The sequence below is a fragment of the Triticum urartu genome, chromosome 4A, assembly GCF_056163025.1.
Source record: "Triticum urartu cultivar PI428250 chromosome 4A, HENAU_Tu73, whole genome shotgun sequence".
In the NCBI taxonomy this organism is placed as follows: Eukaryota; Viridiplantae; Streptophyta; class Magnoliopsida; order Poales; family Poaceae; genus Triticum; species Triticum urartu.
The window spans coordinates 200,323,917-200,396,005 of record NC_141876.1 but is presented as its reverse complement, the minus strand read 5'-3'; the positions used below and the strand labels follow the sequence as shown (position 1 = coordinate 200,396,005).

The 72,089-nt window shown below is 44.9% G+C and overlaps 1 protein-coding gene across 4 annotated transcripts; it reads left to right on the top strand.

Moving 5' to 3' along the window:
* The first annotated feature begins 23,122 nt into the window (after positions 1–23,122).
* Positions 23,123–57,650, top strand: LOC125551313 (rho GTPase-activating protein 7). 4 transcript variants are annotated; one of them, XM_048714496.2, is made up of 22 exons: positions 23,125–23,495; positions 24,274–24,310; positions 24,946–25,022; positions 47,535–47,605; positions 47,693–47,771; positions 47,889–48,033; positions 48,119–48,238; positions 48,362–48,439; positions 48,639–48,694; positions 48,802–48,871; positions 50,578–50,665; positions 51,015–51,258; positions 51,563–51,790; positions 51,975–52,295; positions 52,446–52,495; positions 53,319–53,379; positions 53,456–53,539; positions 54,242–54,355; positions 54,428–54,597; positions 54,917–54,983; positions 56,963–57,154; positions 57,233–57,650. In XM_048714496.2, the coding sequence occupies exons 1-22, from the start codon at positions 23,364–23,366 to the stop codon at positions 57,419–57,421; spliced, it is 2,673 nt and encodes an 890-aa protein (XP_048570453.1). In that variant the 5' UTR covers positions 23,125–23,363; the 3' UTR covers positions 57,422–57,650. The 4 variants fall into 4 exon arrangements, 3 of the variants coding, with proteins under 3 accessions (XP_048570450.1, XP_048570452.1, XP_048570453.1); XM_048714493.2 differs by having other exon boundaries at positions 23,124–23,495; positions 47,535–47,771; XR_007302417.2 differs by lacking the exon at positions 54,917–54,983 and having other exon boundaries at positions 23,123–23,495; positions 47,535–47,771.
* The last annotated feature ends 14,439 nt before the right edge of the window (positions 57,651–72,089 follow it).

The window sequence follows — 72,089 nt, the reverse complement described above, 5'->3', positions numbered from 1 at the left end:
AAATTTGCCCTAGATCCAGATTGCTAGACGAAGTTGTTTTCTTTCGCCATTTGTCTTCGTTGCTTCGTTCGATTTGATTCTTTGGCCAACCGGAGTTCTTAAGTTGAACCTTCTGGTTAGATCTCTTGTTTGAGTTTTGCCTGTGCATTAGATGAGTACTTATTGTATGCTCGTTTGTTTGTTTGCGATAGAGTATCCGGAGTGCGCCGCCTGTTACTTCGAATCGCTAGGTTTCCCGGATCATCAGCAAGGCAAGTAACACTTTGATCATACCTTTTCTACTAACCAGTTTTATTGCATTAGATCAATCCTCACACATTGCATGATTAGAATCTAATTAAATTGTGGGATGGGAAGTAGATGAGGTAGTACCTATTACCTGTTTATTTTCAAACCTTTGGGAGTTACTTCTACGTTTGCTTATTATGCCATGCTATGCTAGTAGACGTGGATTGGGTGAGTGAAATTCATGACAGATGTGAGATTGTTAATTAATAGTTTATATAAGGTGGCAACTTAAACGCACATCTGGGTGGATTGAGGCACCTGGGTATTCCAGGACTTGCCTGTTTTCTTTTGGACCGCAACCCAGGCTCAAAGGGATCATAAGACTATTCATACTAGAAACTTCCGTGTGCAGCCACAAGCTATTATGGGCTCTAACATAGTTGACTAAGTTGTGTGAACTCTTACAGTGGTAGACTAGCAGATGTAGGGGATGTAGGTGGTACGGTCTACCCGATCGTAAGGTGCTAGCGCTTCTGAAAGACTATGTCTCGGCCATCCGTCTTCTCAAACACCCTGTAGTGCGAGAAACCAAACGGAGGCGATTGAGTCTTGTGAGGAAAAGTGCGCAAACATCTGCAGAGTGTAACAAACTAATCATGATTAGCCGTGTCCCCGGTTATGAACATCTTGAGTATCTAGTACCTGGATTTTCATGTGAATCTCAACATGTTACTCTAAATTAATTTTGTTGGGTTATTTTAATGATGATGCTTAAGTGGGATTGAGAATGCTGTTAACCATTCTCAATGTTTAACAACTACCATGATAGTTAAATAAATTTTATTCCTTTGAAGTAGGGAAAAATTGGCTTTACGCAAAAACTATAACCATAGAGCTTTCCACCAGCCAAATATGCATATAGTATAGTTGTTTCATTCCATTACTCTCTATGTGTTACCTTGCCAGCATATTTCATGTGCTGACCCGTTTTCAGGCTGCAACGTTAATGTTGCAGACTTTTCAGACGATGATTAAGGAGTTTTTAGGTCGTGGTTCTATACTCAGTGATGCCGTTGGAGTTGATGGACTCACTTATCTTTCAAGCCTTCCGCTGTTATCGTTATTAGATGGCCTTAAGCCATATTTATTGTACTAAGTTCTCTTATGAGACACTCGATATAATACGTGTGTGATTGCTACTCTGCTATAAATCCTCCGAGTACTGTGTGATGTCAGCATTACTAATCCAGGAATGACACCGGAGCACAGAGATCAGATTGTTTGAGGTCTGGTCACTACAGAGATGGTATCAGAGCACACGCTGACTGTAGGACACGACCACTAAGCTAAAAGACCTAGATCACTATTCACTCTCTTCTTCTCCGACCTCTCATCTTTTCTACTTTTTAGGATGGCGGATGCAAGGAACAAGTTCACACAACCGGATGAAGATACACCCTTTGGACGACACTTGAAGGAAGTCACTAGGTACCTGAACATAGGAGTACCAAGCTTCACGGGAACCTACAATGCCACTTTACCTGAAGAAGAGCGCTGGATGATTCAAGTTCAAGTTCCAGGCAGGACGTTCATGCCAGTCACTGAGCCCATAGATTTTTCTTTTGATGCACCAACTTGGAGTCTAGGAAAGAGCATGGCAGCTCACATCGCCATGGGACGCATTGGAGAAGTCTACCACAAGGATCTCAAAGATACTATCTACCAGATTTGTGGGCGCCGAGATGAACACTGGGAGATGATCAGCACCAAGAAGGATAGATCAATTGCAGCTTTTATCCAGGAGTTAAATCAGCACATTCGATGACAGGAGAACCAGATGTGCACCGACATGATAGATCTGAAGAAGGCTAAGACTAGAATCAAGGAACTGGAGGAAGAACTCAAGGCTACACGTGAAGATTATGAAGAAGAAATTGAAGTATTGGTGGAGAAGAATGACGACCTAATCAAGAAGATTGGAATATTTATGGGAGGCCCTACGCCAGTAGATGAAGACGAAGAACCCCAGGAAATTAGCCCGGAAGACTACATCATCATCGACGGCACCGACTCGGAAGCAGATAGTAGCGATGATGACTATGTTGATGAAGCTGGAGCAGGAGTCTGCAACCGAAGAATATTTCTAGTAGACCACCTCATCAGTAGTTGTAGTTCACCATGTAAATATAGTAGTCCGAGCACTTTTGTGATAGTCAGATCGATTGTATGCCCTTGTTTGATTGATTGAAGTGAATTGTTTGCTTTTGCCTCATGTGCATGTGGGTAGTGTTTTCTCTTTAGACCCCCTCTATTCTTATATCTCATATTTTCTAAAAACCCTCAGATGCCTCCGAGATGTGACCCCGGATTTGCTTTCCCACCGGAGCTCACCCAGTTGATCCAGCAGCAAAACACATTGATGCAGTTGCTAGTCCAGAATCAGAATTAGGGGAACAATAACAACAACCCACCACCACCACCACCACCTATTGACCACTTAGCCCGTTTTCTTAGGCTAAATCCGCCGGTGTTTTCCAGTAGCACCGAGCCGATAGTAGCAGATGATTGGCTCCGCAAGATAGCTAGGGAGTTGACTACAGCAGGATGCACCGATGCGGAGAAGGTGAAGTTTGCCGCACATCAGCTAGAAGGACCCGCAGCATCATGGTGGGAGAATTTCACAGCCACTTTCCCAGTCGACACTGTCACATGGGACCAGTTTCAGCAGGCTTTCCGTACTGCCCATGTTTCATCAGGAGCTATGGCCATGAAGAAGCATGAGTTTCGTAACTTGCGCCAAGGAGGATGGATAGTTGGCCAGTATGTGGAGGAATTTAGTAAGTTAGCACGTTATGCCCCAGATGATGTCGCTACGGATGCAGCTAAGCAGGAGAAGTTTCTGGAAGAACTGAATGATGAGTTGAGCATGCAGTTAATGGTGGCCACCTTCAACAACTACCAGGAGTTGGTAGATCGTGCACTTATGATTGAAGGGAAGCAGCAGCAAATTGAGAATCGCAAGAGGAAGTATGGACAAGGAAAGTACAATTCAGGAGCTCAGCAGAAGCCACGTTTTACCCCTAGACCGGGAGGACATTTTCAGCATACTCATGGAGGAGGTAGCTCGCACAATCACAATGGCACCAAGAATGGTAATGGCAATGGAGGAAGCAACGGCCAGAACCGCACCAACCCCTCAACCCCAGCCAAGAAGGACCTAAGCCAAGTCACTTGCTTTAAGTGTTCGAAGACAGGACATTATGCCAATGAATGTCCTGAATTACAAAATGGAAATACCAATGGAAGTTCTGGAAAGAAGCCGAACCCTTTCAACAGGGGACAGGTGAACCACGTTAGCGTGGAGGAGGTTGAAGCTCAGCCCGATGCAGTAATAGGTAAGTTTTTGGTTAAGTCATTTACTGCACTAGTTCTTTTTGATACTGGTGCATCGCATTCATACATCTCAAGGGGATTTGTGGATAAGTATAACCTACCAACCCAAGCCCTTAGGTCACCCATGTTAGTAACCTCGCCCAGAGCAGAGTATGTGGCTAGTCTATGGTGTGATCAGTTACCATTAAGGATTGGTAACTATGTTTTTTCCTCAGACCTAATAGTATTGAAATCTCAAGGATTGGATGTGATATTAGGCATAGATTGGTTATCAAAGTATGAAGGGAATATTAAATGTACTAGTAAGTCAATTTTGCTTACCACCCCGGAAGGGAGAAGGATCAAGTATGTATCCCGGCATGTGCCAAAGAGGACTCAAGTAAATTGTCTAACATGAGTTGTGCAGGAGGAAGTACCAGTGGTAAGGGATTTCCCTGATGTATTTCCAGAAGAGTTGCCAGGCATGCCACCGGATAGAGATATCGAGTTCTTGATTGAGCTATTTGAAAGTGCGTTATATCGACTAGAGGGGGGTGAATAGGCGATTTTTATGGAAGTCTTCAAAACGTGGAAGTTATGAAGACAAACGATAGAAATAAACCTATTACCCTGCAGCGGAAGGTAGACTACACTAGGCAAGCCATAGTCAAGTATTCAATGGAGTGAAAGCACAATGACTAATAGCAGCAATGTAGTAAGGATCAGGTAGGAAGATATTATGAAGCCAAACAGAAAACGCAGTCACTCAGTGAAGATAAAAGATAGTGCAATCATACAATGACTTCACAAGGACCAACAGTAAGTAAAGGAAAGGAAAGGATGAAACCAGTGACACGTTGAAAACAATGATTTGTTGGACCAGTTCCAGTTGTTGTGACAACTGTACGTCTGGTTAGGCCGGCTAGGTATTTAAACCTGAGGACACACAGTCCCGGACACCCAGTCCTCAACACGCAGCTCAGGACACCCAGTCCTCACCGTATTCCCCTTGAGCTAAGGCCACACATACCTCGCCCAATCACTCTGGTAAGTCTTCAAGGTAGACTCCCAAACCTTCACAGACTTCGTTCACCGGCAATCCACAATGTCTCTTGGATGCTCAGAATGCGACGCCTAACCGGCTGGAGGATTCGCAGTCCTCAAGTGTAATAAGTCTTCAGATCACACAGACAAGAAGACTTAAGTGATGCCTAATTCTCTTTGGCTCTGGGTGGTTAGGGCTTTATCCTCGCAAGGAATTCTCTCTCAAAGGCTTCGAGGTGGGTTGCTCTCAAACGACAAAAGTCGTACTCTAAATCTGAGCAGCCAACCGTTTATGGTTGTAGGGGGTGGGCTATTTATAGCCACTTGGCAACTCGACCTGATTTGTCCGAAATGACCTTGGGTAACTAAGGAACTGACACGTGTTCCAACGGTCAGATTTCAAACTCACACGGCAACTTTACTTGGGCTACAAGCAAAGCTGACTTGTCCGACTCTGGACAATATTCGCTCTCAAAGTCTTCACTCAAAGACATAGGTTTTGTTTAAGCATCACTTCAGTCATTCTGACTGGTTCTCTTGGACCCCACTTAACAGTACGGTGGTTCCTATGACTCAATAAAGAGGAAGAAAAAGACCTACGAAAGATCTAAGTCTTCGAGCTCCATAGGCTTCATGCGATGTCTTCTCTTGTCATAGTCTTCAATGTGAATATCTTCATATACCACCTTTGACTTCAATGTCTTCATACATTTTTAGGAGTCATCTCTGGTAGGAAAACCGAATCAATGAGGGACTTCTACCTGTGTTATCCTGCAATTCTCACAAACACATTAGTCCCTCAACTAGGTTTGTCGTCAATACTCCAAAACCAACTAGGGGTGGCACTAGATGCACTTACAATCTCCCCCTTTTTGGTGATTGATGACAAACTAGTTGAAGTTTTCAACGGGGAATATAGTCTGTGAAATTGTAAAGGATAAGGAATTGTCTTCATAAGTTGCAAGGGCTCCCCCTGAAGATGTGCATATAAGTAATTTGCTTTTGGAATGCAAATGCACATGGCAGGTTGTACTTGTGGAGATCCACTTCAACTTATGATGACAATCCACTATGCATGAGAAAGTATGTGAAGATAATGACATGCATAATGGAAAATGGACGTCTGCAAAATGATCTAAGTGCGGAATTTATCATCGCACATGCGAAATTTATCATCGCAACACAAGGTGGCAAATAAGTAGCAGACGACCATCGAGGTTAAGTGTTACAACTCAAAGAACCAAATGTAGCAAAACGAGAGTTGTAAGCACGAAGCAAAATATAAAGTGCCCGCCCATATGGACCCGCTTGAAGACTATAAAACTCATATGCTTCTCCCCCTTTTGTCAGTAAGGACCAAAAAGGTTTGAAGACATAGAGCATCTACTCGTTCCCATGAAGAGTAGGTGAAGCAGCAGGGTCGTTGGTGGTGTTTGGCGGTGCAGAAGAGCTTGGAGCAGAGTCGAAGCGTGCTGAAGGAGGTGGCGGTGAAGTAGCATCGTCTTCATCCTCGATCACTCTGGCATTCACAGTTGCAGCAGAGGAAGAGAACTCAGAGTCTTCAAGGGATGGAGTTCGTCGCAGCACTGCCCTTCGAGGAGGTGTGGAGTCAAACTTGAATCGCTCAGAGAAGCCATCCTCTTGAAGATCATCTTCAGAACACATCAGCGTCAGCCCTTTCCATGTGCGGCGAGAGGTTTCATGGGCAACAAAAGCATTCTTGGTGGCAAGATTGCGAATGCGATTAACATCCACCAAGAGGCTTTGCATTTGACGCTTCAGCCAGTCATGATGCCTATCCTGTTTCTGATGAAGAGCCACAAGAAGCTCTCGATCGTTGAGAACACGAGTGCGCTTCTTGGGTCGTGGAGCAGTTGTACTGTCAGTGGCTTCAGTGAGAGCAGGATGCGGTGCACGTGTAGTGCCAGCCAAAGGATACACACGAGTTACGGCTTCAACGCCTTCAACGTTCTGAGAAAAATTTTGATGCTCTGCATTCTGAAGACTTAGAGGTACCTTGGCAGGCTCGGGATAGATGGCTTCAATAGACATATCCACATCAGGCAAAAAGATCCGATGATTGCGGGCAGAGGGCTGATATGAGATAGCGGAGTGAAGTTTGATCAGCCGCATCACCCAAGGGGCGTAGAACTTCAAACCAAACAGATCAGAGCCAGATGCAGCAAGTTGGAGAATGAAGAAATCCTGTGTATTGAAGCATTTTCCATGAAGAATGTAGAAGACCAAAGTCTTCATTGCACCTTCCAGCTTGGCATGGGGAGAATGTCCTTTGATTGGCCAGAGAGTTCGCCTTATGATGTGATAAATGTTTCTTGGCAAATACTCAAGGTCTTCAATGAAGAACTCCGTGGGATAAGCAGCATCTTGGGACAATGGCTTCATCATACTGAGCATCTGACTCATATTAGGTTCAGTCTTCTGAAAGATGCTCTCAATAGCTTCACTATGAAGCAGACAGCCATGCTCGTAGAGATCGCCAGGAGTGGGCAAACCAGTGAGCTCAATGATGTCAAAGGCTTTGGCTTCGTGATGAACGTTTCCTGTCATCCACTTCAGGACCCAAGTCTTCGGATCTCTACTATACCCGCGGATGTGAAGTGTGGCATAGAATTGGAGCATCAACTCTTCATTCCAATGCTCTTGGTCAGTGACGAACGGCAGCAGTCCAACCTCTTTGAAACAATCCAGAGCTTCTTCCAGACAGGGCAGACTAGCTATTGCTTCAATGTCAAGGCGCTTGTGTGGGAAGATGCGACCTTGGTTGTAAAGAACGCATGAGTAATAGCTTCGCTGCGGATAACTCCAGAACCAATCAGATGATATTCTTTCCCTTGAGTAGGGGTTCCTGGAGCTATTGAAGAATGTGTTGTCTGCTCTGAAGCCATTGATATTGAAGGAGCCAGGTGCTGCTGTAGGACCTGGGAACCTTGGCAATCTTGGGATTGGCTTCTGCACCTGAGGCCTGTGCTCAACATGATAGTCGAACTAGGGACCGGCAGCAGACGCAGGAACAGAAGCGGCGGGATCAGTGGCTTCGCTGACTTCTGGTGCTTTTGTTGGTGAGGGCTCCACATTAGCTGATCCCATCGCTGCTGAAGACATTGGTCACCATGACCATGTTGAAGATGATGCATCCCTTCCTCAGCTAGAGCACCAACAGGTATCATCGCCTATGCTCACGCACAGCGAACTCATCAGCATTGGTCGTCCACTGACGCCAATTGCACAGGATGCTTCATGGGCGGATCGCCCACAAGAGGAAGAAGACTTTGAGGCCCAGCCAACAGCAACTCCACAGGCGTCACCCGCGTTGCGCAGGCTTTGCAAAGGTCCAAGGCCTCAAGTCTCTGCTGAAGACAATCCGGCTGGAAAGTCTTCCTTTTCTTCTTGGCGGGGGCAGTAGCAGAGGCTTCAGGATGTTTTCTCTTCCTTGCTTCAGCATCAGCAGTCCTGGTCTTCTTCAGTTCTGAATCGGTTGACCTGGCCTTTGGCTTCGGGCCAGTCATGCTAGTTGGGAAGACAAGGGGATCTGCTTCCTGCCTTGGTGCTTCGGGTTCAGCCATAGCGGGCTTCTTCGTCTTCTTGGCAGCCATCCTGGGGTCGATGCCAGGACACCCAAGGGCCTTGCGCTTCTCAGCCTCATTGTAGGCTTGCACACACCTATCATCCAAGACCTTCATGCGCTCACGAGAACCCTGAGCTTCTGCACGTTTCTTTAGAAAGGCTTCCTTGAGCTCGTGCAGCATAATCTTGAAGTTCTTCACGTCTTGCACGCTGAGCTTGGCCATATGCTTCTTGAACTGAGATTTCTTAAAGTCAATCTTCTGCTTCAGTTCAACAATGCGCTGGGCGATGGCTAACTCTGAAGCAATGGCGCCATGGAAGGCGACACTGAGGCCAATGGGTAGTTGCAGATCGTTGAAGCTGATGTTTGGCGTGTCAAACCATTCATCAATGAAGTTGTGGATGATTGTTACATCAAAGAGAGGCAGATCATTGAAGATTTCTGCTTCTTCTTTGCTCTTGATGAGTTGCTCAAGAGCGTCATCTGCAAGATCTTCATCACTTGACAGATCAATGGCATCATTGCGCAGAATGGCAGCAGCAGTTAGCTCTTGGCCGGTGTGTGGCAGAGGCATCTTGACCTTCTGGGGCTTGGAGATGCGTGACAAATCTTCAGACTGCACACTGTCTTCAGGAGGTGCAGTTGCCAGTGGCTTCGCTCATGAGATTTTTAGTGAAGGGGCAGGCTTTGAAGCTTTAGGCTTCTTCAACTTCTTTGGCTTCGGCGCTGCAGGCGCTTCATCTGATTCAGCGTCAGCTGCAGGCTCATTCACGGCTGTCCCTTGAACCAAGATATGGGTGATGAGACCTTCAAGGTTGTAGAAAGGACCGACGACATTGGGTTCTGCATCATGGGTGCCGTCAGCCCTTGGAGCAGAAGGACCAGGGTTGAAGTCTAGTCCCAATGTCTTCTTGTTCTGCTTCGCTGAGTTCTGGGAAAACTGAAAGTTGCGCTTGAACAGAATGTCGTCATGACACCATAGCAGTGACGATGGGTCAGCATCCGCAAGCTGCGGTCCATGGACCATGCAGGGATAGAAGCCTTGTTCAATGGCTTCATCTCCGGTCCTGGGTTGAAGATTTTTGTAGAGGATGTCTCCCCATGGTCGCTTGATGGCATTCTTTTCAGCATATTCCTTTGTCACAAATCTGTACTTGAACCACTGTTCTGCCCAATAGTGTCGAATCCATTGGATTCGTGTTTTGCGCTGATTGTAATCCTCTTCAGGATCTATATTGTACAGTTCTGAGAAGTCATCTGGCAGATCTCTTGATGTTTCTCCATGACGCTTTCTGCCACCCTTCCTTGCTGATTTCTCTGAAGCCGTGAACTTTAAACTGAAAGGCTTCAATACGTTCAAAGGCTTCAAGGGCTTTCGCTTGCTGGACAGACAGGAACTGGCTTCGGGAGAATTGATATGATGCTGTAAGAATTCTGCAAATGAATGCAGACTATGAGAACCAAGGGATTCTCCCACGGACATGTACCTGTGACAGCATTAAGGTGTGAGGGAAGGGGAAGAGGTCATATGCATTCTCAGAAGATTTTGAATATAAATCAGTTTAGAAGGCATTGACCTCATCGTGCAAAGACATTCACTCATAGATAAGGAGTTGGTTCCAGATTTGTACGAATCCAAAGATCAGTACAAGTGAGGAATCTAACTACTTTGTGAAGCATAAGTGAATATACTAGGCATGTTATGAGATGCAATATGAGAGAGATCTAACTTGTGTGAATAGAAACTGCTTGTGGTAGAAAGTGACAAAGCCATAGGATCAACGGTGCCGTAAAAAGGAAGTTTTATTTACCACACTAAGAATTGCTAGACGGAGTGGAAGAGGAGGCTGAGCAGTTCGATCTTCCGTGCCCTAACTTGGCGACGGAGGACACCTACGGCGACGGCGGAGAGGATGATGTCCGCGGTCGGCGTGAAGACGGCGTCGGAGAGGTTGCGGCAGTGAAGCGCTTCATCGCCGGCGTCGTCGAGGGCTAGCGGTGGCGCTAGGGTTTGTGCGAGAGTGGAAGAAGAGATAATGACCGTTGTGAAGTGTGTATTTATAGGTACAGGGACGGCACTGCGTTATTACACAGGTGCCCCTGGCGATTCGCATCTGAGGAACACGTGGCCATCATGCGGAATTTTGGGGTTTGTTCCACGTCCCACGCACGCCTGGATTGTCGAGTGGACGTTCCTACTTCTCCAGGTTTCATGTGGAGGAATGAGCATTGAAAGCGGACTTAAGGTTTGTCTCTGTATCTTCTGCTGACAAGGACACAGAGAAGACATTCGACAGTTTCAATAGAATGCATATGATTTGGAGAGATAGAGTTTGAGATAGAAAGCACAGAGAGGTTAGGGTCCGATCACATTCACTTAGTTCAAAAGATTCAACAAGAAGACATAGCTATAAGTGAATGTTGTAGAGGACAGAACACTAGTATATATGTATATAATCAATATAGTGAAGATAATCATGAAAACATGTTGAGATTGAAGCCAAACCAAATGTGAAGACATAGCAAGGTAACGCCATGAGTGAAACACTTCAAATAGAACATTTGGTGGTGGCGTTACCCACCGTATAGGAAGTATTAGACCCAGACACGGCGCATAATTATTGTGGCGCTCCGAAGTCAAATTCCACATTAATGTATTCACACTTAGAATGTATGTCTTCATTGATTGAAGATATACTTTACTTCGTGTGTTGCACATCTAAGTCATCAATATGCATAAGGGTTAGGATGTGTGCCTGATCACAGGACATTTGAGGATTTCAGGATATTTAGCTCACACCGTAACTTGCAAAATCTCTTCTCATCCAAGGGCTTGGTGAAGATATCTGCCAATTGCTCTTCAGTGTTGACGTGTATGATATCAATATCTTCCTTCACAACATGATCTCTGAGAAAGTGATGACGAATTTTAATGTGCTTTGTCTTCGAGTGCTGAACTGGGTTGTTGGCAATCTTGATGGCGCTTTCGTTGTCGCAGTAGAGTGGCACTTGCTTCAGATGAATGCCATAGTCCATGAGTGTTTGCTTCATCCACAGAAGCCGAGCACAGCAAGATCCAGCAGCAATGTATTCAGATTCAGCAGTGGAGAGAGATACATAGTTCTGCTTCTTTGAAGACCAACATACAAGTGATCGTCTCAGAAAATGACATGTGCCTGATGTAGACTTGCGATCCACTTTGTCACCAGCATAATCAGCATCCGAGAATCCAACCAGATCAAACTCTGAGCCCTTTGGATACCATAATCCTAGAGTTGGGGTGTGAGCCAAATATCGAAGAATTCGCTTCACAGCTAAGTGATGCGACTCCTTTGGTGCCGCTTGGAATCGAGCACACATGCAAACACTAAGCATAATATCTGGCCTAGATGCACATAGATAAAGTAAAGAACCAATCATGGAGCGGTATACCTTTTGATCGAACTCTTTACCATTGTCGTCAGGACCCAGATGATGCTTGGCTGGCATTGGCGTCATGAAGCCTTTGCAGTCTTGCATACCGAACTTCTTCAGGCAATCTTTGAGATACTTCTCTTGAGATATGAAGATGCCGTTGCGTTGCTGTCGTATTTGAAGACCGAGAAAGAACTTCAGCTCTCCCATCATAGACATTTGATATTGCTCTTGTATCATAAATCCAAACTCTTCACTGTACTTCTGATTGGTGCACCCGAAGATAATGTCATCCACATATATTTGGCACACAAACAGTTCATCATCATATGTCTTCGTGAAGAGAGTGGGGTCGAGGGAACCAGGTATGAAGCCTTTGCTCTTCAGGAAGTATTTGAGTGTGTCATACCAGGCCCGAGGGGCTTGTTTGAGGCCATACAGTGCCTTGTTGAGCTTGTATACCATGTCAGGATGTTTTGGATCTTCAAAGCCAGGTGGTTGTGCAACATACACTTCTTCTTCAATCTTGCCATTGAGAAAGGCGCTCTTCACATCCATTTAATAAAGAAGTATGTTGTGATGATTTGCATAGGCCAGCAGTATGCGTATGGCTTCAAGTCTAGCCACAGGAGCAAATGTTTCATCGAAGTCAATACCTTCCACTTGAGTATATCCTTGAGCAACGAGACGAGCTTTGTTTCTGACAACTTGACCGTGCTCATCTTGTTTGTTGCGGTATATCCATTTTGTGCCTATTATGTTGTGCTTCTGAGGATCGGGATGCTTAACCAGTTCCCATACATTATTCAGCTCAAACTGTTGAAGCTCTTCTTGCATAGCTTGAATCCATTCAGGTTCCATGAAGGCTTCTTCAACTTTCTTGGGTTCTGTTATTGAGACGAATGCGAAGTGCCCACAGAAATTTGCTAGCTGAGTTGCCCTTAAACGAGTGAGTGGACCGGGTGCATTGATGCTATCAATTATTCTTTCAATCTGCACTTCATTAGCAACACGAGGATGTACAGGGCGAAGATTTTGCTCTTGCTGATCATTGTCGTTGTTAGAGGGAATGTCTTCAGGCTGAGCATTGTCTTCAGGTTGATCAGGTGCTGAGATGATAAGTTCCTCTTCAGGATGAGCTTCAGAAGGTATAATTTCTCCAGTTCCCATTAGCTTGATTGATTCACTGGATGGAACTTCATCTAGCACATTTGGCAGGTGCTCTCTTTGTGAATCGTTGGTCTCATCGAACCGCACATCCACTGTTTCAACCACTTTATAATGAAAGAGATTGAAGACTCTGTAGGAGTGCGAATCCTTTCCATATCCAAGCATAAAACCCTCATGTGCTTTTGGTGCAAACTTTGAGGTGTGATGTGGGTCCTTAATCCAGCACCTGGCGCCAAATACTCTGAAGTAACTGACATTTGGCTTCTTGCCAGTAAGGAGCTCATAAGATGTCTTGTTCAGAAGCTTGTGAAGATAAACACGATTGATTGTATGGCATGCAGTATCAATGACTTCAGTCCAGAATTTTCTTGGAGTCTTGTATTCATCTAGCATCGTTCTGGACATCTCAATGAGTGTTCTGTTCTTGCGTTCGACGATGCCATTCTGCTGTGGCATGTACGGGACTGAGAATTCATGTGTGATGCCTAAGGTATCAAGATATGTATCAAGGCCAGTGTTCTTGAATTCAGTGCCATTGTCACTTCTGATATGCTTTATCTTGGCGCCATAGTTGTTCATTGCTCGATTGGCGAAGCGTCTGAAGACATCCTGCACTTCAGTCTTGTAAAGGATTATGTGCACCCAAGTATATCTAGAATAATCATCAAAAATGACAAAACCATAGAGACAAGCAGTAGTAGTAAGAGTTGAGTAATGAGTGGGACCGAAAAGATCCATGTGAAGCAGTTCGAAGGGTCGAGTAGTAGTCATGATTGTCTTCGAGGGATGTTTGGCCCTCGTCATCTTTCCTGCCTCACAGGCACCGCATAAGTGATCTTTTTTGAACTTGACGCCCTCGATGCCTATGACATGCTTATTCTTTGCCAGGGTGTGGAGGTTCCTCATGCCAGCATGCCCAAGCCTCCGATGCCAGAGCCAGCATTCTGAAGCTTTTGCTAGAAGACACACGGCAAGCTGTGGTCCTGCCGAGAAATCTACCACGTACAAATCATCTTTTCGATACCCTTCAAATACTAGAGACTTGTCAAATTCCATTAGAATAAGGCAACGATATTTTTCAAATATTACGATCATGTTTAAATCGCAAAGCATTGAGACAAACATTAAGTTGAAGCCAAGGGATTCAACAAGCATGACTTTATCCATGTGTTGATCCCTTGAGATTGCAACTCTACCTAGACCCAATACCTTACTTTTACCAGTGTCAGCAAATGTGATGTGGCTCTTGTCGGATGGATGTAAGGTTGAGTCCATAAGAAGGCTTCTTTTGCCAGTCATGTGATTTGTACACCCACTATCAATAATCCATTCTGAAGACGCTGGTGTCGTACCCTACAGTGCAGTTAGGGGGATAGGCTTCACGAAGAGAATTGTGAAGCAAAAACATTTGACGAACCAGTGGGTTATGAAAGCTTAGATCCAGATTAGGACTAATAGGGAGAGTAGCAAGCGATTCAGGAACGAAGTACATAGTAAGACCATTCGGGCATTTGATCTTGCGCCCTACAAGATGTTTAAGGTCCCCAGCAATAGCGTCAGACGATTTTGGTTTTCTGCTGGAGACCTTTCCCTGCAAAAGAGAGTTAAGCTTTCTTAGCCACCCACATCTTCAAGGATGGCTTAGAAGCAATAAGTCTAAGTGCAGCATCTGAGAACTTTGGCTTTGGAGCCCTAGCAAACAGTCTTGCAGGCGGACAATAGTACTCATAAGAATAAGCAGAATAGTTCTTGGTCTTATGAACATGGCGGTTTGATGAACCGCTCTCATATTCATAGGCCTGAGTATGGTTTCCCTGCAAAACATTTGCGTTAGTGCGACTTCGGTGAGTCCTCTGTCTGTATGAAGCCTTTGGACCGTATGAAGCCTTTGGTCTGAGGTTTGTCTTCTTCACGTGAGGTGTCATGATGACATTCACAGGAAGATTCTCCAGACACTTTTTCGGAACCCAGATTCTTCATAGGCGGTCCATTCCTACAGTTAGTACCAATGTACCTGGCAAACACTTCACCATTCTGATTCTTAAACAGTTTATAGTTTGCATCAAAGGATTCATCAATGACAATGGGGTTTGCACAAGTGAACCCAGATAGAGTGGATGGATCTGCTGAAAATTCCTTTGCAGCAACCCATGTGGTTTTGGGGTACTGCTCAGGTTTCCAGTAAGAGCCATCAGCATTCATTTTCCTTACGAACCCAACACCCTCTTTCGTCGGGTTTCGGTTTAAGATCTGCTTTTTGAGGACATCACATAGTGTCGGATGCCCTTTAAGACTTTTGTACATCCCTGTTTCAAGCAATGTCTTCAACCTAGCATTCTCATCAGCAATAGCAGTGGAATCCTCAGCAGAGGGGTTAGTTCCCACATCAACAGTTGAAGATATTGCAACAGTAACAGCAGTAGAACATTCAGCAACAGTAGTAGCATTATCACGCTCAATGCATTTAAGACATGGTGGTTCAAATCCTTCCTGAGCGGAGCTGATCTGTTCGGCGTGAAGTGACTCGTTTTCCTTTTGAAGATCTTCATGAGCCACTCTCAATTTCTCAAGATCTTGCTTTCTTTGAAGATAATCATAGGAAAGCTTTTCATGAGTTGTTGAGAGCGTTTCATGACGACTTTCAAGTTCCTCATACTTAACGTGAAGATTTTTTATGTCTTCAATTAAGGACTCAGATCGAGTCATTTCAGCACCTAATAGATCATCGCTTCTGTCTAACAGTTTTTGAATATGTTCCATAGCTTTCTGTTGTTCAATTGCAATTTTAGCAAGTGTTTTGTAGCTGGGTTTTGAACCACAATCAGAGTCATCGTCACTAGATGTTTGATAGTGAGTAGTGCGTGTGTTTACCTTGGCACCGTGTGCCATGAAGCAGTAGGTAGAAGCGGAGTAGTCCTTGTCATTTGCATCGGTGTCGGTGATGACGTCATTGTCTTCAGTGTTGAAGAGGGACTTGGCAACGTATGTTGTAGCCAGACTTGCGACGCCTGAATCGGACTCCTCCTCAGACTCCACCTCCCCCTCCTCAGAAGCGGACTCCTCCTCTGAATCCATTTCCTTGCCAATAAACGCACGTGCCTTGCCAGATGAGCTCTTCTTGTGTGATGAAGACTTTGAGGAAGACTTGGAGGAAGACTTTGAGTATTTCCTCTTCTTCTTGTCGTCAGAGTCATATTCTTTGCTCTTCTTCTTCTTTTTGTTCTCATTGTCCCACTGCGGACACTCAGAGATGAAGTGGCCAGGTTTCTTGCACTTGTGACATGTTTTCTTCTTGTAGTCGTGAGCAGAAGCTTCATCATTCCTTGAGCTTGATCGGGAAGACTTTCTGAAACCTTTCTTCTTGGTGAATTTTTGGAACTTCTTCACAAGCATAGCAAGTTCCCTTCCAATGTCTTCAGGATCATCCGAACTGCTGTCAGATTCTTCTTCAGATGAGGAGACAGCTTTTGCCTTCAAAGCACGAGTTCGCCCATAGTTTGGACCGTAGATATCTCTTTTCTCAGAAAGCTGAAACTCATGTGTGTTGAGCCTCTCAAGTATGTCAGACGGATCGAGTGTCTTGAAATCAGGACGTTCTTGAATCATCAGGGCTAGGGTGTCAAACGAACTATCAAGTGATCTCAGTAGTGTCTTGACGACTTCATGCTTGGTGATCTCAGTAGCGCCGAGGGCTTGAAGCTCATTTGTGATGTCAGTGAGTCGGTCAAATGTGAGCTGGACATTCTCATTGTCATTTCGCTTGAAGCGGTTGAAGAGGTTGCGAAGGACACTGATTCTCTGAACTCTCTGGGTTGAGACGCCTCCATTGACCTTGGAGAGCCAGTCCCAGACCAGCTTAGATGTTTCCAAAGCACTCACACGGCCATACTGTCCTTTGGTCAGATGACCACAGATAATATTCTTGGCAGTAGAGTCCAGTTGAACGAACTTCTTAACATCAGCAGCAGTGACACCTTCTCCAGCCTTGGGAACGCCGTTCTTGACGACATACCATAGGTCGACGTCAATGGCTTCAAGATGCATGCGCATCTTATTCTTCCAGTAGGGATATTCAGTTCCATCAAAGACGGGGCACGCAGCGGAGACTTTAATTACCCCTGCAGTCGACATAGCTAAAACTCCATGTGGTTAAACCGAATCACACAGAACAAGGGAGCACCTTGCTCTGATACCAATTGAAAGTGCGTTATATCGACTAGAGGGGGGGTGAATAGGCGATTTTTATGAAAGTCTTCAAAACGTGGAAGTTATGAAGACAAACGATAGAAATAAACCTATTACCCTGCAGCGGAAGGTAGACTACACTAGGCAAGCCATGAATTTTTGTTAAAGGAAGTAGGATTCCTCGGACATGTTATATCTGGTGAAGGTATAGCAGTAGATCCCACTAAAGTTGAAACCGTGACCAAGTGGGAAGCCCCAACAACAGTTGGAGAGATTCGGAGTTTTCTTGGACTCGCAGGATACTACCGGAGATTTATTGAGAATTTCTCAAAGATTGCGAAGTCTATGACAGAATTATTAAAGAAGGATACCAAGTTCATATGGACAGAGGAGTGTGAGGCTAGTTTCCAGGAGTTGAAGAAACGTTTGGTTACCTCACTAGTGTTGATTTTGCCAGACCAGACCAAAGATTGTGAGGTGTACTGTGATGCTTCACGTCGAGGACTTGGAGCAGTGCTTATGCAGGAAGGGAAAGTTGTTTCATATGCCTCAAGACAACTGAAACCTCATGAGTTGAATTATGCTACGCATGATTTGGAGTTAGCAGCCGTAGTGCATGCATTGAAAACATGGAGACATTTTCTCATAGAAAATCATTGTGAGGTGTACACGAATCATAAGAGTTTGAAGTACATTTTCACACAGAAGGAGTTAAATCTCAGACAAGGGGAGATGGTTGGAGCTTATCAAAGATTATGACATGAAATTACATTATCACCCCGGAAAGGCTAATGTAGTAGCTGACGCATTAAGCCGTAAGAGCCATGTCAATACGTTAAAGACGGGAGAAATACCCAAGGAGTTAGTAGAAAATCTTCGTGAACTATGTCTGGAAATAGTTCCGAGAGGCTATGTAGCAGCGTTGGAGACTCAGTCAACTTTGATGGATAGAATCAGAGAAGTTCAAAGGACTGACAAAGAGATTGCCACTATAAAGGAGAAACTGAGCAAAGGAAAAGCTAAAGGATTTCGTGAGGATGAACACGACACCCTATGGTTTGAAGACCGCGTTTACGTGCCCAATGACCCGGAGATCAGGAAATTGATTTTGCAAGAGGCACATGACTCACCGTATTCAATTCACCCAGAAAATACCAAGATGTATCTGGATTTGAAGGATATTTTCTGGTGGACCGGAATGAAGAAGGATATAGCGGAGTATGTAGCCGTTTGTGATGTATGCCAGAGAGTAAAGGCAGAGTATCAGAAGCCAGCAGGATTGTTACAACCATTGCCGATACCCGAATGGAAGTGGGATAAGCTAGGCATGGATTTTATCACGGATTGCCCAGGACTCGTTCAGGCTATGACTCAATTTGGGTTGTAGTTGATTGATTGACGAAAGTAGCTCATTTCATCCCAGTAAAGACCACTTACACCAGTGCTAAGTTGGCAAAGATATAGATGACCAGGATCGTATGTCTACATGGAGTTCTGAGGAGTATCGTATCAGATAGAGGAACCCAGTTTACCTCAAAGTTCTGGAAGCAGTTGCACGAAACTTTGGGTACCAGACTAGAATTCAGTACAGCTTTTCATCCATAGACAGATGGACAGACCGAGAGAGTAAACCAGATTCTGGAGGATATGCTGAGAGCTTGTGCGCTAGATTATGGATCTAGTTGGGACGATAATTTGCCATATGCAGAGTTCTCTTACAACAACAGTTACCAAACCAGTTAAAGATGACCCCTTTCGAAGCCTTGTACGGAAGGAGGTGCAGGACACCGTTGTCATGGGACGAAGTTGGAGACCGCCAGTTGTTTGGACCTGACTTGATTAAGGCGTCTGAACAAAAGGTGAAATTGATTCGCGATAGGCTCAAGATAGCCCAGTCCAGGCAGAAAAGTTATGCAGATTCTAAACGCAAGGAGACAGTTTACGAAGTCGGAGATAGAGCTTATCTTCGAGTATCTCCACTTCGGGGAACAAAGCGTTTTGGAGTTAAAGGGAAGTTAGCGCCACGATTTGTAGGACCATATCGAGTTTTGGAACGTATGGGAGAAGTGGCCTATAAGTTGGAATTGCCCGAAGGATTGTCAGGAGTTCATGATGTGTTCCACGTTTCTCAGCTGAAGAAGTGTCACGCGGAGATGGCTGACATACCGTTGAGAGATACAGTGTTTTTGAAAACTATTCAGTTGGATAACGATTTGACCTACGAGGAGAAACCAGTCAAGATCCTCGAGTTTGCCAACCGAGTTACTCGCAGCAAGGTTATCAAGTTTTGCAAAGTTCAGTGGAGCCACCACTCACAGGATGAAGCCACCTGGGAGCAAGAGAAAGATTTGTTCAAGGACCACCCTCACCTATTTTCTAGCCAACCCGAATCTCGAGGGCGAGATTCATCTTAAGGGGGTAGGTTTGTAACATCTCAAATTTTCAATTTGGAATGTTATACATTAGATCATCAATGCATATCATATTTATTTTGCATTTTGGTTGATCCTAGGAATTCTACGCAACTCAATGACCCACGGAGAGAGTTGGGGATTTCGATATTTTCATATTTGAGTTCTCTCAAATTTTGAGAATAGGATCATTTGATTTTATTTATTTTATCATCAATTATTTCTATTATAAAAATATGAGAGAGGGAATAAAATGACTTTCCCAAAATAAAGAAATATTGAGGATTTAATAATAAAATCAAATAAGATTTTATTTCGGAGTTTTTCGGTGTTTTATTTGAATTTAGGAAAAATGCGTTTTTCAAAAAATTGTATTTAGGTCCCAAATAAATGTTCACCTTGTGAGGCTTGATTTTAGAAGCCCATGAAAATTTATTTCGGAATTTTTATAGTCCGTTTAGTATTTCTTTTTCTTTTTCTTCCGAGCGGAATTTTTTTTTAAAAAAAAAACCGCGCCCGACTGGGCCAAGGGCCCAGCCGAGCCAGGCCGGCCCAGCCGCCGCCGCCTCCCGCTCGAGCAGCGGCCGGACTCGGGAGGAGTCCGAGCCGGAGCCGCCTCGCCGCCGCCCGACCCCCTCCCCAAGTTAGCCCCCCTCTCTTAAATACCGGACCCCGCCGCCCCTCACCTCACCCCGCCCCGCCTCGAGCCAGCCGCCGAGCCGCAGCTGCCCCGCCGCCTGCGGTGTTGCCGCCGCTGCCGCCGCCGCTGCTGCGTCGCCCCGCCGCCTCGCATAGCCGCCGCCGCCTCCGGAGTGCCTCGCCGGAGGTATACCCGCTGCCGTTCGCCTCGGTTTTTTTCGAAATCCTAGATCGGTTTATTTTTTCTGGTTTATTTATTTAGTGAACGTTCACCGATCCGTTCGTTTTAGCGAACGTGTTCCCCGGTTAGTTTCTGTTAATGAACGTCCGTTCGATTAACTGTTCGTCAGTTTTCTTTTCTCGGATTAAATTCGCGATTTCTCTGATCGCGATTCCTGATCCAATTTTCGTTTTAGTTCAATTTTTCGCTCGTTTATCGGAATCAGGTGATTCAAGCGCCTAGAGTTTCGTCTCGAAACCCTCTATCCGTTTAACCAACTTAAACAAGATTTTGTTACTATAAAATTTGCCCTAGATCCAGATTGCTAGAACGAAGTTGTTTTCTTTCGCCGTTTGTCTTTCGTTGCTTCGTTCGATTTGATTCTTTGGCCAACCGGAGTTCTTAAGTTGAACCTTCTGGTTAGATCTCTTGTTTGAGTTTTGCCTATGCATTTGATGAGTACTTATTGTATGCTCGTTTGTTTGTTTGCGATAGAGTATCCGGAGTGCGCCGCTTGTTACTTTGAATCGCTAGGTTTCCCGGATCATCAGCAAGGCAAGTAACACTTTGATCATACATTTTCTACTACCCAGTTTTATTGCATTAGATCAATCTTACACATTGCATGATTATGATCTAATTAAATTGTGGGATGGAAAGTAGATGAGGTAGTACCTATTACTTGTTTATTTTCAAACCTTTGGGAGTTACTTCTACGTTTGCTTATTATGCCATGCTATGCTAGTAGACGTGGATTGGGTGAGTGAAATTCATGACAGATGTGAGATTGTTAATTAATGGTTTATCTAAGGTGGCAACTTAAACACACATCTGGGTGGATTGAGGCACCTGGGTATTCCAGGACTTGCCTGTTTTCTTTTGGACCGCCACCCAGGCTCAAAGGGATCATAAGACTATTCATACTAGAAACTTCCGTGTGCAGCCACAAGCTATTATGGGCTCTAGCATAGTTGACTAAGTTGTGCGAACTCTTACAGTGGTAGACTAGCAGATGTAGGGGATGTAGGTGGTACGGTCTACCCGATCGTAAGGTGCTAGCGCTTCTGAAAGACTATGTCTCGGCCATCCGTCTTCTCAAACACCCTGTAGTGCGAGAAATCAAACGGAGGCGATCGAGTCTTGTGGGGAAAAGTGCGTAAACCTCTGCAGAGTGTAACAAACTAATCATGATTAGCCGTGTCCCCGGTTATGGACATCTTGAGTATCTAGTATCTGGATTTTCATGTGAATCTCAACATGTTACTCTAAATTAATTTTGTTGGGTTATTTTAATGATGATGCTTAAGTGGGATTGGGAATGCTGTCAACCATTCTCAATGTTTAACAACTATCATGATAGTTAAATAAATTTTATTCCTTTGAAGTAGGGAAAAATTGGCTTTACGCAAAAACTATAACCATAGAGCTTTCCACCAGCCAAATATGCATATAGTATAGTTGTTTCATTCCATTACTCTCTATGTGTTACCTTACCAGCATATTCCATGTGCTGACCCGTTTTCGGGCTGCAACGTTAATGTTGCAGACTTTTCAGACGACGATTAAGGAGTTTTTAGGTCGTGGTTCTATACTCAGTGATGCCGTTGGAGTTGATGGACTCACTTATCTTCCAAGCCTTTCGCTGTTATCGTTATTAGATAGCCTTAAGCCATATTTATTGTACTAAGTTCTCTTATGAGACACTCGATGTAATAAGTGTGTGATTGCTACTCTGCTATAAATCCTCCGAGTACTGTGTGGTGTCAGCATTACTGATCCAGGGATGACACCGGAGCACAGTGATCAGACTGTTTGAGGTCTGGTCGCTACAATGGCAAAGCGCTAGAACTAGTAGCCGTCCCGGGAGGGGCCGATGGGCGGGTGGGGCTGGGAATGGCGCCAACGCTAACCTTAGCGTGCCGCCAGTTCGGCCTTGCGATGGGAGTTGGTGTTTGAATCGTGGGAGGAGGAGGAAGATGGAAGTGGGGAGGAGGACGATGGACATAGCGAATAGATCGAGGGGAGCCTCATACCCGTCCGCCTTCGAGAGTTTCTCGTTACCTTGTTTTTTTTTCGTTACCTGTGTGGGACGAAAAAGAACCCAGATGAATGTAGGAGGTGAGACAAAAAAACCAGACGAAGGTGGGAGGTGGGATGAAAAAAACTCCGGAACAGAGACTACCAACTGCTCCATTAGAAATAGAAATTTCAACATCCACTATAACCTCCTTTTTACACTAATTCGCCTAGTTTCGAGGCACTTTTTCTGTATTCCATCCAAATGACCATTCGTGTAGTTTTCCTTCATTTTGTAATCCTCTGTTTTGCACCTGCAATCCCATCGATTTTTTTGTATATTTGAATTTCTGTATTTTCAAATTCTACTCCCTCCTTTTGAAAAGCCCTCACCCAGGCATATGACCCAGGGTAGCAACAAAACGGATCCTTCCCAGGCGCAATAGCGTGCGTAATGAAGGTCTGCCGCCCCGCGAATCAACCTGTGGTTGAGTTGGTTAGATGTACAGTGGTATCCCCAACCCACCAGAGTTCAAATCCTGGTGCTCGCATTATTCCTAGATTTATTTCAGGATTTCCGGCGATATGCTTTCAGTGGGAGGAGACGTTCCCGTCGACGACGAGGTGCCTACGGTGACTTCGTAAATCTCAAGATGATATGCCGGCTCAGTCTCTCGGAGGTGCTTATAAGGGTAGGGTGTGCGTGTGTGCATTCATAGAGGTGAGTGTATGCGCGTGTATATGAGCGCTTGTGTGTGTACTGATGTTAAAAAAAAAAAAAGGTCTGCCGCCCCTGCAGCGTACCAACGTTCGGAACGCTCCAAAGCGTCTAGCCAGCCCAGTCCGGCAGCCGCAGGAAGACGGAAAGCTCCACACACACACACATCCTCCCCAAAAAACAAAAAGCGAAGCAAGGAGAGCGAGCTACCATCACCAAAACCCAAACCCTAACCAACGCCACCACCACCGTCCCTACGCTTCTGTTGTTTGTGGGACGCGCAGCAGATCGGCGCCCGGATCCAATGGCGCGCTTATTGCTGCTGCTGTAGCGTAGGGCGGCGAGGAGACCGGTGCTCGGATGCGGCCGATCCGAGGCATCGGCGAGGAGGAGGACGAGGGGATGTCGTCCGCGCCGGCGCCAGGTGGGGCGTTCGACCGCTACGTCCAGCGCGGTGGCGCGGTGGCGGTGCTGGCCTCAAGCGGCAACACGGTGCGTCGTCCCGTGCTTACCGCCGCGTGGCTATGGGTTGCTTGCGTGGCGGGGGTAGTGGATTGGCTGGGTTTGGGATTTCGTGTGGGTTTGGCATCCGACGCTGATGGGCAAGCATTTCGCTTCCGTGTTCCCGGAAGCTCTTGACCGTACGCTGCTCTGAGCGCTCTTTGTTAGCACGAGTGTTTGCTTCACTGCTATTAATAGGTTTGGCCTGGCCTTGGTTGGATTGTGTTGGAGGCGACGGGGAGATTTTATGCCTTCTTTGGTCCAAGAGCTTTGAATTCCTGGCTAATGATGATATTAGTGGGTATAATTGGCAATGCAGCTTAGGTTTGGATCCAGAGGGCGAGCTTGCCATTGGGGTGTAACACGGATCATGTTAGGATATGGACTACCTGTGGAGATTTTTGCTAGTTGCTCGATGCAAATGCTATGTCCGGACAATTGACGATGGTTGAATTGGGACAGAGTGAACAGATGACTTGAGGGGGGGGGGGGGATGGGGAGAGATTTGCTGTACGGTAAAATAGTGCAGAAATGACTAAGAGGGGTTGTCAAGGAAGGAATACAGTGGTTATAACAAGGCACTAAATAGAATTGCTTCATTGAAAACTCCACATAGCAGTTCCTTACTTTACTTTTACCATATACTCCGTAAAATTTTACTATATGCTGTCCAATGCTTGATTGAGAACTCCATGTCGCAGTTTCTTAGTTCACTTTTACTATACTCTGCCCATCTACATTTCTGATGCCATAACATCATTCTAATCAGGTTTTCAAGAGTGGACATCTCTTCATATCGTCCAAAGGTACACTCTTTGACTTTCCCTCTCTAACTAGTTGTTCCGCCCAGTTTAGCGACATGGATAAGAAAAATTAAGAAGCAAAATGTTTCCATGTGTTCTAGTATTGTCGTGTTAAGCCTTTAAAGCAACATTGGCATGCATACTTCTTTCTTTTTCTTGTGATTATCAGAGGGACCTGTGCAGATATGGCACTGGCACTTTTAATACGACTCTTCCATTATTGTTAATCGGTTGCTCAGGTTCTGTAGCTAAGTAGGGGCACTTGAATGTTGGGTAGTTCTCTAAGGAGGAAATCACCTTACGAACTTAAAAGATTTAAGAGTTATCTAAAGAGAAGTTTTTCTTGATGATAAGATATGTTTCTTATCACTAACATATACGAGGAACAGAAATATGTGGTCATGTACATAGTTCCATCGTCACTGTCAAGTTTGTTAGGTTGTCTCGTGTACAGAAAAATGGTCACCAAATCAGTGAACCATATTAATCCTTTGCATATCTGAATCATGGTCTGATATCACACAGTATGGTATTAGGGTTCAATTTCACGTGGCTGGTTATGGTAATCTGATGCAGTTTTGGGTACCATGACTTTTTGTCCTAACGGAAAAGAGAATACTTACATATTTGCTTTTCAGGACTTGGATGGAAATCATGGAAAAAACGCTGGTTCATCCTCACACGAACATCATTAGTTTTCTTCAAGAGTGATCCTGTTAGTACCTCTATTCTCATAAGTTTCCTTTTCATTTGTGAGATGCAATACTTTACATTTATACATCTTAAGGCTGAAGATACGATTATTACTATTATGATGATCATACGTTTGAAATTTTCCTCCAAAAGCTTAACTCCTCAAGTATAACACATCATGAAGTAAAATGCCTTTAACCCTTAAATTTGTGGAACATGAGAGAGACATACCCAAGCAGCTGCTCGATCTGGTGTGAAGCAGCGTCGTGATCAGATCCTCTTGTATGTTAAAGAATGGGCCTGGGTGATGTAGGGTGGAACCCTAATTTGATGGTCTTTTCACACTTGGAGGAGGAAAAGGTGAAATCAACAAGAACAACAAGAGGAATCACTCAAACAAAACCCAAATCACACATCCACTAGAATAACATACATGAGATCCACAAGCATAACATGAACAATCAAGGGAAAATAGCACAAAGGTAAGGTTCTTCCAAAATCCAAAGGAGATGAGGTCTTGATAGTCTTCTCCACAAGGGAGGTCTTGATATCCACTTGGGGATCTTCTCCTAAGAGGTCTCGATCTCCAAGAAGAGGGGTAGTTGAGCAAAGCTCTCTCTAGAATATCTCAATATACTTTGCTAACCCTAATTCGTCCAAGTGAAGGGGTATATATCGTATAGGGAGAGAGGGGGATACATGGGTCAAAACCCGAGTGGCTGTGCACAAGCAGTTCCAGACGTCCAAAGGTTACCAGTCGTCCGGTGTCTCGCGAGGGACAGGATGTTCGGTACGGGTCGGACTTCCGACGTTTTGGCTTGGGTGCGGTGATGCCGGATTTTCGGATGATGTCGGATGCCCGGTCGTCCGGAGGGCTTCGGTCTTCCGCTGTTTTCGTATTGGACTGGGTGCACCGGATTTTCGGAGGGGTCTGGTCGTCCTATACTTACCGGTTGTCCGGCCACCGGAGAGCTTGTCGGCTGGGCCTTCTGGCTGGCTGATCCTCAGGGCGTCGGACGTCCGGTGGTTGTAGCTTGACGGCAACTCCTCTTGCTTCTTGTCCTTGTTGTCATGTCCGTTGTTCGTAGCGGCTCCATGGCCTTCCTCCAAGTATCTGATCACACGCAGCGTCTCCGCTTGAGGTAGTAGCCATGTCTCGCATGCGGAATGTGTAAGTTCGGAGAGGAGCGAGTTCACCTCGGTTTTGATGGCCCTTGTACAAGCTCTAGTCATTGGTACACTTGGTGTCTTGGGAGACAAAGGTACGTCCATGGGATGACCGTAGGATGCTCCGCATCATCTCCCTCCCTTAGGAAAGATCCGACCTCGGGTTGTTAACTCCATCACCATGGAAAGGAGATAGGTCCTTGACGTTGAAAATGTCGCTCATGTTGTACTTGTTGCGCGGGAGGTCGATTTTGTAGGCATTGTTGTTGTAGCGAGCTAGCACCTTGAATGGTCCATCGATGCGAGGTAAAAGTTTGTACTTGCGCTTGTTGGGGAAGCGTTCTTTGCGTAGGTGTAACTACATAAGATCTTCAGGGTTGAACACCATGGGGTGTTTGTTGTTGTTGAGCTTGATCGCGAGGCGGATCACTTGGTTCTCGATCGTGCGGTGTGCATCTTCATGCACCTTCTTGAGGTAACTTGCTCTTGCGCTCGCATCCATGTTGGTTCGCTCTTGTAGTGGTAGAGGGAGAATGTCCAATGGTGACAACCGGTTGAAGCTGTAGACGACCTCGAAGGGGGACTTGCCTGTTGTCGAGTGTCGTGCTCGATTGTAGGCGTACTCGGCGATGGGCAAGCATTCTTTCCACTCCTTGATGTTTTCTTGATCAACACACGGAGGAGTGTAGAGAGTCTGGTTGGTGACTCCATTTGGCCGTCCGTTTGTGGATGGTACGCCGATGAGAAGAGTAGCTTGATTCTAAGCTTGGCGCATAGCGTCTTCCAAAAGTAGCTAAGGAACTTGATGTCGCGGTCCGACACAATCATCTTGGGCACTCCATGTAAACGCAAGATTTCCCTACAGAAGAGATTTGCAACATGTGAAGCATCGTCTATCTTGTTGCATGGAATAAAATGTGCCATCTTACAGAAGGTCCACAACGACAATTACCGAATCTTCGCCATTTTGAGTTCTAGGCAAACCAAGCACAAAATCTATTCTAATATCTTAGCATGGTTGGTATGGAATAGGAAGTGGCATATGTAATCCATGATATTGAGCTTTTGACTTAGCTTTGCGACATGTGATGCACCGGTTGGTGTAGCGTGCGTCGTCGCGATACATCTTGGGCCAAAAGTAGTTCTTGGAGAGTGTGGCGGAGGTCTTGTCGTGGCTGAAGTGTCCCATCAGTCCTCCACCGTGAGCTTCTTGCAAAAGCAACAAACGAAGAGAAGACTTGGGTATACAAAGTTTGTTAGTCCGCATAAGATAGCCATCCTTGAGATAATGTCGCTCCTAAAAATTGTTAGCTTGGCATTTGGCACAAGGAATTGCAAACGAAGTATCATGTGCATACAAGTCTTTAATGTTCTCAAATCCAATAACATTCAATTCAAGTTGAGTAACTAACATGCACTTGCGGGAAAGAGCATTCACTACTACATTTTCTTTACCCTTAATGTACTTAATGACATGCCCTTGCGGGAAAGAGCACCTGCTACTACATTTTCTTTACCCTTAATGTACTTAATGACATGCCCTTGCGGGAAAGAGCACCCGCTACTACATTTTCTTTACCCTTAATGTACTTAATGACATAAGGAAAAAACTCAATGAATTCACTCCAGTTAGCATGCCGTTTATTCAACTTGGTTTGACCTTCAAGGTACTTAAGCGTTTCATGATCCGTATGTAGGACAAATTCACGGGGTCGGAGATAATGCTCCCAAACATGCAAGACTCGCACCAAAGCATACGTCTTTTTATCATATATGGGATAATTAAGTTGTGGGCCGGAAAGTTTCTCACTAAAATATGCAATGGGTTGCTTTTCTTGCATCAACACGCCACTTATGCCATTACCAGTAGTGTCGCAATGCACTTCAAAAGTTTTGTCAAAATTTGGCAAGGCAAGTAATGGAGCATGTGTAAGCAAGTTCTTAAGCTCATCAAATATGGTAGCTTGAGAGGGTCCCCATATGGGGTGCATTCTTACTCAAAGCATGTAAAGGTGATGTAATAGTGCTAAGATTCTTAACGAATTGACGATAGAAACCGGCTAGGCCAAGGAAGCTACGCACTTGTTGCAAGTTGGTTGGTTGTGACCAAGTTTTAATAGTGTTAAACTTAGACTCATCAATTTGAACACCCTTAGAAGAGACAACAAAGCCCAAGAAAACAAGCTTATCAACACGAAAAGTGCATATTTCCATGTTAGCATAAAGTCGCTCGTTTCTAAGAACTTGCAATGCGTCTCTAAGGTGTTTGACATGATCTACAAAAGGTTGACTAAAGACAAGGATATCATCAAAATATACGACAACACAAATGTCAATATATTTGTGAAGGACATAATGCATGACGCGCATAAATGTGCTAGGCGCTTGAGATAAGCCCATAGGCATGATTAACCATTCGTATAGACCAAATTTGGTTTAAAAAGCCGTTTTCCATTTGTCACCCTCTTCCATGCGAATTTGATAGTAGCCACTTTTAAGATCAATTTTTGAGAAAATGGTTGCTCCACTAAGTCATCTAGCATGTCATCAAGGCGTACAATGGGGATAGGTGGAGTACCGGGTTTGTTTCTCACACCTACAAAAGTAAAGCTTATGGAGTAGCTTTGTGAGGATAGGTGGCACAAAATTGATGCAATGGTTAGTAAGATGCCAATAATGTTGAAGAGATTCACAAATTCACAAGTGAAACAAGTAGACCAATGACAATGAGTCGCACACGAACACACACACACAGATGGATAATTGGGGTTGTGCAACCAAGAAATGAGCACAAAATGTGGAATCCACGGAAAACGCTCGTGTTGCACAACTCTAGAGAGACGCTAGCACGATTGCCCAAAAGGCTAGATACGCAAATTGTACACAACCTATGAGAGACAGAACATATCGACTTTCTATCCCAAATATGCTATGTATGTATGGTTCTGGTGTTTCGCACACGATGATCCAAGATGATCAGTGTCAATATGCTATGCAATGTGGCGTGATGCTATGGCTATTGCTTACAAGCTCTTTGTTTTCCTCTTTGCTTAAAAGGTTTTCTCCCTCTTTTTTTGGCCACTATGCGAAATGCTCAAACCAAGATAGCAATTATGTATATGAGGGAACTGTTAAGCTTCATGCACTAGCCAACGCAACCAAAAGTCCGAACTGATGGAAAGGGCTAGTGCAATCCACATATACTGTAACACCCCCTCTCACGTGTGACGGGGAAGACAAGTCAACACGTGTAACAGGAAGAGAGTGACGGCGCGCGAAACTCACGTATGACTCAAAGAGGCCACTACGTGGACACAAAGGGGAGCTACGAGCAATTTTTGGATAAATTATGAAAGCCAGGACTTGAACTCAAGACCTTAGCTCCGATACCATGTTAAGCTTCATGCACTAGCCAACGCAACCAAAAGTCCGAACTTATGGGAAGGGCTAGTGCAATCCACATATACTGTAACAGGAACAAACTGATGACACAATAGATGATACGATGATATATGCATGCAATGAAAGCTATGCGGAGTATGTATCACTAAAGTGCACAAGTAGAATGGCCCGACAATACTCAACGGCTAGTCTCGGTAGGAAAGTGACGCAAAAATGGCTCGGTGTTAACAATGCAATAGCAAGGAGAATGTACAAAGATGTCGTCGAGGTTACCGTCCTTGCTTACGGTGTGGGTGTCAAAATGGGGAAGTGGTCATTGTCGACGCCGAGTCCATGGCGAAGTTGAGTGGCGGTGATGTCGATGACGAACTGTGCCTAGTTAGCAACCTAGGAAACGGAAAATTGTGAACTCTTCTCAAATGGAAAACGTCAAATGGTGGTAGCGGAAGGTGTGGTGGTGTATCGGAAGCTCGATGGGTTTGCAGAAATGCAATGGTGGGTTTCGAAGTTGGCGACGCGGAAGAGGAGTTGGTGGCTGAATTTACCTTTGAAAAATTTGGTTTCGTCAGGCTCGGTCGGACGTCTGGTAGCTGTCGGACGACCGACGGTTGGATGTTGGCCGGACGTCCGGTGGTTGGGCGATTTCGGGACCGTGGAGAGGAAGATGAACTCGTGGATTTTGGGGAAGAAAAGAAAAAATGGGGCCTAAATTGGGTGAAATTTGTGGATGGAAGTGGTGGAAAGCTAGATCTACCTAAACACTTCTAATCCATGGATCAAAATAAGCAAAACATCATCAAAGCAACAAATCACAATTTTTTTTGGTATGGCTCTTTTTGTGGGGATTTTCAAAATTGGGTAAAAACAAACAAAATAGGCTAGAAAATGGGGGTTAGGGATACAAAGATGTGAATCAACCTTACTCTGATCCAAGATGATATAGGGTGGAACTCTAATTTGATGATCTTTTCACACTTGGAGGGGAAAAAGGGAAAATCAATAAGAACAACAAGAGGAATCACTCCCAAATTACACATCCACTAGAATAGCATACATGAGATCCACAAGCATAACATGAACAATCAAGGGAAAATAGCACAAAGGTAAGGTTCTTCCCAAATCCAAAGGAGATGAAGTCTTGATATCCACTTGGGGATCTTCTTCTACGAGATCTTGATCTCCAAGAGGAGGGGTAGATGAGCAAAGCTCTCTCTAGAATATCTCTATACTTTGCTAACCCTAATCTGTCCAAGTGAAGGGGTATATATAGTCTAGGGAGAGAGAGGGAGATACATGGGTCAAAACCCGAGTGGCTGCGCACAGGCAGTTCTGGACGTCCAATGGTTACCGGTCGTACGGTGTCTCGCTCGGGATCGGATGTCCGGTACGGGTTGGATTTCCAGCGTTTTGGCTCGGGTGCGGTGATACTGGATTTCCGATGACGTTGGACGTTGGCCCGGTCGTCTGGAGGTCTCTGGTCTTCCGCTGTTTTCGTATTGGACTGGGGGCATCGAATTTCCGGAGGGGTCTGGTCGTCCGGGCGCTGGGGCGTGGCGGACATCCGGTACTTATTGGTCATCCGGCCGCTGGAGAGCTCGTTGGCTGGGCCTTCCGGCTGGCTGATCCCCAGGGCGCCGGACGTTCTGTAAGGACCTGTCGTGCGGTGGTCGTAGCTTGCCGGCAACTCGTCTTGCTTCTCATCCTCGTCGTCGTGTCCGTTGTTCGTAGCGGCTCCATGGCCTTCCTCCAAGTACCTGATCACACACAACGTCTTCGTTTGAGGTAGTAGCCATGTCTCGCATATGGAATGTGTAAGTTCAAAGAGGAGTGGGTTCACCTCGGTTTCGATGGCCCTTGCACGAGCTCTAGTCATTGGTCCACTTGGTGTCTTGGCAGACGAAGATACGTCCATGGGGATGACCATAGGATGCTCCGCATCGCTGGGCCTTATGAGCCACACTGGAACGTGGGATCACATACAACACTCCCCCTCAAGAGGGGTGATAAATCAATCATTCCCATCTTGTCACATGCTAAGCTGCATTCTCTTGTTCCCAACCCTTTAGTCAAGCAGTTTGCTATCTGTTGCCCTGAGCTCACATACTATCTTGATAACCCCAGCATCCAGTTTTTCTTTGATGAAGAATTTGTTAATCTCCATATGTTTGGTTCTATCAAGTTGAACTGGGTTGTTTGCTTTGTTAATTGCCTGACTTGTTGTCACACCATTCATTCATATAACTAGTCTGCAATATCTTCAGGTCTTCTAATAAATTCTCCAAAATAATCAGATTTCGCAAGCAACATAGAGGAAGTATGAAAGGATAATCCTGCCGAGGCAATCGTATTTGTTTTGGTAGATATGCTCTTCAAACACTTGAACCTGCTTGGATCACGGCGAGACACTAGAAGCAGGACGACGAGCAATAACACGATATGCATGTCGTAGTGGAAAAATATGGGTCCTTATCCATTACTCACTCAATCCCTGAGACATGGATATGTATTCAGCATCTACAGTTGATTTGGAAACAACTCGTTATTTCTTGCTTCTCTAAAACACTAGATTTCGTCCTATGAAAACACAATGGCCTGAAGTTGATCTCCTGTCATCGAGGGGCTAGCCCTATCAGCATCACAATAACCATCCACGACAAAGTGTCCATGGCTCTTGTATATCATTCCTTTCCCAGGAGAACCTTTCAGGTATCTCAAGATTCTATAATCTGCCTCAAGATGTTCACTTCTAGGCTCATGCATATATCTGCTCACAACATCCACTGCAGATGCAATGTATGGTCGTGTATGACACAAGTACAACAATCTTTCCACCAATCGTTGATATTTCTCTGTGTCCACCAGATCACCTGATTGGGCAGTCACACTATGGTTTTGATCAATTGGGGTTGAAGCAGCTCGACAACTCAACATGCCAACATCATAGAGGAGGTCCAGGGTATATTTTCTTTGACAAAGAGCTATTCCTTTTCCACACCTGGCCACTTCTATACCAAGGAAGTACTTGAGTCGACCAAGATCTTTAACTTCAAAGGCCTTACTCATATACCCCTTTAACATTGCTATCTCTTAAGTCATCATCACCGGTAATAATGTATCATCAACATAAATTTCAAGGATGGTTATTTTCCCTTTAGAAAGTCTATAAATCAATGTATGCTCAACATTGCATTGTCCATGCCCCATGCCACATACCGCACGTCTAAACTTGTCAAACCAAGCTCTTGGAGATTACTTCAGTCCACAAAGGGCTTTTTTTAGCCTGCATACCTTGCCAGCAGTCTCAGAAGTCAAGAACCTAGGTGGAATCTCCATGTATACCTCCTCCTGCAAGTCTCCATGCAAGAAGACATTCTTCACATCAAGTTGGCGTAAAGGCCACTCGAAATTTGATGCACGGGAGATCTGAATCCTCACGGTGTTCATCTTCGCTACTTGAGCAAAGCAAAGGTCTCATCGTAGTCAATGCCGTATGTCTGGCTGTACCCTCTTGCCACAAGCCTTGCTTTGTACCTTTCAACCTTTCCTTCTTCATTCTGCTTCAGTGTATACTCCATTGGAGCTGGCTGCGTTCTTTCTTGTTGGAAGGTTTGTTAGTACCATGTCTTTGTTCGTACACATAGCCTCCAACTCTTCCACCATGGCCACCCGCCACTTTGAGTCCTCCTTTGCCTCTTCCAGTCAGTCGGAATTGACACAGACCGAAGAGAAGCAACAAATGCTTTGTGGGTTGGAGATAATGCTTCATAGGAGACATAATTTCCAACAGCCCATTGAACCCATACCGTTTCTCTGGTATCCCTGCTGTTGCTTGAGTAGTTCTTCAGCCTGATCCCCGTCAGAGGAGATGGAAATCACATCAGTACTACCCTTTTTGTTCCGTTAGTGGCTGATATAGTTGCTTCCCCTGATGTGCAACCCCGTCACCTCGCTTCCGTGAATACACCTTTAGCTGTTCCTCTTGCTCTGCTGTCCACCTTGGCACACTACCAATCCGAGTCTGTGCATGCTTACATGAATACACACCTTTAGCTGCTCCTCTTGCTATGTTATCCACCTCGGCACACTACTAGTCTGAGCCGGCGTAACTACATCATTGGTGGAAGCTGATGCTGGCATCAGAGGAGCCACACGAGTTACTAATGAGCTGCCTGTTGCTAAAGGTGACTGCTGCATCATCTGCATTTGTGTGCTACTACTCTCCCCCTCTTGACCAATTTCTGGTTGGAGACATCGGTCAAGTTCTTCAAACAAGATACTTGGATCAATTTTCTCACCATAAAAAGGTTCCGATTCACGGAAATCCATGCTCACAAATGTCCGCCTCTCAAACGGACTCCCAACATTTGTACCCTCTTTGCCCTGAAGAATACCCAATAAAGATACACTTGGGGGGGGGGGGACTGGAAATCTGTCTCGAGGATCTAATCTGTTGACTGATGGCCTATGATCACGAACAAAATAAGTGCAACCAGTCACCTGGGGGGACTGGAAATCTATTTACTGCGAAATCAACTCACACGGTGATTTCATACCTGTCATCCAGGATGGCGTGCGATTGATCAAGAAGGTGGCCATCATGACAACTTCACTCCACAATAACTTCACCACAATCATGGTGAACATCAATGCCCGGGCCACCTCTAGCAGGTGGCAATTTTTCCTCTTTGCCACCCACCCCATTCTAAGGAGTTGTGTCTAGACAAGATGTTTGGTGCAGGATGCCCTTGTCCAACATGAAAGCACCAATGGCCTTGTTAACATACTCGGTGCCATTGTCAGATCTGAGTGCTTGAATTTTCACATTAAATTGAGCCTGATCAAGTGCATAAAAAACTTTGAAGCTCTGAAACACTTCGTCTTTATGTTTCTAAAGATATACCCAAGTCATCCGCGGATGGCAATCAATGAACGTAACGAAGTACTTCATACCACTGACCACTGACAGATAACACTGGACATGTCCATACATCAGAGTGGATTAACACAAAAGGCGATATGGTCCTGATCCCCTTACTCACATATGAGGTTCTGGTATGTTTAGCAAACTCACACGCATAACAGTGCAGCTTGCTCTTGTCCACACCACTCATTACATCAGGAAATACTTGAGACATTTTATCAGAAGACACATGTCCCATCCTATAGTGGTGCATTAAGGCTCCAGTCTCCTTATCCTCAGCAACTGCAGCTAGCATGTGCATTCCCTCCTGGTCCGTCATGTTGCGGTCCATGTACCACAACCCCCCATGCCTCGTTCCAGTTCCAAAACTCCTGGCCGTTGATCTCTCCTGGATCAAGAACACAACCTTGTCAAGAATTATTTGGCAATCAATGTGGTCAACCAAAGCACTCAAGGACACTAAGTTCACAGGAAAAGCTGGCACATGCAACATTGATGATAATTCAATGCTCGGTGTGCAACTGACTGTCCCAACACCCGTGATGGCTGGGCTGTGCCATCTGCTGTGTGAATGTTTTTCTGATGTGCGAGAGAGTGTGGAACATAAGATTTAAACCCATTAAAGTCTCCAGCAACATGTTGTGGTGCTCCAGGTCCAGCACTCATTCATAGTTTATTTTATGGGCTGCTATTGATGGGTGTTCAATGTTACCTTCATTTGTATCGACAAAGTTTGCATAGCTGGTAGCAGTCTCCTGCCCTCCTACAGGCTGCTTCCCTTCAGCTGAAGCAGCTACATTTGCTTTGGGAGCATTCCGGTGAGGAGCATTCCAAGAACCGCCACTCCCATTGCGACCACGACTCCCATTGCGACCACCTCGGCTGCTACTGCCACCATTGTACTCTGCCTCTTCTGGGTCCAGTGCAAAAAAGGCTGATATGCCCAGTTTGACCACAATTATAACACTCCCCAAAACCTCGCTGGTCAGCCACTCTGTAAGCAGATTCATTTCCATCTCCTCTTCTCACTGCAGCCGTACCTCTTCTTGGGACATCGCAACAATGGCCTCATCAAGGGACCCAAGGGTCGGCTGATGTAGCAGCGCAGCATGTCTACTCTCAAAAGCGTGATCTATGCCTTTTAAAAACTGCATCACACGCCTGCGCTCAACCCACTTCCTGGCAATCTCCATGGACTTTGCATGTGGAAGCTCAAGGGGATCACACTGATCCAGATCTACTCAAAGGTGTTGCAGCTCATTCACATACACCAGCACGCTGCTGTCACCTTGACGAACAACATAGATCTTGCCTTCAATTTGAGACATGAGCATGAGGTTTCCCTTACCGGTATACCTCGTGGACAGCATGCTCCACACAACAGAAGTTTTTGGCAATGCCTCAACACACACTGCAATGGTTGGAATCAGGGAGTTCAACATCCAGACCAGTACCAGGGAGTTGGTGACACTCCACTTCTTCCATTCTGAGCTCTCCTTGTCAGCCGGTTCTTCAACTGTTCCAAGAACATTTCCTGTCAGGCCATTTGTCTTCAAGATCAACAAGGCCTGCCTCGACAAGCTCAGGTAGCTGCCCACACTATTCAACTTGACACCATTGGGCATGAACTCAGGCTTTGGCGCTCAGCAATGGCGCCACTTGCAGGAGGTAACCCCTCGGCAGCTTTTGCAGTCATGCGCTGCGCAAGTTTCTCTATTGCAGCAGTAAGTTCAGCCCCCATGATTGCCTCCCCCTCTTCTCCAATCAGCAGCAGAAAAAAAACTTAAACAATAGCAGCAGCGCAACACTCAGCAGCAGCCCGTTGCCTACAGCGCCACTACACCCAGCAGCTTCCTCTGCCAAGCATCCAGAGCTCAGCAGCCAGCCGCAGCTCAGCACTGCGTTGTCTTTGTCTCACAACATGGCTGAGCCACACCCGAGCCGCACCTCCCCTTGGGCAACACCAGCAGCCTCCCCTAGTGCAGCACCAGCAGCTCGTCCCCTTCTACCACCTCTTACCTCTCCAACCACAAGAGCCAGCCCCGGGAGCAGAAGAAGCAAGAACATAATGACCAGAAGAATCCCGCGATGGACCAGCTCGTCCCCTTCCCTGCTGTCGACGCAAGCCCCCGTCTGCGCTGCCTTCTTGCACAGTCGCGGCACGAGCTTGCACGCAGCTCCGCCTCCTCGCGGGCTGCTCGTCCAGATTCACCGCCTCCTCGCCGGATCCCGCCGTCTCACGCCCCGTGCCCTGATACCATGTGGAACGCGAGAGACGTACCCAGGTAGCTGCTCGATCTGGTGTGAAGCAGCGCTCGTGACCAGACAACGTCTGGTTCCTCTTCTAGGTCAGAGAATGGGCTTGGGCCACACTGGAACATGGGTCACATACAACAAAATTACTAGATAATAGATATGACATGACTCTTCATGTTGACAGTAGGTTAAAACGCGCCCTACTTGGACTCTTGGATATGTTCCTGTTAGGAAAGCAACTTATCTTTATTGAAGGCCCAAGGGGCATATATATATATTACATATGACTTGAGGTGGAAGGAAACTAAACATAGACTAATAAGGACTCCTATACCTATACTAATACTTCCTAACACCCCCCTCAAATGCAAAGCGTATGCAATAGCATTATATTTGAAGAAGTGTAATACTAGAAATAAAAATGATAATCCAAATCCGCGTCTTGAGTGTCGTTGTAGCATGAAGAGTCCTCAAAACCTGTCGAGTCGCCAAAGGGGATAAAGAAGAGATGTCACATCAGCGGAAGACACCACATCAATAGAAGATATAAGAGAAGTATCAAGAGAAGATGGCACATCAAGAGAATGAAGCATTGCTTAAAGAATCATGGCCCATGAAAACCGACGGCGAAAGAAGCACGCCAGCAAGAGAATGGGCTTAGATCAACAATGCAAAGAGTGGCCACAGAAATCCTATTGAGAGGACAATGACCAGAAAAAAGGCTGACGGACAAAGCTATTGTGGACTCGCATGGCATGAGAAACACGAAATATCAACGGATTTGGTGGATACAACGAAAATTACAGAAAACTAGGAAGCTCGAAAGCACACACTAGATTAGGGATGATGGCAGCGGAAGAACATTGAAAGCCAAAAGCAGCAGAGTAGCAACAGCCCAAGTGTGCCCACGTAACCAAACAAATCATGGTCAGATGTACGCGTACACAGAATGATGTAGGGTGAAACCCTAGATGGCCGATCTTTCACGAAAGGAGCGGATCCTGCGAGGAACACGAAGAACACGAGGGGAATCACGAGGGGAAACATGAGGGAAACACTAAAACCAACAAGGATGATCACACATGTGCTAGATCCATGAACACAAAAGGAGATACAAGATCCACGATCAACAAGGGACGATACACGGTAATCGGTTCTTCTCCAAAGGAGGTCTTGATGGGGCCACCCAAAAGGGGGTCTTGAATCCAAGGGGATCTTCTCCGAAGAGGGGCCGCGGTCTCTCTTGGGGAGTAGATCCTTAATGGACGAGCAAAGCTCTATCTCTAATGAGCTACTACTTTGCTAACCCTAAAACGTAGGTAGGAGGAGAGTATATATAGTCCAGGGGGGCGAAAGGGTACATGGGCCTCGGCCCTTTACTGTGCGCAGACAGACGGGGCCGGATGTCCGGGCTGACGGGGCTTTTCTTCTGTCCTTTGGATGGAGCTTGTCCGGATATCCAGGCGTTGGGGCTGGATTTTCGGGCCGGGCCGGATGTCCGGAGCCTGTAGATGCTTGGCGGCTGGAATGCTGCCGTTAGGGATGTCTCCAGCGGCCGGATGTCCGGGCTCGAGGCCGGATGTCCGGGTCCTGGAGCTGCCTTCTTCTCCTTTCGGCGTTCCTCTTCATCCGTGGACTTGGCAGCTTGTCCGTCTTCACGTGCATCTTCAGGAGGGTCCTCTTGGTACCTATTCATGCACACCATCTCGGACTTAGGTAGTAGCCATGTCTCGAGAGGATCATATGCAATATCACTAAGGAGAGAAGTCACCTCGGTCTCGATAGCTTTAGCTCTAGCTTGAGTTATAGGTCCTCTTGGCACTTCGTGAGATGATGGTAGGTCCATGGGGATGACCGTAGGATGCTCCGCATCATATCCCCTCCCTTGGGAAAGATCCGACCTTGGATCGAAATCCTCATCACCATGGTAGGGCGAGAGATCTTTGACGTTGAAGATGTCGCTCACGGAGTACTTGTCGCGTGGAATGTCGATTTTGTAGGCGTTGTTGTAGCGTTCAAGCACCTTGAAGGGTCCATCCGCTCGTGGTCGAAGTTTGGACTTGCGTTCGTGAGGGAAGCGGTCCTTGCGAAAGTGTAGCCACACAAGATCTCCAATGTTGAACACCATGGGGTGCTTGTTGATGTTGAGCTTGGTCGCAAGTCGTTGTACTTGACGCTCGATGGTGAGCCTTGTATCCTCATGCACCTTCTTAAGATGGTTCACACGTGTACTTGTGTCCATATTGATGCACTCTTGTAGAGGTAGAGGGAGAATGTCCAAAGGGGACAATGGGTTGAATCCGTAGACGACCTCGAAGGGGGACTTGTTGGTAGTTGAGTGTCTTGCGCGGTTGTAGGCGAACTCGGCGATAGGTAGACACTCCTCCCACTCCTTGATATTCTTCTTGATTAGCACGCGAAGTAGAGCGGAGAGTGTGCGGTTGGTCACCTTCGTTTGGCCGTCGGTTTGTGGATGGTATGCCGTGGAGAAGAGTGGCTTGATTTCGAGCTTGGCGCATAGGGTCTTCCAAAAGTAACTCAAGAACTTGACGTCGCGGTCCGAGACTATGGTCTTTGGCACTCCATGTAGTCGTAAGATTTCCCTACAAAAGAGATTGGCCACATGTGAAGCATCATCGATCTTGTTGCAAGGAATAAAATGTGCCATCTTGGAGAATCGATCCACAACAATAAATATCGAATCATTTCCATTTCTAGTTCTAGGCAAGCCAAGTACAAAATCCGTGCTAATATCTTCCCATGGTTGATATGGAATTGGGAGAAGCATATAAAGGCCATGGGATTGAGCTTTAGACTTAGCTTTGCGACATGTAGAGCATCGGTTGGTAAAGCGGTTGACGTCGCGGAACATCTTGGGCCAATAATAGTTCTTGGAGAGCGTAGCGAATGTCTTGTCGCGTCCAAAATGTCCCATTAGTCCTCCTTCATGAGATTCCTGCAAAAGCAACAAACGAAGAGAAGACTTGGGGATGCAAAGTTTGTTAGCTCTCATAAGATATCCATCTTTGATGTAATAACGATCCCAAGAGGTATGCGTCGAACACTTGACATAAGGAATAGCAAAAATAGGATCATGCGTGTACAAGTCTTTTATGTGCTCAAAGCCAATGACATCCAACTGAAGTTGAGTAACAAGCATGCATATGCGGGAAAGAGCGTTCACCACAACGTTTTCCTTACCTTTAATGTACTTGATGACATAAGGAAAAGACTCAATGAATTCACTCCATTTAGCATGACGCTTGTTCAACGTAGTTTGACCCTTAAGGTATTTAAGCGTTTCATGATCAGTATGAATGATAAATTCATGAGGGCGAAGATAATGTCCCCATTCATGCAAAACTCGCACTAAAGCATATAACTCTTTGTCATAAATGGGGTAATTGAGTTGCGCTCCGGAAAGTTTCTCATTAAAATAAGCTATGGGGCGCTTCTCTTGTGTTAACACACCTATGCCATTACCACTAGCATCACAATGAATCTTAAAGGGTTTGTCAAAGTTGGGTAATGCAAGCACGGGAGCATGAGTAAGCAAATTCTTAAGCTCATTGAGTGCGGTATCTTGGAATGGTCCCCAAACAAAGGGTGCATTCTTCTTGCTCAAAGCATGCAAAAGTGAAGCAATGGTGCTAAAGTCCTTCACAAATCTACGATAGAAACCGGCTAAACCAAGGAAGCTACGCACTTGATGCAAGTTGGTTGGTTGTGGCTAAGTTTTAATAGCATTGATCTTAGAGTCATCAATATGAACACCCTTAGAGGAAACAACAAAACCCAAGAAAACGAGTTTATCAACGCCAAAAAGGCATTTTTCCATGTTAGCATAGAGATGCTCTTTTCGAAGAGTTTGCAAAACGGTTCGAACATGGGTGACATGATCTTTGAGAGATTTGCTATAAACAAGTATATCGTCGAAGTAGACCACAACAAACTCACCGATGTAAGGGCGAAACACATAATTCATAAGACGCATGAAAGTACCCGGTGCTTCCGATAAACCCATAGGCATGACTAACCACTCATACAAACCAAACATTGTTTTGAAAGCGGTTTTTCATTCATCACCCTCTTGTATGCGGATTTGATAGTAACCATTTTTAAGATCAATTTTGGAAAAAATAGTGGCACCGCTAAGTTCATCAAGCATATCATCAAGGCGTGGAATGGGGTACCTATAGCGAACGGTGATAGCATTGATAGGTCTACAATCGGAACACATGCGAAAGCTACTATCTCTTTTTGGCACAAGAATGACCGGAACGGTACAAGGACTCAAACTTCCACGCACATGTCCATGTTCTATGAGATGTTTTACTTTCCTTTGTATTTCTTTGGTTTCTTCGGGGTTGACTCGGTAGGGAGCTTTGTTTGGAAGTGGTGCTCCGGGGATGGGGTCGATGTGGTGCTCGATGCCTCGTAGTGGAGGTAGACCCGGAGGTAGCTTGACGGGGAAAAAACATCTTGGAATTCCTACAGAAGAGAAGACAACACTAAAGGTAGAGTGTGAGAGGTGTTAGCTTTTGGTGCCTCGTCCTTGCACAAAAGGATGTAGTGTGTCACACTAGATGGGTTCTCACACACTTCTCTTATCTCACGTTTGGTGGCAAATAGAACTAGGTTCTTCTTTTCGCTCATCGTGGAGGCACTCAATTTGGGCTTGTGGCGCTCACTCTCTTTTTGGTGGTTCGCTCTCTCACTATTCTCTCCATGATGGGTGGCTTGCTTGTCGGCGATCACTTGGCTTGGAGACATAGGGCGAAGTACGTATTCCTTTCCTTTCATCTTGAAGATGTAGTGGTTCGTTTGGCCGTTGTGGATGACACCTCTATCAAATTGCCATGGTCGTCCGAGAAGAAGGTGGCAAACGGTCATTCGAACGACATCACACTCCAAAGTGTCTTCGTAAGCTCCGATTTTGAAGGAGACTTGCACCCTATGCTCGACTTGGATAGTGCCGGAGTAGCTTAGCCATTGAACTTTGTAGGGGTGTGGGTGCTTCGTCTTGAGCAATTGGAGCTTGGAGCAAAGTTCTTCACTTGCTAAGTTATGACAACTCCCTCCATCGATGATGACCTTGATGGACCTTCCATTGATGCCGGCCTTGGTATGAAAGATGTGGCATCTTTGGTCTTCTTGTTGATGTTGAAGAGTCAAGACCTTGGAGACAACTAGAGCGGGGCTTGAATCTTCATCACAAAAGACGTGTTCCTCTTCATCGTTCACTTGTCGGTGCATGGCGACTTGCTCAAGTGCTTTCGTTTCTCCTTCGCTCATGGAGTCGTATGTACCATCGTCGTTGAGAATCATGGTTCGCTTGTTGGTACACTCAAAGGACTTGCGGCCTCGGCCTCCGCATGTGAAGCATTTGAAGGAACTTGTCTTGACGGTCTCATCGGTTGGGGTAGATGATGATGAAGCTCTCGGCTTGAAGTTGCTCGTTGTAGGAGGATGACTTGAGGTTGTCGAAACTTTCTTGTAACTCGACTTGTCGACGTTGCTTATAGAAGGCTTGGTTGATTTAGAAGGTGTTGGAGTCGTTGAAGCTTGGGTGTTGGAGAAACCATAGGACTTGGATGAAAACTTGGCATACTTGAAGTCATTTTGCACTTGACGTTCCGCTTTGGTAGCTTGATGCACTAGCTCGATGAGGTTCGAGTATGGTTGGAAGTCGGCGATCTTCTTGATGGGATGATTGAGTCCATTCAAGAAACGTGCCATAGTTTGCTCATCATCTTTCGTGACATTGACTCGTATCATTGCAATCTCCATTTCCTTATAATATTCTTCAACGCTCTTGGTTCCTTGCTTGAGTAGTTGGAGTTTCTTGAAGAGGTCGTGATTGTAGTAGGTAGGCACGAAGCGTGCTCTCATGACATCCTTCATTTGCGCCCACGTAGTGATGGGTGGTTCACCTTTTGCCTCTCGGCGCTCAATGACTTGTTCCCATCAAATGAGGACATAGTCTTGGAACTCAAGGGATGCAATCGCGATCTTCTTCTTTTCTTCATAGTTGTGCAAGCAGAAGATTTTGTTGACCTTCAATGCCCATGAAGGTACTCTTCGGGATCATTGCTTTTATTGAACTTGGGCACGGTGAACTTTAGCTTGCCGTAGCGTTGCTCTTCATTGTGTTCGGGTCGGGGATGATGACGTCCTTGACGAGGAGGATCGTCTCTCACAACCCGCTCTTGTCTTGGAGGATTTCCAATGTCTTCTTGTTCTTGTTGAACTTGATGTTCTTGGTGAGCTTGTGGAGGAACTTGTCGAGCTTGACGTTGCACGCGAGCTTGATATATTCGTTCGTGAACTTCTTCGCGGAGCGCTTCTTGATGTTCACGAGCTTGTCGGCCTCGGTTGGCTACAGCTCGACTTGATTCTTGGAGGGCTTGTTGCGCCTCAAGTGCTTGAGCTTCTCGCAATTGTTCCTCTTGACGTTGTGCCTCGGCATCTTGTGCTTCTTGGTGTAGTTGCGCTCGCTCTTCCTCTTCGTGTTGGCGTTGTCGTTGCCGTTCTCGTGCTTGCACAAAGGTAGCTTGGTTTTGACGATGTCGTTGTTCTTGAGAGTTGTTGTCGTGTAGAGGGTTGCGGTTTTCTTGATGATCTTGGCGCGCGGCACGATGAAGAGTATTTGATGTCGGTGTACTTGAGCCGGAGATGGTGTAGTCGGAGTGTCGACTTGAGCGGCTCCGTCTTGATGGGGACGAAGTGGAAGAAGAGCGGTTGAGCAACAAAGCACGAATCTCGTCCATTCTTGCGTCATTCTCTTGCTTGTGGTCGTCAAGCTTGTGGTTGAAGTAGTTTCTTGTACGTAGCTCGGAGAGTCGCAAGTCGGTGGCGAGGTTGTCGATGCGTTCGCTCATTGCTTGTTGCTCTTGATGCAAAGCATGTTGTGCACCAAAGAGGTGGCTCTTTGTGACGTAGGAGTTCATGCCGTCGTCTTGCCCGATGAAGAGTGGGTTGGTAGAAGTACTTGGCGAAATATGTGAGTGGGAGAAAGAGAAGAACCTATACCAAATGTACCTTGACCCATGTTGAAGATGGATCAAAGATCACTTCAATGTGGAACAAGGAAATAGCACAATTGGTACCAATTCTTGTCGGTTCTCACTACCTACACAAGTAAAAGCTTATGGTGGAGCTCGGTTAGGATGGTGGCACAAAAGTTGATGCAATTGTTAGTGAGCTTCAATAATGTTAGAAAAGATTCGCAAATTTGCAATGCAACAAGTAGACCAATAGCAAAATATGGTACACGGAAACACACACGCAAAGAGATAAGTGGGGTCGTGCAACCAAGGATGAGCCAAAATGTAGAATCCACGAAAATGCTCTTGTTGCACAACACTAGAGAGACGCTAGCATGATTGCACAATAGGCGGATACGAAGACTTGTGCACAACCTACTAAACAAAAATGCAACGACTTCTATTCCAAGTATGCTCTATGTATGATATTCCGATGGTATGATCCAAGATGATCTAGTATGACAATCTTAATGTTGTATGATGCTATGGTTCTTGCTTAAAAGCTCTTTGCTTATCTTTCTCTTTTTCTTAAAAGCTTGTTTGGCTCTTTGTTTTTGAGCTCTTTTCTCATGCAATGCTTCATGAACCAAGATAGCAATTGTGTATGCGATGACAACCTTGTGACACAAGAGATGATACCAAGATATGCACCAATGATATATGTATGCTGTGGGAATTATGATCACTAATGTGTACAAGTCACGTTGCCGGCAATACTCAATGGCTAGTCTCGGAGGGTAAGGTACGCAAAAGTAAGGCTATGGTGTTTATCAATGTAATGGCAAGAATGATGTATGACGATACTAAAGATGAGGTTACCGTTCTTGCTTACGGTATGGTGTCAAAATGGCGGAGTGGTCGTTGTCGATGACGCGTCCGTGGCGAAGATGAGCGGCGGTGATGTTGATGTCGAACCGTACCTAAATAGCCGAAACACAATATGACACGGAACCTCAACTCAAATTCTCAAGACAAAACGAGACAAAATTGTCGGAGTTGGTAGTGGTAAGCGATGGTGGTGTACGTGGTATATGGCGGTGCTATGCGGAAGTGGTGGTGGTATGTGGAAGTGTATGTGGGCACCGGAACAAAATTTGGCGAAATTTGGATGGAAAACAGGGCGGTGGATGGAAGTGATGTTGCTAGGGGGCGGATGTTTGGGTTTGATGGCCGGATGTCCGGGGTGGCCAGATGTCCGGGCTGTCGGGCCGAATGTCCGGGCTCTGGATCCGTGGACGAACTTGATGAACTTCGCGTGGAGAGGTCAAATCCGGAGCAAAATTCGGGGGAATTTGTGGAAGGAAATTGGGTGAAAGGTGGGGGAAAGCTAGATCTACCTGCAACACATGAAATCCGCGGATCAAATCCAACAAAACTTCATCACACCAACAAATCACAAAAAAAATAGGGGGGCTATTTTTATGGGGAATTTTCGAATTAGGGGCAAAATCAACAAAACAAGGCTAGAAAACACAACGGGGAGGCTCCGAAATCGTGATCAACGTGGCTCTAGATACCAAGATGATGTAGGGTGGAACCCTAGATGGCCGACCTTTCACGAAAGGAGCGGATCCTGCGAGGAACACGAAGAACACGAGGGGAATCACGAGGGGAAACACGAAGGGAAACACGAGGGAAACACTAAAACCAACAAGGATGATCACACATGTGCTAGATCCATGAACACAAAAGGAGATACAAGATCCACGATCAACAAGGGACGATACACGGTAACCGGTTCTTCTCCACAGGAGGTCTTGATGGGGCCACCCAAAAGGGGGTCTTGAATCCAAGGGGATCTTCTTCGAAGAGGGTCCGCGGTCTCTCTCGGGGAGTAGATCCGTAATGGATGAGCAAAGCTCTATCTTTAATGAGCTACTACTTTGCTAACCCTAAAACGTAGGTAGAAGAAGAGTATATATAGTCCAGGGGGTGAAAGGGTACATGGGCCTCGGCCCTTTACTGTGTGCAGACAGACGGGGCCGGATGTTCGGGCCTTCGGGAGGAGCCGGATGTCCGGGGCTGGGGCCGGATGTTCGGGCTGACGGGGCTTTTCTTCTGTTCTCTGGATGGAGCTTGTCCGGATATCCGGGTGTTGGGGCCGGATTTTCGGGCCGGGCTGGAAAACCGGGCTGGGGCCGGATGTCCGGGGCCTGTAGATGCGTGGCGGTTGGAATGCTGCTGTAGTGGATGTCTCCAGCGGCCGGATGTCCGGATCCTGGAGCTGCCTCCTTCTTCTTTCGGCGTTCCTCTTCATCCGTGGACTTGGCGGCTTGTCCGTCTTCACGTGCATCTTCGGGACTTCGGGAGGGTCCTCTTGGTACCTAATCATGCACAACATCTCGGACTTAGGTAGTAGCCATATCTCGAGAGGATCATATGCAATGTCACTAAGGAGAGAAGTCACCTTTGTCTCGAGAGCTTTAGCTCTATCTCGAGTCATAGGTCCTCTTGGCACTTCGTGAGACGATGGTAGGTCCATGGCGATGACCGTAGGATGCTCCGCATCATAGAATCAGGCCAAACTGAAAACAACAGCACCAGCTAGTGGAAGTAGACAGAGGAGCACGCACAGAAGCACGCTAGCAGCAGCTCCGGGAATAGACTCGCCTACGTCCATGGCTAAGAGACAGAGGCGCGGGACGCACTTGGAGGCGGAACGGCAACAGCTGCAGGCTTGATCTGAACAGGGCGACTGCGAGGGCCATGATCTCGACGTTGTGCGTGTACAGATCTGGACCACGACCTTGGAGCGTGGATCGGGAACCTCTCTTGGTCTGGGGAAACAGCCGACAGATCGAAGACAGCATTGTGGAGAAGGGCACCATGTCCTTTTTCGGGGTGGGCAGCATCCCGACGGCCGCACAGAGGGCTGCGACCTGGTAGATGGAGGCGTCGATCTCGGAGGGACGAACACGGACAACCGTCGAGAGTCCCAGGAGGCGGCCCATGGCTGCCCAACAGCGAGCGTGTAGAAGCCCAGCGGTGCATCTTTCGATCCAACGGGGCCAAGTTGATGCAGGGAACGGCTGGGCTGAGTTCCACCGGGGTCGAAGGAGGCAGCCATTGTCTGGTGGACTCGATTGATCGAAGGAAGAAGACCGAAAAAAGTGATTGTTAGGTGAGTTGTGGCGCTGGAGGGGACCTAAACCTAGGCTCTAATACCATGTTAGGAAAGCAACTTATCTCTATTGAAGGCCCAAGGGGCATATATGTATTACATATGACTTGAGGTGTAAGGAAACTAAACATAGACTAATAAGGACTCCTAGACCTATACTAATACTTCCTAACAGTTCCCTCTCCATTCCTTCTTCCCATGGACAATTAATTTGATTGGTCCATTTGGTTCCAGTATTCGTTGCATCTTCTGCATGCATACTGAACTGTTGTCATGCATGAATATTCAATGTCTAGGTGCTGATGTCAGATTGGTTACTCAATATGACGACATCCTTAGGTTGAATATAGGATTTCTCTCAGGTTATTTTGGATTCAGTGGTTCTGTACATAAGTTGCATGATAATAAATGCGATTACTGGTGAATGATAATGCATGGTCCGTAGCTGTGTCAAGCAATTTGTTCTTTCCATAGTGGTATACCAAATGGGGAGTTTCATTTTTGATGGCTATTCTGCTCTCTGTATCTCAGCAGTTGAATTTAGGCCTTCTGTGCACACACTTTGTTGTTGTGCGCACACCTTTTCTTCTCACTTGACAGGTTCCTTTTGTGGTGTTGCAGAATACCTTGCCCCAGAGAAGTGGTGAAGTGAGTGCTACTCTTGGTGGGATTGATTTAAACAATTCTGGCAGGTATTTATCTCATTCTATTAACACCTTTTCTTTTATGGATGTTGTGCGGGGCATTAATACTATATCAAAGTATATTTTCTTGTGCAGTGTGGTAGTCAGAGAAGACAAAAAATTGTTGACTGTCCTTTTCCCAGATGGTCGTGATGGTCGTGCCTTCACCCTTAAGGTACGACCTACCAACTTAATCATTAGCTGTTGTAAGAAAAAATGAGTGCTAATAGTATAAAAATAATGCATCATCATGTTCCATCTATATTTTGAATTATGCTTTTGCTTCATACAGGCAGAAACTTCTGAAGATTTATTTGAGTGGAAAGCAGCATTAGAAGAAGCTCTTGCACAGGCTCCAAATGCAGCTCTTGTGATGGGGCACAATGGGATATTTCGCAATGACACTTGTGATGCATATGAAACAACGGCTCCAAATTGTTGGTCCCATTGTGCTGCTGCATATATCTCCAGAGGTTTAGACCCTTTTTCCAGTTCAATCATACGGTGCCCAATTGTTTGCAGGGCGAGAGAAAAGGCCAGTCAAGTCACTAGTTGTTGGCAGGCCAATTCTGCTTGCGCTCGAAGATATTGATGGCCGCCCTTCTTTTCTAGAAAAAGCTCTGCGTTATCTTGAGAAACATGGTGGGCACACAAGTTATGCTAACTAATAAGAACCAATTCTAGAACCTGGAAACTGTAGATGTTGCTAATGAAGTTATCTTTATAACATCTCATTCCGTTTGTGACATAAATCTGTTGTTACAGGGATAAGGGTGGAAGGAATTTTGCGCCAGGCTGCCGATGTGGAGGAGGTTGATAGGAGGCTATGTGAATATGAACAAGGTTTATGTCAATATATCTTAATCTAACTTTGGACTACTCCCTCCGTCCCACAATATAAGACGTTTTTGCAAGCTGGGACGGAGGGAATACTAATCTACTCCAGTTACATGGTGGTATTGGCATCTCTCGTGTCTTGATTTCCTTCTGCCAATCAAGAGTGTACAATCCAAATTTTGTGACTGTTTCCATTTCATACCAGGAAGAACCGAGTTTGCACCAGGCGAGGATGCACATATTATTGGTGACTGTGTGAAGGTATCTCACTCATTTAGTCATTCTAGTTATTAGAATAATTATGATGCTCCCAAAAGCATGGATTTTTTTTCCTTTTACTAACTGCACTCGTGGAAACATCTCGTCAGCATGTTCTTCGTGAGCTACCATCTTCGCCAGTGCCTGCTTCTTGTTGTACAGTTTTATTGGAAGCTTTTCGTAAGTTTTCTGTTAAGTTTATTCTTAAATGTTCGTGCACTGTTTTGTGGAATGTCGTGTACGAAATGTTGGCATTGAATATCACAATTTTTTCTACAGTTTGAAATAACCACCCCCCGCCTTGAAGTTAAAATTAGTAGTGATAATTCATTGACATATGTGCTTAGCACCATCCCCTCTGCTGCCAGCAACATGACAATGCTGTCTTTATCTATTTGATTTGATTTGTTGATCTGGGAGTACACATTTGATGTTAAATAAATCTCCTTAGTATGTGAAATTTAACCATCCGTGCTTTGGAATGGAATTTCTTGTGCGGGTATCCTTTATCTTGGAACAGTGTATGCAAAGTACATAAAATACAAGCATATGTGCCACATCCACTCCCATATGTTTATTGTTCCACATGATATAGGAACACTGTCAAGGTACAATTTTACAAGTAGTGCAGATTGCATAGGATACAAAACTAAATCCTTTGTGTGCACCCATTCATACAGAAGCACATGCTTACCTCCAATTTTGGTTCTGTCCTTTACATTTGATAAAGCCTGTGAATGAAGAGGAAGTGAGGAGAGTTCCCATGTGAATCGTGCAGTTGTTATGGCCAGGCCTTGTTACGGCTCTGAGTATACCCTCGCCTTCATCTATCCACTGGTAGGGCTTTTTGTTGCCATTGTGGAGGGGCTCTGGAGCCTACTGGAGAAGTGAGAGGGAGAAACCAGAAAATCTTGTTTATTTATTGCTTCACTGAAAGTGATAATATGCCATGCCTTATATATAGAGCTGTAAGATTTGATAGAGTTTTGTATGCGGTGCACTTGTATTCCTTTACAACGGGATAATTTATACAACAACTCACAGATCAGCTAACAGAATCCCTAACTAGCCAAGAGAAAGAGGGGAAAGTGAGGGAGTGGGTTAGCTAATCCTGGAGAATCAGTCACCTATACGTGCACTACCGAAACGGCAGCCATGGCAGCGTATATCGCCTAAGTGCATCTCCAACAAGATGATGTAAAAGTTGGTGCCCGGAAATGATTTTAGGGCAGGAGACAGAAGGTTTTTGGGCACCAAAAAAAATCTGCCGTAACAGATGATGTAAAACTGGTGCCCAAAAAATTGAGAATCATGTTGCTCCAAGATAGTGTGGGCTTCTATCTGCTGCCTAGCATGTTCCCTAGTATGGCCTTGGTCTGTCTATAGTAGCATCATATTGCCATGTGTGTAATTTGATTATCTAATATAGCCCCAGTTTAAACAAATACTCCCTCCGTTTCTAAATTAAGTCTTTATAGAGATTCAATACAAACTACATACGGGTGTATATAGACATATTTGAGTGTAGATTCACTCATTTTGCTCCATATGTACTCCCTTATTGGAATCTCTAAAAAGACTTATATTTAGGAATGGAGGGAGTAGCTGATTACTTTACCCCCCCCCCCCCCCCCCTCTCACACACACACAGGGCAGCTGGGCGCACAGGGTCCGGGGAAGGGTCCAACCACTTTGGGTCTTTTGTATGCAGTCTTTTCCTACATTTCTGCAAGAGGCTGTTTCCAGGACTCGAACCCGTGACCGTCACAAGGCAACAGCTTTACCGCTGCGCCAAGGCTCCCCTTATATATATAGGTTTGCATAACTCAAAACAATTTGCTGTGTTCATTGGTTAATTGTCTATATATTCTGTTTTACTTTCATAGGCTTGGAGACCAAGGAAGCTCGGATAAATGCTATGCGTTCAGCTATATCTGAGACATTTCCTGAGCCTAATCGGCGCTTGTTACAGAGGTTAGACTCACGTTCTCCTCATAGCTTCTATTCTGCCAGTTTATGGTAAATGCAATGAATGATTTATTATTTATTATGTGTGAAATCATGCTTGCTGCCGATCAACGTGAGCATGTTCTCATTAACTTGCATATGATACTTGCACATTAAATAAGAACTACTAATGTGGACTATTTTAATTGCCCTCTAACTGTACAGTTTTTATTTCTTCTAATGTTAGATCACCATTTTAGTTTGGACTAACAATATCTCAATGGTTTTTACCAGTGTGTTGTTTGACATTTGATTACTTAAACTAACACTTCCCATGACAAAAGAAAACTTTCCTTATGGAGATTCTTGTTTGCAGAATCTTGAAAATGATGTATATTGTTGCTTCTCATACCATGGAGAATCGGATGACCGCATCAGCAGTTGCTGCCTGTATGGCCCCTCTCTTGTTGCGTCCGCTTTTGGCTGGGGAGTGTGAGATGGATGACGTATTTGATATGGATGGTGATGATTCTGCCCAGCTTCTTGCTGCTGCAAATGCTGCAAACAGCGGTCAGGGCATTGTTGCAACTCTCTTGGAGGAATATGAGATTATATTTGATGTAAGATTCTCTGATACTTCAATTTTTTTGTCCAAATCTTTAGGTGGCTTCATTTCCTTCATGATAGTTGTTCTACCCTCTAGGCATTATTTCTTTTTTGCATATAATCTGTTGATTATATTGAAAAGTTACTGCCCATATGAGTTATTTCTACATGCATTGTGGCCATGACTATATGTGAGGCAGCCGCTGGAACACTTTGCCTCTTTCTGTCTCTTGGACGTTCTGTTTCATTTACAATTATACACATAGAAATAACTCGTATGTTCAGCCAATTGGATGCTCATATTTAATTTCTTTGCAGGATGACCGTCTTGTCAGATCTTCCCCATCACCTGGGTCTCAGATTGAAGACAGTGGCAGTGAAGTATCAACTGATGATGTAAATATGGACACAAAAGATAATGGATTTCATGATGCAGAAAATGATGTAGATCAAGAAATGGACGATGACAATGGTGCAGAGCGTATACTTAGTGGAAAATTGAGTGAGAGCAGTGGGTATGCTGGGAGCGACCTATATGATTACAAGGTTTTGTTATGCTCCCTGCTTTATAAGCGTATAATTTGTGCTTATTTCTAGGGTTATACTGTGATTATTGCTAGACACGCATGCACATATATATGCATGCCTGATTTGATTTTAGGATCAGTGTTGTAACTGCAATGATGCCGTTGCTTTGATTCTTATTATACTGCTTCTGATTGAACACCAGGTTCATGCTGATGATTCAGATGCTGATTGCTCTGTTGATGATAAAGGACTGGAAGAAGAGACAGATTTAAGCAAAGTTCCAAAAATTCATTCATCTGAAAATGTTTCAAAAAATATGGAAATGCCTCTGAGTGAAAAGAATCCTTCCAACCCAACATCCGGTCATGAAACTCCATTGTCTATGGGAGAGATCCTTTCTTCTTTGGATCCTGGAATTACTTTACCTAGTAACAGTTCGGAATATTCTGCAGACAGACACTCGAACAAAACTAATGGATCTCACTCACATGTGAAGCGCAGTAACTTTTGGGGGCGTAATAGTGTAAGCAATAAATCTATTTATATTTTCTTCCCTTTGTGGGGCAGCTGAGTAGGAATAATGCATTGTTGTGCCAACTTCTCTGGCGTGTTGAATTATGGTTCCCTTCATATCATCATTCAGCATTCTGATTTTTATGCATCATTTATGCAGGCAAGAAAGAGTCAGCATTCAGAATCAGTCGACTCATCTGGTGAAGAAGAGTATGCTCTTTTCCACTAAACAGCAGTCTTATGTTTTTACAGAGTGAACTAGATTTTTATTTGAGAGCGAACTAGATTTTTAGTGGTATTCCTTCTCGAGCTTCTATTTCTTCCGTTAAGGGAGATTCCGTCATCAGTCCTATGTTGCCTATGCTTGCGCCCCAAAACGGTTGCTGACTTTGTACAACTCCGTAGGGTGGGGAGGATCGCCCTCCCAATTTGAAGTTTTTTCCATTTTGATTTTTCCTCTGTGCTTTTTAGGCGGCTATCTATATTAGCCAGAAAGCACTTACATTTACCGGGGCAGGAGTTGCCATGCTTGCTAAAGGAAATTGTCATCATTGCGACAACTATAATTACCATGATTTGCCATGGTTAAAAATCTGACAATCTGACATCAGATTTTAATATTACCGAAAGAAAATCTGGGCCAACCTGTTTAAATTTAACTTTTTGTGAAAAGGTTATGAAAGCAGTGGATGTAAATAGTGATGGAAATAGTTTTGAAATGGAAATGTAGATGAAAGCAGTGGATATAAATAGTGATGAAAATAGTTTTGAAATGTAAATGTAGATGAAGTTGCCTGTATTTTCAATTAAGTTTCAAATGTGGCCCCAACCCCTAAAACTTTAGCTATATGCATATCTGTAGTTTCTGCCTTAGTTAATAATGTTGTTGCATTGAATATTTGTTGTTTGACAACGAATGTTACAAATTAGAAAGTGTATAGTTTTAACACTTCTGTTAGCTTCCTGACTATTTTGCTGCTGATGCATGTGCAATTTATCAAGGTCAATTTTTCTATGAAAACAAACCTTTCAGGCTTGCGATTCAAAGGCTTGAAATTGCGAAGAATGATTTGCAGAACAGAATTGCCAAAGAGGTAGGGGAAAACTTCACACTAACTGGTTCACTTTTATTTATCGTCTTCCAGTAATCTAATGGAAAGTGTCTCTCAGGCTCGGGGTAATGCAGTTTTACAGGCGAGTTTAGAAAGAAGAAAGCAAGCACTACGTGAACGCCGTTTGGTCCTGGAACAGGATGTATGCTGCATTCCCTTGCCTTGTTAATTTTGCTCGGTAACCGCATCATATATTCTATGTTAGGGAAAGAGCCATCTCTGTTGTCAATTGCTGGGTTTCAGTTTATCTTAAACTTCATTGGTTGCTACTTTGTTTCATATGACAATTGAGTCGTTTACCTGCACGAAGAATGCTAAATGAAAGAATATTTTAAACCTAATGTCCCATTCGTTCGGTTTAGAACTTTTTTTCCTTCTTTCAGTTTTTTTTGGTGGAAGTTTGTGTGCTTTCTACATAGTTAGTCATCATCAATGTTTAGATTCCGTAAAGATAGCACGATGACATTTTACTTGGCTCTGACTTTAGATACACTAGCCCTAGCCAAGATTTGCGGTAATTGACTAACCAGGTGTCTCTTGCATTTGGGACTTCTCTCTACAGACAAATTGTCAGTTACTCGGAGGCTAGACAAGCTTGGTAAATTTATTGATGGAAGGATTTAGCCAGAAGCACTTCTAAAATCGAGGAACCAAAATAATATAGTGCCTGTAGCCCCACACAAATTTCAGGGTAACTGTGTAGATTAAACAGTCCAAACGTTTAGGGGCCAAAATGTTACTTTCTGCTTTCTGTTTTTTATGCAGTTATTGTTGAACATGTTCCATACACAAGATGGTGGTTGAATTTTCTGATGATAGATTTCACAACTGTTTATATCTACAGGTGTCCAGATTGCAAGAGCAGCTACAAGCTGAGAGAGATCTTAGATCTGCACTGGAGGTTGGGTTGAGCATGTCTTCTGGACAGTTTTCAAGTCCACGTGCTATGGACTCAAAGGTACCTTCAACCATTGCTCTACTTGTTGGACTCATTGTATGGAGTCTCATTTTCCTCCTTATTTTTCTCAAGACAAGGGCTGAGCTTGAGGAGATTGCTCTCGCTGAAGCTGACGTTGTGAGGTTAAAACAGAAGGTGGCTGAACTTCACCTCCTACTCAATCAACAACGCCAACAACAATATGGCCCATCTCTTGATGCAAATGATCGTTATCACTGTAATCCTGGCCATTTTTCACAGCAGTAAGCATATCGGTTGTATTGTATTCTTTCTTTCTTCCTTTCTTTTTTGTCACCATTGATGTTGCTGGATGTGGTTGTGACACCTTTTTGATTTTTTGTGATTTGAAGCCCACTGGTTGTTTGTTAATTGTTCTATTTCATCAAAGTGAAATCTTATTCAGTTATGCTGAATTATGCTGCAGTTGTTTAACATGGTTTCTTCATAGACTTTAATAATAATTGATCGAGGGCATTATATCAATATTTCTAGACATAAATTGGATATATTGTGCTCTGCTAATTTACTTATCATATTATGACACTATTTTATTCGTACCAGAAACTTTGTTCAACCAGGATTTGACATGAACCTTGCCTTTTGCAATCAAGAGAAGCACAGAAATGAGGTTTGATTAGAATCCCCCCACCCATACACTTACGGTCTCATTGATAATACCGAAACCCATTTAATGTTCAATTCCAGTTTCAACAACCTACATTTCCACATGCATGACTGAAAGCAGTGTCAGTGTGCTCTATAGATAAAGTATTAGTTTTGGAAATGAACAGTACTGCTTGTCATGTCTGGTTATTTAGGGGATCAGCTGGTAAGAAAAAGGAAATCTGCAAACATGGGCTTGCTTTTGCAGCATAGAATTTTTGAGGTTCATCAGTTTTGATGGCATTCTCTAAGATCTGTATAATGGTTCTAGATTCCATCACTAGGAATACCAGTAAATTGTGCACTATCTAGAAGTTTCTCGAGGACCAGTTGAACTTCTTGCATGCCAGTACTATTTTAGTCTTAACTCCCACAAGTCTGCAGTATGCTGGCAGAAGTGGGCCAACTGTTGGTCTGGATCAAGGTTACAGAAACTGGTGGCACATTGAAGTATTGGGCAATCCCCTTCCTATATACTCTTTAGGCCTCGTTTGATACAATGGGATTGGGGAGGTTTGTGGAGGGGGGGATTTCAGGGGATTGGGTGAATCCCTTCCTTTCACCCAATCCCCTCAAAACCCCTTGAATCCCCAAAACTCCTCCATCTACAATCCTCTTTGTTCAAAATGTCTGTTTGGTTGGCAGGGTTTGTCATATTGACATAACATGGTGTTGAACATTTAAAAATCCAATCTTTATAATGTAGCTAACATGGTGTTGACATAGCAGTTGGCACATAAAGCAAAATATGAGAGTGCCGTTCTAATGCACCAAACTGAACTTGTACAAACCGCCACATCCGCAGTAGGCAAAACTGGAACCCAATAGAGCATACAATTAATTAATTAGCCAATAATTGGTGTGTTCTCACATATGCAGAAGCTTAGAGCACACGGGTGTGTTCTTGTACAAACTGCTCTTGATTCCCCCATAGCAGCAGCATGCTCTAAATCTTGACAGGTAGCACAAAGAAGAAGGGGATGCAGCAAATTGTTACTTTGGAGAGGACGGAGAGGGTGATCTACTTGGGCACCTCGATGAACAGCTTGCCGTGGGCACCTCGGTGAACAACATCTTCTGTTTCCTCTTCCACCTCTGCAACCTCCGCCACAGCTTCCACTTTGTAGCCTGCTCGAACAAAGTGGAGAGGTCAGAGAGAGAGAGAGAGATGGTGGCTCATGCTAGGGTGGGTGGGGAGCACCGCCGGAGCGGGGAGTGCGTGATACGAAGAGTGGCCGAGAGGTCCCGTACCTGGCTGGAGTGGTAGAGGTCCCGTGTGGAAGGTCGGCGTCGAGCTCCGCACTGTCTGGACTGGCGTCTACTAGAGCTGAACCGGCTCACGCCGCCCGCCTGTGGCCGCCTCTCCGCCGCCGGCCGCCGTCGCGTCCTCGGGAGTGGCTGCCGATTGGGGAGGGAAGACCAGGGTTCGCAGCTGTCGATTGGGTCGGCGGCGCCCGCGTGTCTTCAGTTCCTCGAGGGTCTCCTCGTGCCGTCTAAACCGCGTGGTTTGGGCAGAATCGAAGGGGATTGGGTGGACTGGGCCACGGCAACCCTGTGTACCAAATGGACCAAAGAGGATTCTAGGGGATTGCGGGCCGCGCGTGGAAAATCCTCTCAGAACCCCTCCAAACCTCTCGTGCCAAACGAGGCCTTAGTGTTAGAAACTCTAGAAATATTTGAAGGCATTCAGAGAATGTAGAGGGTGCTACATCTTAGGTCTGGTCGGTAGTGAGGCAGTTTCAATAGTTTACTTTCAGTGTGTTTATGCTTTAGCTGACTCCTATACTGTTCTCTCTGTTTTCTAATGTTAGTTATTCCTGTTTTACATGATGACATTTTGAGCATCGACGTCGAAATTCATGACTGAAGGAAAATGAATATATTTTGTGCTAACCTGATGTAGAGCTGACACTACATGTACTCATACTGTATTATTTTTGGCAGGAGAGCAGCTCGGTGGATGCATCTCAATGGAGGAACATCAAACAGCATGTGCTACCTTATGGTTCTTCAAGGCCACTAACCCGCAAGCTTTCCCTAGACGCATCTTCAAGTGATTCAAGAGGCATGGAGGCATCAACAAGCATGTCATCAGAGAGCACTTCTGTGGTAATCAATGTTCCCAAGTTAGCCGAGGTTAGGGAAATCACAACGCTTGATTATTGTTAAATATACCAACTGAAGTAAGATGATTCATATCTGTTGTTATGACAGGGTGTTGGATATGGGAGGCAGCCAATGGTGGCATCTTCCACTTTGGTAGAACTAACAACTAGGCTAGATTTCTTTAAAGAACGGAGGTCGCAGCTGATGGAACAACTCCATAGTCTTGATTTAGGGCATGGATCTGCTTCTCAGGGTTTTCAGTACAAGCCGCCTTCTCCTTGGAACAGTCCAAGGTAGGATATGCTCATTGTATATCCTGGGTAGAGAGATTCTTCCTCCGTCTTCATCATTTGGTGGTAGTGTAAATTCATTTTCCTTCTCTAATACGGGCTCAACGTTTTGTTGTTACATTAGGTAGCTATTTGAGCCTTGAGTGTGCTGTTGTAGCCTCATTTATGCAATGTGTCAAGGGGTGTATTTGAAACAAGTTTTTCAGAGATGTGGTATATACGTATATGTTTTTGTTTGGTGTGGCTGCTCATAGGGAATGGAATTGTTTTCTCCTTATAATTTCTATGACCATGTTACTCATACCTATATTACAGAGGGGGGGCTAGAGGTTAAAATCAGAAGCGCGCTTGCATGCAATTTCAGTACCCGTAGTCTTATTTATGTTGCTTGTATCTTTGTATGTACTACTGCTGTTGGCATCCAACTGTTCTTGAATTGACTTATTCAAGAATTTGATAAAAGAATGGAATCCTAGAGTTCCCATTTGAGATATTTTGGGCCCTTGGGCGCTGCTGTAGCTAGTATATCACAAGACTAAAAAAACTATTTGTCAGAATAATGTAATAGAATAGTAAAAGACAAAAAAAAAAGAAGGGGAACCTAATCTCGCCCACTTTTGTATCATAAAGACAAGATGTATTTTCAAACTTCTCTAAAATGAAAAAGTGCCTTTGTAATATTATAGATTTATCTAGCTGCTACTCTTTTGATTTTGTTTGGAATTCCTAGCTTCTTTAATCCTTTCTTGGTCCTTCGGTGGTGTTGCTATTGTTGTATGGGCAGAGTTTTTTGAAGTTGCTAGACAATTATATGAACTAGCCGGTGATAGGGCATGTGTAGGAAGATGTGCAAGATCCCTGAAGTTCAAAATCAACTACCGTCCGGTTATATGGGATCCTTTGTTAGTGTCAAGGTGAACAAGGTGAACCTTGATGTTAATAAAATATTGAAAGATTTGTTTCGATCACCAAGGCGGGGACATATTGGTATGTTAGGTCATTGGTATGAGGAGTGTGGAACTAGAGAACACGGCGATTATAAATTTGAGTAGGGGGAGGGGGGTTCATATTGCCTGATCAATGGAGAAACAAGGGAGATGATCGTGGCTCGGGAAGAAGTAATGGAACAGGACATGGTGGTGCGTGATCTGGGAGAGACGCTAGAAGAGAAGGGATGGATCAGGAAAGGTTTAGGAATGATAGAGGGTGTCCTACCTACGACCTTGAGTGGAGATGGCGATTTAATGCAGCCTTTGATCCAGTAAACGCGTCATAGAACAACTTGCGAGAACAATTAGAGAAACAAACCACTGCGAATATGACACAAATTGTTCCTTCGGTAAGGAAGAGGTTATCACATAGTTTCGTCGGCGTAGGAGGGCAAGAGATGATGGGTGCTCTAGTTCCAGTGGATGGCTCCTCGCAAGTGGCAAACATTGTTGATTTGTTTGACGACAACACCTCTTTGGATCCTAATGCCACACCGCAGAAAAATGCGAATAAAAAGAAACAAAAAGGGGATGATGGTGTAGCTGTGGATAGTATGATTGTGCATCATGAATTGCCAAGAGTTGATGTTCTAGAGGACATCATAACTAATGGCATAAATGGAGCGTGCAGCTGCACTCCGAGATGAAGTTGGCATTTTGAGGAAACAAATAACGCCATGCAATGCAGTACTCACCAAAACCCATCAGTACATGGAGGAATTCAGAGAGAAGCAAGCTGAGACTGACAGGTTTGCTAAGCAGCTACTGGGCAAACCTAGGGTAATCCCACTTCCTAAATCCCAGGTGGAATGGTTAATTCCACTGATGAATCTGTCATGACCTCTGGTTTGTGTGTGCATGAACTCCCAGTTGTATATCCAAAGCATGAGGATGTTTAATGTTCATGCAATAGATAGAAACCATTCATTTTTGAGATTATGTAATAACTGGTTTGACTTTCCAAGATAATTCATTTCATTAGACGGGACTCCTTTATTATAGCAGAGATATATGCAGAACGGGCCAAACTTAGCATTAGGTCATATGAGTCGAACGCTGTTGTGGGCCAAACATGTCGAACAAATCTCTGGGCCAAACGGGATGAGCACTGCTCTAGGGTAAATGGGTCAACCATAGTAGTGGCCCAAACATGTCAATTATAGCACTAGGCCGAAATATATGGCGGTCCAAACGTGTCGAAACTAATACGAGCCATTGGGCCGAAACCAACATGGGCCTAATTAGGTGAAAATAGTACGACCTGATGGGTGAAAAGTTTTGCGAGCGTTTATTGGGTCGTCCCAAAGGAAACAATCTGTGCGTCGACATATGTGTGGACCTTGGGCAAAAATTTATGGGTCCTGGGCCTACATAAATATAGGCACCGAACCTAAATTTAGATGAGCCCTGGGCCTAAATCTATATGGCCATGGGCTGAAATCAATAAGGGCCATTGGTTGAAATCTATATGACTCATGGGCAGAAGGAGGTATAGTTGTAATGGGCGATGGCCTGCCAGTGCACATGGTTTAGTTGTAGATTTTCTGAAGTAAGAGTATCGATCCCATAGGGAGCACATGAATTGGATATTTGTCCCTTGTAGTGACTTATGGAATTATGACTGCAAGTAATTATAGACTCAGAGCAAAGTGAGGGTGGATATAAACAATAGTTTGAGTAGACTGTGAACAAAAGTAAATAACATAAACATAAATAAATGAGATCAGTGAAAGGGCAACACTTGAAGCTAGTAGAGGAGTAAGGCGTTTTCAGGGAGTCTGGAATTCCCATTGGTATGTGTATATCGTGACTTATGCTACATCATAGTACTAACTGGATACTTGAGCCACTCTTGACGTTTGAGCTGGGTGGATCCGGGTACAGAAGATGTTCTACTCTAGGCAGACTTCGTACCCGACACACCACCACTGTATCCCCCCTACATGTTACAACTATGGTAATTAAGGGTTTCCTCATGGACGCGACCTCACCAAGGGTTCTCAGTTACTCCCCTATCAATTCCAAAAGCGAGGAGTGAAGGATTTTACTGTCACCTTGAATTACCATCATTTCCTAACCTTTACAATGACAATAATATGCTTCGTAGCCTTACGACGGAAATGTTAACTAGGCCCACTTCACAACATTCACAAAGGCTATTAAACTAAACATTCAACAGAGGATCTTATATCCTTATCAATGTTTTGAGCACCTTAACATACTGAGGTTCATCCAAATCTCCGAGAACTAGGGGTTTTACTCATACATAAGAACGATGAACATCAGGTGAACAACGATGGTAAACATGGATGGATCAAATAGGTAATTAACACGGCAATCCACAAAGGGTTTGGTATTAGAACGAGATGAATACGGGGGGTGATGATGACAGATGATGGAGATGGTTGACGCTGTTGCCCCCTTGCATGCGATGGTGAAGATGGTGATGCCTTCCGGAGGCTAGGATTCTGTGTAATGGATGAGTTTCTGGTGTGTGTATGCGTCTGATCCCCTGTCCAATTCCACGGGGGTGGAAGTAGTTGATGAAGAGGAGGCGGAGTTGGCTGGTACAAGCGTTGCGTAGCCTCCAACTTTCTCCAAATTGCCTCATTCTTTTATGGTACTTATTAATCACATCAATTGATGCGATTTTATCATCATTCCCTAGAGTTCTTTTCCGAGTGCTCCAGTTACTTCCAAAAACACATCCTGGGGAGAATCGACAAAAGAAGTGCGTGAACATAGTAAAATTCCACAAAGCCTACCGTGTAGGTACAAAATAAAGATAAAAAACTTCACATAATTTGGATCATCAACTCCCCCAAGATTAAGCCTTGCTCGTCCCTGAGCAAGCACCACAGCTTGTAAAAACAAGGTCGTTTGGATTTTATGAGGTGCGGACACACTTAGAAGTATGAGTCCATCACAAGTTATTGAAACGAAAAGAGAAAAGATTACACAATTAGTAGTGCATCCCCACTGCTAGGATGATCTTGAAGGCTTCCACACCTTGTTATCTAATTCATTAATGAATGAGATACAACTTTATATAGTAGGCCATCTTTTATTTCAACTTGGCAAATAGCAAGGAGTCCTCTTTTATTGCCAATATTTTCCATCACTTTCTCTCAATGCTTGAAACATGTTTATATGCCCATCTCACACTTCATTCTCATGTGACATGCAAGCTAAACATATTCCTTTCAATATTGACCAAAACTTTTGTTGATTTTAGAGCATTTTTATCCTTTGATATTTGCTCTTATTTATTTATTTGATTGGACATAAGTCTGAACCTTTTATGCTCCAGATTTTAACAATTGAAAATAGATGGACTAGCACATATAGTTATTTTCCTTCTCTAATCAATCAACAACGGTTTGTGGAAGACTTATGATCATCTCATATGCTTTCCAAGGAAGGTAATGGAATCAAACATCTAAATATCCATAGCCATCGGAAGGGAGTATTCCCCTGCCCAAAAAGGAAATTAGGAGTTCAAACTTTTAACGACAACTAGCGAGCTAATATTGACTTGCACAAATAAAGACATGAAAGTAAAGATACAAAGTACTCTAGGATCCCCCAAGCTTACAATCAAGTCGTAGAGATCCTGTGTAACGCCCCGAGACCGATGCGCCAGGTGTCTTCCAGTTATTCGCTGTTGTTGCCTTGCCATTCGCTTGCGTGTTGCATCTTGCCATGTCATCATCCGCATTGCATCTGCATGTTTTCAAAACTTGCATTCGTCCGGGTCTCCCAGTTCTCTCCGTTGTCCGTTCTGAGCCCAGACACACTTGCACGCGCCCGTGGCACGTCCGAAATAGTATTTTATAAGTGGTTGGAAAATGTTTTCGGAATGGGTTGATAGTTGGCGTGCGGTCTTATTATAGTGTGGCTAGATCGTCTGTCAAGTTTCGTCGCATTCGGAGCTCGTCTGATAGCCCAACCGTTAAACATATAGTAGCACTATAAGCCGGTCACACGTCGAATGTTTTTAGTCTCCAGAAACCATTGCCGGGCTGCCTTCTATTCTCTCCTCTCAGCCCATCGCACTCCCCACAGCCCACCTAGCCCACCTATCTAGCCCCCCCTCCGCTCCGGACCGTCCGATCGAGATCGAACGGCTCTGAGACGGCCTCGAAATCCCCTCAAACACCCCTAAACCTAACCCTTGCCTATTTAAACCCCCACCTAGTCCATTTTGGGCTAAACCTAACCCTACCCCGCCTCCCACCTCTCAGCCACCAGCCACCTCCCTCCTCCTCGATTTCCGGCGCACCCCAGCCATCCTCCGCCACTTGGCGCGCCCCTGTGAAGTCAGCGCCGCCGCCAGCCGCCTCCTCACCCAATCCCCGTGCGCCAACTCATCTCCTAGCGCCTCCCACCACTGCCGACCCGCCAGGCCCGAGAGGGACCCGCGGAGCCCATCCGCCGCCGCCGCAGCCCACGCGCACCCACGCGAGCCCAGCCTCCCGTAGCCTCCTCGATCCCGACCTGGATCGAGGGAGTCTACCCCGCCGCACCATCTCCTCGTCGCCGGCGAGCATGACAGCCACCGGCGATCCCAGTCCCGAGCGCCGAGTCGCCTTCCTGCCCGAGCTCCTCCCGCCTCGTCATCCGCTGCCGTGGGAAGCTCCGCCGCCGCACTTGGAGTCCCGCCAACCGTCGCCGTTGCCCGCATCTGGCAAAGCACCGGCCGGATCCGCCTCCGCCGACCTCCTCTGGCGCTGCCCTCCGCCGGATCGAGCCGCCCATGCCCAGATCCACCGCTCCGTGTCGTTCTCCGCGCCTCCTCGCCGGCAAGTTCGCCGGAGTGCCCCTGCCACGGCCTCGCTCGACCTCCTGTCGAGGGAGACGACGAACGCCCTCCTCCACTGACGTGGGCCACGGCCTGGCCAGCTGGCCCGCTTCCCCGGCCCAGCCAACCGTGGCCTGCCCGCTCCCCTGCCGGCCCCTCCTCTCCGTCGAACGGGCCAAGGCCCACTGGGTGAGGCCACACCCCAGCGCCCCCACCTTTTGTTTTTTTCTTTCTCCTGTTGGGCCAGTGCAGTTTCGGCCCATAGACAATTTTTTCCAGATATGCGATTTTAGCAATTTTCCCAGGATTTGCTGTTTTACAGAAAAACCTCATACTTCATGCATTTAATATCTCCACAACCATGCATCGGATTAAAACAACTTATATATGTAAAATGCTTAGAATTTTGTGTAGTTTCACAATATACAACTTTCATGCATGTTTGAAATGTTTAAATTGCTGTTTGCATTAATTTGCTTAAATGCCATGCTAAAATGTTTTATTTCATAACTAAATAACCGTAGCTCCAAATTTAATAATCTTTATATGTAAATGGGGTAGAAAAATGCCTAGTTTAACATGGTGTACTTACTTTTCATGTTTAACAACTCTAAAATATGTTTTAGGTCAGAACACCAAATTCAAAGTATGCATATGGGGATTTTTCGGACTTGTTGCTTGTTGTTCCGGCCTCATTTAAACTTGCCTAGATAGGTAGTTTTCATATGCTTCACCACTTGCCATGTTTAAGAATATTTAATATTGATGGGTACCTAAACGAGAGAGAAATAAATAAGTCACGTGGTGTTTCGTCAATATGCAACTCGTTGCATATTGAGCTTCACTTAATTTGTAGTTTTGTTTGTGCACTTTGCCATGCCATGCCTCTTTAAACCAGACATGCATCATCCTTGGTTGTGCATCATGCCATGTTTATGTGATGGTTGTTTACTATGTTGCTTGCTTCTTTCCGGGTTGCTTCTCTCGTTAGTTTCGGTTTCGTTCCGGAGTTGTGAGGATTCGTTCGACTATGTTGGGTCGTCTACTTCTTGGAGTCGTTCTTCTTCCTTGCGGGATTTTACGCAAGATGACCATACCCTCGATATCACTTCTATCTTTGCTTTCTAGTTGTTTGTTCTATCGCTATGTTGAGCTACCTACCACTTGTTATATCATGCCTCCCATATTGCCATGTCAAGCCTCTAACCCACCTTCCTAGCAAACCATGTTACCGCTTTTGCTCAGCCCCTCTTATAGCGTTGCTAGTTGCAGGTGAAGTTGAAGTTTGTTCCATGTTGGAACATGGTTATGTTGGGATATCACAATATCTCTTATTTTAATTAATGCATCTATATACTTGGTAAAGGGTGGAGGGCTTGGCCTTATGCCTGGTGTTTTGTTCCACTCTTGCCGCCCTAGTTTCCGTCATACCGGTGTTATGTTCCTTGATTTTTGCGTTCCTAATGCGGTTGGGTGTTATGGGAACCCCTTAATAGTTCGCTTTGAATAAAACTCCTACAGCAAGGCCCAACCTTGGTTTTACATTTGCCTAACAACCTATACCTTTCCCTTGGGAGTAATTAACCCGAGGGTCATCTTTATTTTAACCCCCTGGGCCAGTGCTTCTCTAAGTGTTGGTCCGAACCGAGCTGCCTGCGGGGCCACCTCGGGGAAACTTGAGGGTTGGTTTTACTCGTAGCTAGTCTCATCTGGTGTTGCCCTGAGAACGAGATCCATGCGACTCCTAATCGGGATTGTCGGCACATCGGGCGGCTTTGCTGGTATTGTTTTACCATTGTAGAAATGTCTTGTAACCGGGATTCCGAGACTGATCGGGTCTTTCCGGAAGAAGGAATATCCTTCGTTGACCGTGAGAGCTTGTGATGGGCTAAGTTGGGACACCACTGTAGGGTTTAAACTTTCGAAAGCCGTGCCCGCGGTTATGTGGCAGATGGGAATTTGTTAATGTCCGGTTGTAGAGAACTTGACACTTGACTTAATTAAAATACATCAAACGCGTGTGTAGCCGTGATGGTCTCTTTTCGGCGGAGTCCGGGAAGTGAACACGGTCTTGTGTTATGCTTGAACGTATGTAGTTTCAGGATCATTTCTTGATCACTTCTAGCTTCTCGACCATTGCGTTGCTTCTCTTCTCGCTCTCATTTGCGTATATTAGCCACCATATATGCTTAGTGCTTGCTACAGCTCCACCTCATTACCTTATCCTACCCATAAGCTTAAATAGTCTTGATCTCGCGGGTGTGAGATTGCGGAGTCCTCGTGACTCACAAATACTTCCAAACAGTTGCAGGTGCCGATGATACTAGTGCAGGTGACGCAACCGAGCTCAAGTGGGAGCTCGATGAAGATCTTGATCGTTGTTATGTTTCGTTTACTGTTGATCAGTAGTGGAGCCCAGTTGGGACGACCGGGGATCTAGCATTTGGGATTGTCTTCTTTTATTTTGGTTCTGTAGTCGGACATTGATTGTACTCTAGATGATGTATGTTTAACTTGTTATTTGTGTGAAGTGGCGATTGTAAGTCAACTCCTTATCCCTTTCTTATTCAGTACATGGGATTGTGTGAAGATTACCCCACTTGCGACCAAACCACCATGCGGTTATGCCTCTAAGTCGTGCCTCGACACGTGGGAGATATAGCCGCATCGTGGGCATTACATCCTGGTACCTAGTTTTTATGCTTCCTGCTTGGCATCCTCGCAAGAAATAGAGATGTTCTTGAAGCATGCTTTGATCCCCTAAGCATCTTCTGCTGCTCATCAACAGCCCTTCTGAAGAAATCAAGATGTGCAATATTCTGATTCAGAGTATCAATCATGATACCGATCTTATGGAAGAGACCATCAACCCTAGCTTCAAGGTATTTTCTCAGCATCCAATAAGCATCGATCCCTTTGCCGATGGTATGCACACAAGCTTTGGAAACTTGCTAAAGATCCTTAATATTTTCCTTTATCTCCTCTTGGGACGATGGTTCCTTCACCCACTCGTTATTTGGAGGCCCAAGAGGAAATATAGGAATAGATCCACATATATTGAATTGGTAGGGATTAGGAGGATACTCATCTGAGGTGACCTCTTCTTCTTCCCGTGACTTTTTTCCTCGTTCTCTGCAATGATCTTCTCCTTGCCAGCCTCCACCTTTGAATACGACTCTTCCTTGAGATTCATCTTCCTGAGGTCCTTCCAACTATCTGGAACCACCTCCTCCAAGTTAGGAAGGCGATGATGCGGACAAAGGTTAAGGAAGGTGTTGAGTATGATCCATCGTTCATGTCCGCGACCATATTCTTCATCCTGTACTAAGAGTTTTTGGGAGGAGGTGACATGCAACCAAAGGCAATAGATTAGATTGATACTGGGCTAAGGGACGTGATCCTTAGCCTTTTATAATGGTTAGGAACCCTAAAAATCTCGAGATCAATCTTACAGAAGAAGTTAGAAAGAAATCGAGATAAAACTGTGAAAGAATTGGCCCAACAAAACAATGGATGACCATCGGTGCTCGTACCATCGCTGCCGTGGCCCCCCTCTCCCTCTCTTTCTTGCAGCAAACCTGTCGTTGGAGGGACTGAAGGGTACGACCCTAGTATGAGCACCTCCGCTTGTACCACATGTCGTCTTAGCTTCAGAGACTTTCTATAAGTCGGCTTCGACCTGTAGTATGACTCCTGGTATGACCACATGCGCTCGTACTAGACACCGTTGATAGCTCTGTTGGAACTGCTCTCAGTGTTGAGGGGAAGTACGACCACTGGTATGAGCGTATGCGCTCGTACCACACACTGTTGACTCCTCTGTTGGCTCCCATTACTTCCTGTTCAAAAGTTTTTATTTCTATCCTACAAAGTTAGTTTGAAAGACCTCCAATAGGCAACAACATCACAAAATTTGACCTCCAGTTTAAAATAGATATTTCCAATGAATGATTTAAAAAATTCTAGCAAATATAAAGGCTCAAAATAAAATTGCACTAAAATCAAAAACTATTCTAATACAATTTACCATGTCTCTATAGCATTTCAGCTTCTTAACCAGTTATTAAATTTACCTCTTCGTCCTATTGCTGTACATCAGCAAGGTAGAGCTTCAGACGTTGCCCGTTCACAATCCATGGAGTATCTTTCTATCCTTTCTATTGAATGGCTCCTGAATTGTAAATTTCTTCAATCTCACAAGGTCATTCCCATCTGTACCTAAGTTTTCTAGAAAAACTTAAGACGAGAATTAAACAGGAGGACTTTGTCTCCTACATTAAATTTTTGTTTCAATATTTTTCTATCATGCCATTTCTTAACCTTTTCTTTGAAAAGACGTGCACTTTCATAAGTCTCATTTCTAAGCTCCCCTAAAGCATGCATATCTAAAAACCTCTTCTCCCCTGCTTCCTTGAAGTCAAAGTTTATATTTTTCACAATCCAATAAGCTTTATGCTCTATCTCTAAGGGTAAATGGCATACCTTACCGTATACTATTTTGTATGGTGTCATACCCATGGGATTCTTGTAGGTAGTTAGATATTCCCACAAGGTTTCATTCAACTTCCTAGCCCAGCCCTTCTTTGACTTCTGCACCATCTTCTATAATATAGTCTTCACCTCATGATTTTATACCTTGACCTGACCACTCATTTGTGGATGATATGCCGATGCTATGTGATGAGTTACTCCATACTTACAGAGGATCCTCCTAAAGGTATCTTGTATAAAATGAGATCCACCATCAGTAATAAGAACTTTAGGTACTCCAAACTTGAGGAGGATGATATGCTTAATGATCTTTAGTGAGGAAGCCATGTCGACATGATTCATCCATTGGTGTAGAGACGTGCTATACAAACGGTTTTAACCCCCTTTCCCGCTACGGAGTATTAAACCACTGCCTTGCCTCTATGTGCGATAGGGGGGGGGGTCCTTCCCACACGACCCAGAAACCGTCGGTGATAGGTCCTCCGGTCACACACACAGGGCAAAAGGAGCTCGTGTGTGATTGGGCTAGCCATCAGAGACAATTATACAAGCCCAATCATTTCCATTGGTACGTACATCCCACACAGTGAATCCCATGAAAATGTTTCCGTTCGTATGTATATCACACACAAATTTTTTATGTGGAAATGTTTGTGGAAGGTGGCCTAACGCAAACATTTGTCAGGTGGAAGTCGTGTGTGATTGTTCATTGATCCAACACGCCTACTTTCTAGAAACCGTGTGGGTTTGTTTGAGTTCATCGCCCACGGTGTTGTCTGAGAAACCATATGTAATAGAAAAACCCAACAATCACTGAAGGCTCAATATTCGCCTTGTGCTTCAGCAGTTCTTAAGGACGGTCTCAACAAGACAACCCACCATGTACTCCTACATAGCCTCTCATCGCTACCTTTACCAAATCATGTCCATACACTTAGCTCTCAACATCAAAACATGATCACAACATTCCAATTCATTCCCAGATGAATCAGACCTAACACAACTCTAAGCAATAGCAAGCATGGCATGGATGAAGTCACAAAATGGCTCAAGCAACCCCTAATCATTCTATGAAGGCTTAACTATTTACTGTGGCAATGACAGGTCATGCAGAGGAATGGGTTCAACTACTATGACAAGTAGCGTTGAATCGTTGTTGTCATAATGCAATAAAAAGAGTAGGAGCAAGAGAGTGGATTGTACTAAAATGACCAAGGGGGTCTGCTTGCCTGGAATATCAACACGGTAGCACTGTCCTCACATAAATACTCGGTGCCACTCGCAGGAGCAGGACCTATCAAGAAGAACAATGCCGGAGATGCAATCAATACATGACAAATGCAATAATATGATGCATGATTATGACATGGCAAGAATGCTATGGATTGTGCTAATGCACCTAGAAAAAATTTAAATGAAGTTCATTTAAACCAAAGGTTCAAATGCAAACTCCAAATTTAAGCATTTAAAATGCCACTTATGTGTTTTCACTTATACAGTAGGTATAAGTTGCTTTGTCATGCATGAAAATTGTACAAATGGATTTGAATTTTTCTGATATTTTTTCATATGTAAATTATTTCAATCCGAGCTACGATTGTATTTCTATGAATTTTTGAAGTTTAGCTATTTTTTGGAATTTCCAAATATTTCTAAAATTAGAAATAATCTAGAAAAAGGTTTATTGCATTAGTGTGACGTCAGTATTTAATTGGGTTGCCCAGAGTCAGAACTGACCTATGGGTTCCACCGGTCAGTGACTCATACTGTTAACATTGTTAATTAGTGTTAATTTGTCACTAATCCAAAATTAGTCAAGGTCTGGGCCCACACGTCAGTGACTCATTGGGAGTCAAAAGGTGGTCAAACCCGGTCAAAAAAATCGGCGTTCAGCCGCCGGCGAGGGCCGAGACGGCAACGCTGCTCGGAAAATGGCCATAGGCAACCAAACACACGGCGGCGAGCATCTATGGGATGCTAGTGCTCGTGCGCATCCAGAGGAGCCATCAGTTCATGCCGGGGGGACCAAAATGACGGCGGCGATGACATAGGCGGTGGCCGGAGTTTGGACGTCGATGGAGTTGATGCTACGGTGTGCTTGGGGAGAAGCTAGCGGGTGCTACGTGCTCCTGAGGATGCCAGAACACGATGACACACTTAGGCGCGACCTGTGGTGGCCCTGGCCATGGCGACGAGGAGCCACGGCGGCGGGACCTCTCAGGTCCGGTGGTTAGCATGGTTAGGGGATGAAAACAAGAGCGGGGAGAGAGGGGAAAGGGGTAGTGGCGCACAGTGAATCCATCAGAGGCAACAATGAGGCTGGGGATGGTCAGGAGCTTGTGAGTCGACTTCGGTGATCCATGGTGGCTGAGGATGAAGATGACAGAGAGGACGATGGTACGGAGCTTCTGGCGTCGCGTGGCTCGGAGATGAGGAAGAGGCCGTTGTGGCTGCCTATCGAATGAAGCAAAAGAGTCAGATGACCAACATTTATTAGGTTACAACTCATCAAGAGCACAACCAGAAAAGTTCAAGAGTTGCAACTTAAGCAAAAACAACCCATATAATGACCCGCTTGAAGACTAACTCAAACTTCTCCCCCTTTGTCATCAAATGACCAAAATGTGAGGTATTTGAGAACTAGCGCCTCTGAATAAAATCATCAAGGAGAGGAAAAAGGAGTGCCAGCATTGTTGGGATCGTGCGGTGCAGAGGGACCAGCAGCTGTGTCTTCGACGACTTCATTTTCGTCGGTGGAGCACGATGAAGACGCTGAACTTGGCATCAGCGGAATAACTTCAGTTTATTTAAATGTCTTCCTTGGTGGTTTAGCCCAATCAAAAATCTGCTAAAAGTCACCAGCAGCAAGTTCTGCCTATGTTTTAAGATGTAAAAGAGTGGCCCAACTGCGATCAAATATCTCATGGAGATAATATCTGTTCTTGCAGACGCCGTTATGTGTCACTGTCATATTTGCTTGCACAACTGCAAATTGACGCTTAACCCATCGATGATGCTTGTCAAGTTTCTGATGAAGACTAATGAGCAGCTCATGGTCAGTCATGACATGTGACGCTTCTAGTGAAGAAGATAGTCTAGAAGCTTTTGCGGTAGTGTCTTGGCTGGCAGATTCATCAACTATGGAGCTGGAGATAGGTTGAAGAAATTGTCCATCAAGGGGAAAAATTCCTTCATCAATAACTTCTATGCCTTTGCTAGGAACAGAGGACAGTGTGCTTTGAAGAATTTCAACATCTGGCAAGTAACTCAAGTGATTCTGACGATCAATCTTGTAGTTGATTGAAGATCGGGATCTAATGAATCTCATAATCCAAGGTGCATACGGCTTCAAATCAAATGGAGAAGTATCAACAGTGACCAAAGTCCTCAGAACAAAATCATGAATGTTGATGGGAGTACCATGTATAATGTGGAACAATAAGTTCTTCATGACTCCCACAACTTCTTCAGTGCTGGAATTGTGGCCTTTGATCGGACTTAGGGTCTTTGCCAGAATACGATACACAGTCTTTGGCACATATAGAAAATCCTTCACTAGGAAGGTTGTCCTTGGAGCATTATCATCAACTATAGGCTTCATCAGTACTTGCATCAAATGGTTTGGCAGCTCAGTTTCTTCATATTCTTCTTCCTTCTTCTTGGGGTGGATCCACTGGAAGAGCACGAAGTAATTCATCAATAGGTGCTTTGTAGTGAGTGTCTTCATGTCACGCCCAATATGCGATCCTATCCGAGAGGAACTCGAAGGTCCCGCCAAGGATAGAGCCGCATATCGAAACACTTTTGCAAGGTGGATATCATTACATCGTACCATTACATAATAGTTGGGGATACATACAAGGCATACAAATGCCACATGAATACATCAAACATCATATATGAGAACAACATCCGACTACGGATGAAACAAAAACAGAAACTCAAATGACATCCACCCTGCTAGCCCAGGCTGCCAACTAGGAACCTATCCCAAGATGGACGACGAAGAATAAGAACTCCAAAACAAGTAAACATCGCTCTCACATCATGATCATCACATTACCTGTACCTGCAACTGTTGTTGTAGTAATCTGTGAGCCACGAGGACTCAGTAATACAATTACCATGGGTATCAAGACTAGCAAAGCTTAATGGGTATGGAAAGGAAAAGTGGTGAGGTAGCAGCAAGCGACTAAGCAATGTATAGTGGCTAACTTACGAGTACAAGAGTAAGATGAGAATCTACTCAAACAGTCGCAAACTAGTAATGATCAAGAAGTGATCCTGAACTACTTACGTTCAAATATAACCCCACCGTGTTCTCTTCTCAACTCACTTGAAAAGAGACCGTCACGGTTACGCATGCGGTTGGTGTATTTTAATTAAGTTTAGTT

Excerpts from the sequence above, each read along its gene's own strand:
- LOC125551313 (XM_048714493.2), top strand. The coding sequence starts at position 23,364 with ATGCGGCCGATCCGAGGCATCGGCGAGGAGGAGGACGAGGGGATGTCG. Across the intron at positions 48,239-48,361 it reads GCGTTATCTTGAGAAACATG|GGATAAGGGTGGAAGGAATT; the intron begins GTGGGCACACAA and ends CTGTTGTTACAG. Across the intron at positions 53,540-54,241 it reads GTTTGGTCCTGGAACAGGAT|GTGTCCAGATTGCAAGAGCA; the intron begins GTATGCTGCATT and ends TTATATCTACAG.